Source organism: Bos grunniens, chromosome 12 (assembly GCF_055505025.1).
Source record: "Bos grunniens cultivar Pamir isolate PY7600 chromosome 12, Bosgru_T2T1.0, whole genome shotgun sequence".
Taxonomy (NCBI): domain Eukaryota; kingdom Metazoa; phylum Chordata; class Mammalia; order Artiodactyla; family Bovidae; genus Bos; species Bos grunniens.
Window position 1 is genome coordinate 1,094,596 of NC_141176.1, and position 72,089 is coordinate 1,166,684.

General features: G+C 38.2%; 1 long non-coding RNA gene and 1 pseudogene across 2 annotated transcripts; one reads left to right on the forward strand and one right to left on the reverse strand.

The window, feature by feature from the left end:
- Positions 1 to 20,623: 20,623 nt before the first annotated feature.
- Positions 20,624 to 22,367, reverse strand: LOC147361320 (elongation factor 1-alpha 1 pseudogene; annotated as a pseudogene). Its single transcript, XR_015137566.1, has one exon. The product of XR_015137566.1 is annotated as an elongation factor 1-alpha 1 pseudogene (transcript).
- Positions 22,368 to 42,213: 19,846 nt separating this feature from the next.
- On the forward strand, positions 42,214 to 51,411 carry LOC147361321 (uncharacterized). Its single transcript, XR_015137565.1, has 2 exons — positions 42,214 to 43,507; positions 51,032 to 51,411. It is a non-coding gene; the product is annotated as an uncharacterized LOC147361321 (long non-coding RNA).
- The last annotated feature ends 20,678 nt before the right edge of the window (positions 51,412 to 72,089 follow it).

Here is a 72,089-nt window from a genome sequence, read left to right on the forward strand (position 1 = left end):
CACATCCATACACGACTACTGGAAAAACCAAAGCTTTGACTAGATGGACCGTTGTTGGCAAAGTAATGTCTCTGCTTTTTAATATGTTGTCTAGGTTGGTCATAACTTTTCTTCTAAGGAGCAAATGTCTTTTAATTTCATGGCTGCAGTCACCATCAGCAGTGACTTTGGAGCCCCCAAAAATGAAGTCTGTCACTGTCCATTGTTTCCCTATCTATTTGTCATGAAGTGATGGAACTAGATGCCATGATCTTAGTTTTCTGAATGTTGAATTTTAAGCAAACTTTTTCACTCTCCTCTTTCGCTTTCATCAAGAAGCTCTATTAGTTCTTCACTTTCTGCCATAAGGGTAGTGACATCTGCACATCTGAGGTTATTGCTATTTCTGCCGGCCATCTTGATTCTAGCTTGTGCTTCATAAAACCTGGGATTTTGCATGATGTACTCTGCATATAAGTTAAATAAGCAGGGCAACAATATACAGCCTTGACATACTCCTTTCCCAATTTGGAACCAGTCTATTCCATGTCTTGTTCTAACTGTTGATCTGCATGCAGGTTTCTCAGCAGGCAGGTCAGGTGGTCTGGTATACCCAAATCTTTAAGAATTTTCCAATTTGTTGTGATCCACATAGTCAAAGGCTTTGGCATAATCAATAAATCAGAAGTAGATGTTTTTCTGGAACTCTCTTGCTTTTTCAATGATCCAACAGAGGTTGGCAATTTGATCTCGGGTTCCTCTGCTGTTTCTAAATCCAGCTTGTACATCTGCAAGTTCATGGTTCACACACTGTTGAAGCCTGGCTTGGGGAATTTTGATCATTACTAGCATGTGAGATTAGTGCAATTGTGTGGTAGTTTGCACGTTCTTTGGATAGGTAGTTTGAACAGCATTGGGGTGAAGGCAATGCTACTTTCTGAATGGAAAAGACTGAGGTGGAAATTAGTATTTGGAGAAGAAAAAATATTGTAAAAATTGACAGTGAATTTAACCACTGTGAACAATGGGTATTTCAAATAACATCAGGAAAAAATAGTTCATAAAATAAACCACCTTTCTGTTGTGTTTTATGAGAATAATACAAACATGAAAAATATTGCTTTTTTAAGAAATTCATCTCAGTGGAAATAAAGAATTCATTTTCCTCAAAAGAGTTACAATCACATACACCTCATTTCTATCATATTTTGTAAACTGAATTTTAGCATGGTTTCAGGACTTCCTATTGATATGTGAATATCCATATGAACTTGGGAAAAATAGAATAATTTTTGTTCTAGTAATTATAAAATATAGCTTCAGAAAATACCCAGTAGCACAACCCACTATACCCCTAGTTCAGTTCAATTGCTCAGTCATGTCCGACTCTTTGCGACCTCATGGACTGCAGAACGCCAGGCTTCCCTGTCCATCACCAATGCCCGGAGCTTGATAAAACTCATGTCCATCGAGTCAGTGATGCCATCCAACTATCTCATCCTCTGTCGTCCTCTTCTCCTCCTGCCTTCAATCTTTCCCAGCATCAGGGTCTTTTCTAATGAATCAGTTCTTCACATCAGGAGGCCAAAATATTGGAGTTTCAGGTTCAGCATCAGTCCTTCCAGTGAGTATTGGAATAGTATGCCCTTAAGAGTTTTGGAAAATTGCTCCCAATAGTGCTTTTAATAATGCTTTTATATCTTTGGAAAGCAGCATGTTAGATACAGGGTTGTAGTCACTAGTAAAATTCGTTGAGAAGTTTTCAAAAATACAAAGCATCTCATAAAAGATAATCTTCAAATCAAAGTGACATGTGACATTTGGAATTAAAATTAACTAAGGTAGAAATTATACACCGAGTGTTTCACCCCTCTTTAGTACCCTCTATAAGTGAAAGTGAAAATCGCTCAGTCATGTCCAACTCTTTGCTACCCCATGAGCCATATAATCCATGGAATTCTCCAGGCCAGAAGATTGGTGTGGGTAGGCTTTCCCTTCTCCAGGGCATCTTCCCAACCCAGGGATTGAACCCAGGTCTCCCGCATTGCAGGTGTATTTTTTACCATCTGAGCCATAAAAGAAGCCCAAGGAGTTTTACACATTATGTTTATTCAACAAAGCAAAATGTTATTTTAAGAGCTAAAAGCAAGGACATTGTAAAAACAGAATAATCAAAAAAGCATAATCTTAATATCTTAATAGATGCAACAAAGTACTGAATAGAAATCTGTCTACAAAATGGAGAATAACTATATTCTCTTCCACCTCAAAAAGGACAAAAATAACAAATTTTTCGTTAATGATAAATTCTGAAAGTCATCTGAGTACCCTTGGAGGAATTTCTAATAAACTGCCAGGGAATCCATTTGTTGCTTCCTGAACAAACTCACTGTCTTTTCCTCATTGTCTTTTCTCTGAGATGGGATATTATAGCCCTGCTGATTATATTTCCAAAATAATGAGAAATTTTACATAAATAACCTGTCAGAGTTATTCTAAGTATATTTATAAAAATTCAATATGTGATGAGTAATACTACTGTTTCTCCTTGTCAAAAATAATTTTTTCTTATAAAATCACCAATGAAGCAAAAGTTTAGGGGATTTTTTTGTTAGTTTTGTTTTCTCCAGATCAGTCAATCTGACTTATCAGAACTGAATGTATTGCACTTAACATGAACAGGGAATTCTCCACTTATAATAAACAAGGACACCTTTTCTGGGACTCAGTTGACTCATGGAATTCAATTCATTTTTTTATAAAAGAGGAATTTTCTGTGCTTTTACAGAAGTAACTTACATTCTGAAAGTAAGCTGAGTCCTAGAAAAGTCTTCTTTGTTCTTGATAGAACCATTATAAATAGTGAATATATTTTTGCTGCATGAAAAAAATAAGTAAAATATGGATGGAAGACAAGACTTTCTGCTTCCTCCTCCAACTACATGTATGTTCAACAAATTACAAGTATGTCACATAAAACCCTGAGTAAATTACGGTAATTACTATGACCTACAGGGCCTAATAAGCTTGAATCTTCATTTCTCGTTCAACTTTACCTTTTGCTATCCTATTCTGCTCACTTTGCTCTAGCGTTTCAGGCTCCTTCAGTTCAATTTCAGTTCAGTGGCTCAGTCGTGTTTGACTCTTTGCGAGCCCATGAATCGCAGCACGCCAGGCCTCCCTGTCCATCACCAACTCCTGGAGTTCACTCAGACTCCCGTCCATTGAGTCAGTGATGCCATCCAGCCATCTCATCCTCTGTCGTCCCCTTCTCCTCATGCCCCCAATCTCTCCCAGCATCAGAGTCTTTTCCAATGAGTCAACTCTTCGCATGAGGTGGCCAAAGTACTGGAGTTTCAGCTTTACCATCATTCCTTCCAAAGAAATCCCAGGGCTGGTATCCTTCAGAATGGACTGGTTGGATCTCCTTGCAGTCCAAGGGACTCTCAAGAGTCTTCTCCAACACCACAGTTCAAAAGCATCAATTCTTCAGCGCTCAGCGTTCTTCACAGTCCAACTCTCTCATCCATACATGACCACAGGAAAAACCATAGCCTTGACTACACGTACCTTTGTTGGCAAAGTAATGTCTCTGCTTTTGAATATGCTATCTAGGTTGGTCATAACTTTCCTTCCAAGGAGTAAGTGTCTTTTAATTTCATGCCTGCAGTCACCATCTGCAATGATTTTGGAGCCCCAAAAAATAAAGTCTGACACTGTTTCCACTGTTTCCCCATCTATTTCCCAAGAAGTGATGGGACCGGATGCCATGATCTTCATTTTCTGAATGTTGAGCTTTAAGCCAACTTTTTCACTCTCCCCTTTCACTTTCATCAAGAGGCTTTTGAGTTCCTCTTCACTTTCTGCCATAAGGGTGGTGCCATCTGCATATCTGAGGTTATTGATATTTCTCCCGGCAATCTTGATTCCAGCTTGCGCTTCTTCCAGTCCAGCGTTTCTCATGATGTACTCTGCATAAAAGTTAAATAAGCAGGGTGACAATATACAGCCTTTACATACTCCTTTTCCTATTTGGAATCAGTCTGTTTTTCCATGTCCAGTTCTAACTGTTGCTTCCTGACCTGCATACAGATTTCTCAAGAAGCAGGTCAGGTGTCTGGTATTCCCATCTCTTTCAGAATTTTCCACCGTTTATTGTGATCCACACAGTCAAAGGCATTGGCATAGTCAATAAAGCAGAAATAGATGCTTTTCTGGAACTCTCTTGCTTTTTCCATGATCCAGCAGATGTTGGAAATTCAATCTCAGGTTCCTCTGCCTTTTCAAAAACCAGCTTGAACATCAGGAAGTTCATGGTTCACATATTGCTGAAGCCTGGCTTGGAGAATTTTGAGCATTACTTTACTAGCATGTGAGATGAGTGCAATTGTGTGGTAGTTTGAGCATTCTTTGGCATTGCCTTTCTTTGGGATTGGAATGAAAACTGACCTTTTCCAGGCTCCTTACCAGTATCCAAACTATCATACATATCCCAGATGAGAGCCTTTGCACCCAGTGCTGTACTCTTTACTTAGATGCCACTTAGTTATCAACTGTAAGGAATTCACTTAAATGAAAGCTTCTCAGTGATACATTCCATGACCTCCTTATTAAAAAAGCATATCCTCCTGCATTGGCAGGCATATTCTTTACCACTGAGTCACCTAAAAATAATAAATGCTGGAGAGAGAGTGAAGAAAAGGGAACCCTCTTGCACTGTTAGTGGGAATGCAAATTGATACAGCCACTATGGAGAGCAGTATGGAGATTCTTTAAAAATTAGGAATAAAATTACCATATGACCCAATAATCCCATTACTGGGCATATACCCTGAGGAAACCATAACTGAAAGAGACTCATGTACCCCAGTGTTCATTGCATCACTATTTGCAATAGCTAGGATGTGGGAGCAACCTAGATGTCCATCCACAGGTAAATGGATAAAGAAGTTGTGGTATGCATACACACTAAAGTATTATTCAGATATAAAATGAAACACATTTGATTCAGTTCTAATGAGGTGGATGAATCTAAAGTCTATTATACAGAGTGAAATAAGTCAGAAAGAGAAAAATAAATATCATATAGTAATGCGTATATATGGAATTTGAAAAGATAGTACTGATAAATCTATCTGAAGGGCAGCAATAGAGAGACAAACACCAAGAACAGACTTGTGGACTCTGCAGGGGAAGGGAGGTGTGGGATGAATTAAAAGAGTAGCACTGAAACATATATATTACCATATATGGTAGATAGATAGATAGTCATATAAAGTTAGATATATATAGTCATATAAAGTTAGATAGTCAGTGGAAATTTTCTGTATGATGCAGGGAGCTCAAATCTGGTGGTCTGTGGCAACCTAGAGGTGTGGGGTGGGGTGGGAGATGGGAGAAAGGCTTAAGAGGAAGATGACATATACACACCTACCATTGATTCATGTTGATATGTGACAGAAACTAACACAATATTATAAAGAAATTATCCTTCAATTACAAATAAATAAATTTAAAAGAAAAAAGAAATAATCTGTATTAGAGAAGTCTAATAAAATGCCATACAAAAATTAAAAAAAAAAAAAACATATCCTTCATGAATCTCTATGTGTTTTCTTTGCTTGATTTTTCTCCATACTATTTATTACCATCTAAGCACTGAAGAATTGATGCTTTTGAACTGTGATGTTGGAGAAGACTCTTGAGAGTCCCTTGGACTGCAAGGAGATCCAACCAGTCCATTCAGAAGGAGATCAGCCCCGGGATTTCTTTGGAAGGAATAATGGTAAAGCTGAAACTCCAGTACTTTGGCCACCTGATGTGAAGAGTTGACTCCTTGGAAAAGACTCTGATGCTGGGAGGGATTGGGGGCATGAGGAGAAGGGGACGACAGAGGATGAGATGGCTGGATGGCATCACTGACTCAATGGATGTGAGTCTGAGTGAACTCCAGGAGTTGGTGATGGACAGGGAGGCCTGGCGTGCTGCAATTCATGGGCTCGCAAAGAGTTGGACATGACTGAGCAACTGAACTGAACTGAACTGAACTGAAGCACTTCAAAAGTTTATTTATTTCTTTCCACTGATTTTCTGTATTTACAGATTACAATGTACGCATACTCCAAGAGGGGAAATTCTTTTGGTCTTATATAACCCTCAGAATAGGAGCACATAGTAGGCATGCAATAAATGTTTTTGTATGAATGAATGAATCAAGCCAATTGTTCTGACAGCTTTAAATGCTCAATAATAATAATTTGATAATAATGCACAATAATTTATCTAAATGAATCCAGGAGATATACAGTTACTTTAATTAAACCAATGAATATTTTATAAAAAGCATCATTACTTAAGGAGGATTCTTTCAGGGCATATCTCATTTTCAGCCAAATAGGCAAGCAAAGTAAATCATGACTGGAAGATTCAATGGTCAAATATATCCCACATCTGCTATTGAAGTGTGTTAAAGTTTGTGTGTAGACTAAAATCATTCAGCCTTTGGTTAAGGAAAGCTTTCATTATCTTCAAACTAGAAAATAGCCATCATAAAGCTGTCCACAACTTCTGTACTTGTATTTTCCCTGTATAATAAATTCTGTCTCATTTTGAGTCTCATCACAGTAGTTATCTGCATTCCTTTCCTCTGAAATAATAAAAGAGAAATCTACATGAAACTGAGGGTGCCATTGCTATTTTGACTGCCATTGACTTCTGCACTGAATGGCAAAATGTTGGTACTATCAGCAAGGCACAACTAAGAGAAATAAATCAGAATGTCTTGAAATAAGAGGCTCTTCTCTATATTTTAATATCTCATTTACAGTGAGCCATCTTTCCAATTAGTGCTAAGTATGGCCCACAGATGACCCGATTATGAAATGTCTCTACATTCTTTTCAAAGCCTGTCAGTGAGATGAATTAACAAAAAGAATGAATGACACTTATGAATTAGTTTGGTTAACTTCCAAGAGTACCAAATTAAATAAGCTTTTGCCTAGCTTGATTTATAGAGAATTGCTTTGTCTTTAATAATAAACAAAAAGAGACTCTTATTAAAAAATATATTTTATAAAATTTCTATAAAAGCCTTGATTTATCTTATTTCTCAAACTTTCCAGTTTTCTTATTAGCTAAATTATTAGCTAAACCAACCTTAAAGATTCATTATATGTCTATTGGACTCAGATTCAGCAAAAAATCAACCAATGTGCCAAAGGGGTTTGAGGCTTCAGTCGAGAGAAAATTAGTGGGGGTCTTTGATTCTTTACCATTTTCCTACTATAATAAAAAAGTGTTGCTTATTTAACAGCTTGACCCTTTTAAGGAATATTTACTAAGCACCATTAGATAGATATTGTTCCATGTTTACTGACCTTCAGGGATCTTATTCTCTGGATGCCAAAATGGCCAAAACAATACAAACAATTGAAAAGTCCATACAGTATTAACAGACTTCAGTGAAAGCTCAGACACATGGCACAGAAGAGAAATAACAGCTCTCTGAGAAAATGATTGTGACAATTATTTCTTCTAAGGAATAACTGATCTTCCTTGGTGGCTCAGAATCCACTTGCAGTGCAGGAGATCCAGGCTTGATTCCTGGGTGGAGAAGATAACCTGGAAAAGGAAATGGCAACCCACTCCAGTATTCCTGCCTAGGAAATCCCATGGACAGAGGAGTCTGGCAGGCTGCTATCCATGGTGTCTCAAAGAGTTAGACATAACTTAGCAACATACTTTCACTTTCAAGGAATAACCAGCCTGGCTCCAACGATCCTGACAGCCACCTCATCCCTAAAGGCAGAATATTGCTTTTTGTCATTTGGATGATATGGGATGGAAAATAAAACATTTCAAGACCTTCCAGAGTAAGGAGATATCAAGGTAAAAACAAATGGCACATGTGGGAGGACATAAGTAGTTGTGTATGTGTGTGTGTGAACCTGTGAATTTTGTGTGTCAGTCTGCCCCAGTATATGAATTTACATTCATATGCCCGAGTATACCAATTTACATTGGTACTATTGGTACCAATGAACTGTGAGAAGGTGACTATTCACTACTGATAGAATACTGTGGTTGTCATAGTCAGGTGTTCCAGGCATGATGCCCACTTGGTCTTGTAGACAAACAAGAATGCATGCCTACAGATTGATCATCATTGCATAGTTGCAACGTATCATCTGTTGATTTAATACCATGTGCATAGTTATTCTGAGTGGCATATGTGGGGTAATATGAAATTGTAAAAGGCAATAGACAGTATTGGATCCAGGAGACATAGCTGACTGAATTGAGTTTTCCAACCACAAGAAGTGATAGGTTCAGACTGACATGGTTGTAAGGCTTCATTTACAACTTACCCCAACCAGAGCAACATTGCCACCAATCCAAGCACTTCTATGAGTTGATCAATAAGACTGGAGAAGCCATCTTCATTGAACATCTCAGAGGCTGATGTCTTACCAAAACTATCTCTTGATCTCATTTCACTAACTCTCAATTGTATGGCTATTTTGAGAATAAACACATGAGTGTTCAACTCTTTGAGGGGAATTAGGAGGAAAGCATCTTTTGTTGAACTGCCCAAAAGAAACAAGGCAGTTATTCTGTGAATTTTTAACAGATGTCAACATGAAAATAAATTGCTCATATGCTGAAGGGGAAATGTGATTTGCCTTTTGGTGGCTTATGGAACCTTGGGTGTTCTGTAGGTGTCCTGACAGTGCTGCAGTTCTCGACCAGCTGACGAGTCCCCTCTGATGAAGGAATCACTTTTGTGTGTCACTGGTGCTGTGGTCATCTGCTTTCCTTGCAGTAGCCTGAGCACTTTTGCTCTTTCTTTGCTGTTCTCTTTTTCATGAACGGGATGAACCACAATTTAGGCCTTGTGCTTAATTTTTTTTTTTTTTCAACAGGATTTAAGGTCTCCAGAGCTTACATGGCAAAATTTGTTGTCTTTTGTGAAAAGGGAAAGGATATACAGTTGGAGGCTCAGGTCCACGTTAAAATGCCTTCCCACTTAATTTTATGAAATTCTCTGCATTTGCTCCATTATTTATTTTTCTTTCTAAATCAGTTTTGTTACCCTCTTCAACTTAGGGATGCATTTTCAGTGAATGGTCCTTTAACCCATCATTGACTGTTTTGGAGTTGTAACAATCTGTCATTACCCATTTGGATTTATGGAACTTTCCTCTCTATTTTCCATGCAGCATTTCCTCCAGATGTGTGCTCATTTCCATGAAGTCTAAAACACATTTCTCTTCATGATCACAAGGTAAACAAAGATAAATATATAAGTCTATATGACTATTAAAGAGAAACTGATGTATAGAATAGTCTTTTGTACTCTGTGGGAGGGGGATACGGTGGGATGATTTGGGAGAATGGCATTGAAACATGTATAATATCATATATGAAATGAGTCGCCAGTCCAGGTTCGATGCACGATTCTGGATGCTTCGGGCTGGTGCACTGGGATGACCCAGAGGGATGGTACAGGGAGGGAGGAGGGAGGAGGGTTCAGGATGGGGAACACGTATATACCTGTGGTGGATTCATGTTGATATGTGGCAAAAACCAATACAATATTGTAAACTTAAAAGAAAAACAAAATCTTGGATTTGTAAAAAAACAAAAATAAAAATACAGAGATTAAAAAAAAAGGTGAGGCAATAATGTTCCCTGAAACTGTACATGGTGCCTCTTAAAATGTATATATATTTTTAATAAAGAGGAAAAGAAATGTATTCTGACTAGTAAAGTGTGGGAGGGGATGAAGTATGTAATATTGAAATAAGTTGTTCATAATCACTGAAGAAGACCTCTACTGTTTAGAGATAAACAATTTTTATGCCAAATTATTGGGCAATATATAGGGAAGAATTATTTATGTTTTATACCCTTGGTGTATTATTCAAGAGACACTAAAACAATAGGGATGGCAAATGGTTTAATCTCAAGTCATCGTACCTCTCCTTTGACAGTACTGCCTTGAATGCTGAGCTAAGAAGGATTCTGATGTAATGTCCCGAATCAGCTGAGAAAGTGTGAAATGACCCATGAGCAAATATAGTGGAAAAGGTTGAGGGGGTACATGTGTCAAATAAGTGCTATCCCTAATACTGAAGAGTAAAAATAAAATATTAATCTTCATTAAGAGAAACAATAATCACTCTTAATGTGGTAAGGATGGATAACAGAAACAGGCAAGAGGAGCCAGATTTAACACAGCTTTGTTGAGCGAAAAGACTAGCATTTACTATAAATCTTCAAGTTTCTTTTGATAATATCTAGTAACTTTGCTCTGACTTGGCAGGATATCAGGATTTCACATTAATGGAGACAAATCAGGACTCAACATCTTGGGTTATTAAAATAAAAAAAGTAGATAATTTTTGAAGCTCATTAAACTATGAAACTTAAAATCCTACCCCCACCCCTCCAGTGGCCTAAGCAATATTTCAAATGTTTGTACTTTCAAATGAACCAATACAATATTGTAAAGTTAAAAAATAAAATAATAATAATAATAATAAAAGAAATTGTCAGTGTGAATCTAAAAAAAAAAAGAAATGAGAAAAAATTCATAAAAGTGTATTTTCTTTGAGTAAAAGAAGTAACTGTGCCTTATTTTTCTATGTAGGAATAGATGACTCTCAATGAGTATTACTGTATTTATCTCTATTTTTTCTAATATGTATGCATTATGCATCTTCTTAGAAAAATGTTAAACTATTAACAAAGTTGTTTTTTTTTTTTAATTATCACAGCACAACACTGTTTTTATGAGACTTCCTCTTGTGTTTGTTTGTTGTTTTTTTTTTCCCCTCTCAGCACAGTGGTGGCTTCATCTTCATGACTTCTAAATGTTGGCAAGTCCCAAGGTTCACTCCTTAGGCCTTTCCTTTTTTCTATACAGTACTCACTTCCTTGGTTAACTAATGGCTTTGTATATCATCTATATACTGACAGTAATATCTCTTCAGTCAAGAACTACCTCTTGAACCTGAGATTTCAACTACCTACTCAATATCTCCAATTGGATGACTAATAAGAATCAGAAACTCAATTCATTCAAAGTTGGCTTCCCTGGTGGCTCTGCTGGTAAAGAATGCAAACATTCAAAACCAATTTTCTAATATGTCCTTCAAAATCTGCTCAGTTGCATCCAGTTTAGTTCATGACAACCTCACCTCTAGTTGGGAATAGTTAACACTTCTGCTATTACCCTCATATTGTTTATTTCCCCTCATACCAACTACCAGTTTGTTAGAAAATCATATTGACTTTATCTTCAAGACATGTCCAGAATCCAACCACTACTCATCATTTCCACCCCTCCTGCGTTATTCCAGATTTCTCTCCAGGTTATAGAAAGGACTCTCTGAATGCTTCTATTTCTACCCTTCATTTCCTATAGTCTAGAATTCTCACCACAGTAATAGTTTACTATTGCAGTTGAAACAAATTATCACAAAATGAATCACTTAAATCAGCACCAGTTAGATTTTCTATGGGTCTGAATTTCAGGTACAGTATGGCTCAGTTGGTTCTCTGTTTATGCCAAATCAAGATGTTAGCAGGGCTATGTTCTTTTTAGAGGCTCTAAGGGAAAAGCTTCCAAGACGGTTGAGTTTGTTGACAGAATTTAGTTGTATGCAGTGTAGGTCTAAGATTCCAGTTTTCTTGCTAGCTTTTGGTTGAGTGTGGTTCTTGTCTTCTAGAATTGCCCACATTCTTTGGCATGTTGTCCTCTTCTTCCATCTTCAAAGCTAGCAATGATGGGTGGCATCTTTCTCACACTTAGAATTCATTTCTGGATCCTTCTTCTGCCACACCCCTCTGACTAACACCAGACAGATAAATTTCTCTGCTTTAAGATTTCAAGTGTTTAGGTTGCACCTCTCCAAGTATTCCATAATGATCTTACTAGCTTAAGGCCTATGATTTTAATTACATTTTCTAAGTTCCTACATAGAAGAACTTAGATTGGTGTTTAACTGAATAGCTAGGAGAAGGGAAACTTGGAGAGTATCTTTAGAATTCTATCATAGAAGTCAAACTATTCTGCTAAAACGGTAGGTAAATATGCTTCTCCTCTGCTCTATATCATATAATGTTCCTTATTTCATGCAAAGTAAAAATCAAATCTCATAGAATGGCCTAGAAAAACCTACACAAACTCTTCTTCTCTTAGCTAGGGCTCCAGTTTTTATTTTCCCTATTATTCACATTTTCTTCTAAGGAGAAGATTTTTTTTTTTTTTTAATTTAAAAAAATAATTGGAGAATAATTGCTTTACAATGTTGTGTTGGTTTCTGCCATATAACACCATGAATCAGCCATAAGTGACTTATGTCCCCTCCCTCTTGAACCTTCCTTCCACCCCGCTACCCAATTTCACCCCTCTAGGTCATCACAGAGCACTGGGTTGAGCTTCCTGTATTATACAGCAAATTCCCACCAGCTAGCTATTTTACATGGTAATGTATATATTTCAATGCTACTTTCTCAATTAGTCCCACCCTGTTCTTCCTCTACTGTGTCCACAAGTCTGTTCACTATGTCTGCATGTCTATTCCTGCCCTGCAAATAGGTTCATCAGTACCATTTTTCTAGATTCCATACATATGTGTTAATAGACAATATGTGTTTTTCTCTTTCTGACTTACTTCACTCTGTACAGGCTCTAAGTTCATCCACCTCATTTCAACTGACTCAAATTCAAACTTTTTATGGCTGAGTTATAGTCCATTGTATATATGTCCACAACTTCTTTATCCATTCATTTGTCAATAGACATTTAAGTCGCTTCCATGTCTTTCTTCTCTAAGTAGAGCTGCAGTGAATTTTGTGGTACATGTGTCTTTTTGAATTATGATTTCCTCAGGGTATATGCCCAGTAATGGGATCAATGTATCATATGATATTTTTATTCCCAGTTTTTAAAGAATTCTCCATACTGTTCTCCATAATGGCTGTATTAATTTACATTCCCACCAATAATGCAAGAAGGTTCCCTTTTCTCCACATGCTTTCCAGCATTATTCATTTGTAGTTTGTTCATGATAGCCATTCTAACTGTTGTGAGGTGATACCTCATTGTAATTTTGATTTGCATTTCTCTAATAATGAGTGATGGTCATCATTTTTCATGTGTTTATTAGCCATCTATATGAGAAGATATATTTCAGACCAGATCAGGCGCCTTCAGGCTGATAGGGCCGGAGACGAGAAGATATATTTCAGTGCTGTAGTATTTTTGAAGAATTTTATATGCACTAAGTAAGTATAAGTTTTATCTATAGTATTAAAAGCAGAGTTTAAAGTTTACTATTAAGTAAATTCTGAAAACTTTATTTCTATAAACTATTTTTTCTCAGTTTCAGCAGCATTTCCACTTTGGATCACAACACTATTTGATTCAGAGACTGTTCTGTGCATTATAGGATGTTTAGTACATCCTTGGCTTCTGCTAACTAGATACCATGAGCACAACCCAGTTGTGGCAACCAAAACATCTCCAGATGTTGCCAAATGTCTCTCGATGGCAAAATTCCACTAGTGCAGAACCAAAAAATGTCAAAATAAATCTATTCTGATGCAGCAATGCCCAAAGGCAGGCAGATACTTGTTTCTTAAATTTATAATTTCAGAAGTTTCATAATATATTTTAAATACATTTATATAAATATATTATATTGGAGAGATAAAACAAATGTCAGAAGTTTCTATATTAATGAACAACCTTCATTCAATCAGAAACATGACTCAAATGTTTAAAAATGAAAACAAAGTAATAAAACTAAAGAGCTAAACTATAGGGATTTCATACAAAAAAAAAAAAAAAAAAACCTGGGCTAATAAAAAACATATATTTGATCATTATCATTGGTCCTTTTTATGATAAGTTAACAAAATCTGTCTTTGTATGAATGCCCAATATTAATATCTGATATCCATGTTTTACAAAATCTATTTTCAGTATACTAAGACTGCATGCTTAAGAAGTCTTTGATGAATATTTAAAATGCACCATGAATAGATTTTAAATAAGAGCTTAGTGCATGTTTCTGGTATTTGGCTTAAGGTTAGTTACTGTAAAAGTCTAGGATACTGATAAACTCTCATAAATAAATCCAAGTTACTCTCAAATGTTTTGGTGGAAAAATTATGTATGGTGTAATAGTCACATGCTATGTCTGATTCTGGACAATAAAAAAAGTATTAGTTCAAGCAGAGTGCAAACATAAAGACACTCTTGCAGCAGTGGAAGAAATAGAAAACTTTTGGGCACAATGAATAGCCAAGATGATTGAGATAGTTATTTCCAAGGTCATTAAGAATATATGTACTTTTAAATTAAAATGTAATTAAAAGAACAAATAAATGTTTTCAGTTTTACCAGCTTGTAAGCAGAGCAATGATGCTTAGAAATAAAAATTCAAAATCAACTAAGCAATAATATTTTTAAACAAATTAGCTACATTTGGAATATTTTTAGAGTTGGAATTTTAATACTTCACATCCTTTCTAAAATGATGTAGTGAAAATGAAAGTCACTTAGTCATGTCTGACTCTTTGCAACCCCTTGGACTGTACAGTAAATGTATATGTAAAATAAAATATACAATAAAAGTATATGTAAAATATGTAAGTAAAATGATGTAGAAGTATATGTAATTCTATGTTTTCAATAAAAAAAATTTATTTACTAGTACATTAGAAATATCTAACATCAGTAATTTTAGAGAACTTCGTTTATCAATATTCAGTCTGCCATTCAACTATCATTTCCTTAGAGTTTTCTTTATGCTAGTCACTATTATTTTGCAAGACTGAACAGGAGAGACTTGGTTTCTTGGTCATGGATCTTGTGTTGTAGTGGAGGAATGAAACGAAGAAATTAATGAACAATGAGTAACAAAATATGAGGCAATAATAGCAATAAAGACAGAAAGATAGAATCTGAGTGTTAATTAGACCATAAGGTTTAGGAAGGCTCCCAGAGAAGTGATTCTAAACCAAGCCATGAATGACCAAAAAAAAAAAAAACTTCTGATATTCCAGGGAAACAAAATAAGTACTATGTTTTATAAAATTAAGCACTTCTTGAGTGTAAGCTAGAGTGTTGGAGCACTAGAATAATGTTTCTCCTTTGAATCATGGAAGAGAGAAAAGTAAAATTGAATCCGAAGAGACCACAGGATCTACTTACTGGCTTGTCAACAATCACCATTATTTTTTCATGCATCCTGAAAAAACAATACTTTCAGGATCTTCCTTCTTGCTGATTCTTCAGGAAGAAATGAATTCTGTAATTTACAAATGAAAATTTCAGAGTTCTCAATCAAATACATGAAACAATTTGGAAATGGTAGTTTCTGCAAAAGGAACATCAAAATTCCAAAATACAATACCCCAGTCATCAAATACCCAATGAAAGTTCAAAAAGGTCTTTAAGATCAGAGAAAGATGTAGTCCAAAAAAAAAAAAAAAAGAACGTTTGTAGGTCCTGAAGTCATGGGAAAAGGGATTAAAGAGAATTCCAAATCCAGAGGGTTGTGACTGTCATGCAATGTTTAAAAATATACCCATTTTGAATGTGCCATCCTGTTTTCTCCAGAGATAAACTGGTACTGTCAAAATATTTGTCTTGATTTTAACCTGGTAAAACCTTTTCTACAAAAAAGAAAAAAAATTAATATTCATGAGTGGGAATTAATTTTAAATTTGAGGGAGGGAAGGTATAATCAGCTCCTTCTCCTCAAGAGCACATGACTCTCTAAATATGTCCAATATTTCTGTACTGTTGTGGGAATATTATTGAGTCACACAGTGAAGTGGTAGGGAAAGCTGAGGCTGAGAATTAGGTAGAAATAAAAGTCATGAAATAAATAAGGGAAATTAATTTCTGTTGATATCTTCATAGGCAAGTAAAGTATCTCTGAATTTAAAACTTCTTCCCTCTGCTCTATTATAATTCATTTGTGATACATATACCACTTAATCCTCCAAATCTTATTCCTTAGCATCCATAACCCTTGTTAATTTCTTCATAAAATTTATACACATTAACTTTTTATAATCATTAATCATAAATTTGAACATTTAAAAATCATTGATATGATCAGATTATTTTCCATGTTTCCTATCTAAATGATTAAGTTTCCAGTTGAATTCTTACAAATTTCTATGCCTTCTAAAGGATTTAAGTAAGTATGATGAAAAAAATTAGGAAGTTTAAAAAAAATCCTTTTGGCTTTAAGATAAAACTTCAAAAGTAGAATGAACAAAAAGTTGGTATTTAGTGCCCCTAGATATATTGCCAAATTATTTTTAAATTCTTGTGGATGTCTGTGAGTAATAGACATTGCTCTTTAAAGTTATTTATTCACAATTTCTTTATATTTTCAATAATAATGATACAGGATTATTATATGGTTAATTCATTTAAAAGCGAACAGCACTAGGTCATAGAGCTTTGCCATTATTTTTCTAAGTATGAAAGTAAAAGTGTCAGTCACTCAGGCCTGTCGGACTCTTTGCAGTCCCATGGGCTTTCCCGGTACCTCAGCTGGTAAGAATCCACCTGAAACGCAGGAGACACCAATTCGATTCCTGGGTCAGGAAGATCCATTGGAGAAGGGATAGGCTACCCACTCCAGTGTTCTTGGGCTTCCCTGGTGGCACAGCTGGTAAAGAGTCCACCTGCCATGTGGAAGACCTAGGTTTGATCCCTGGGTTGGAAAGATCCCTTGGAGAAGAGAACAGCTACCCCACTCCAGTATTCTGGCCTGAAGAATTCCAGGGACTGTATAGTCCATGGGGTTACAAAGAGTTGGACATGACTAAGCAACTTTCATTTCTATGGACTGTCGCCCTGTCAGTGTCCTCTGTCCAGGAATTATCCAGACAAGAATACTGGAGTGGGCTGTCATTCTCTTCGCCAGGGAATCTTCCCGACCCATGTTCTCCTGCATTGCAGGCAGAATGTTTACTGACTGAGCCACCAGGGAAGCCCTTTTCATAAGCATATAATTTTTTAAATGGGATTCTGGTTTCTGTGGTAATATGTAAACAACTTTGTAGACATGTTAAACTTTCTAGGATGTTGGAAACTCATTTTAAAATAGGAAATGTTTATTATATGGATAATAAAAAAACTGGCTTGCATGCTTGTTCAGTACAGTTCAGTTCAGTTCAGTCGCTCAGTCGTGTCCAACTCTTTGTGACCCCATGAATCGCAGCACGCCAGGTCTCCCTGTCCATCACCAACTCCCGGAGTTCACCCAGACTCACGTCCATCGAGTCAGTGATGCCATCCAGTCATCTCATCCTCTGTCGTCCCCTTCTCCTCCTGCCCCCAATCCCTCCCAGCATCAGAGTCTTTTCCAAGGAGTCAACTCTTCCCATGAGGTGGCCAAAGTACTGGAGTTTCAGCTTTAGCATCATTCCTTCCAAAGAAATCCCAGGGCTGATCTCCTTCAGAATGGACTGGTTGGATCTCCTTGCAGTCCAAGGGACTCTCAAGAGTCTTCTCCAACACCACAGTTCAAAAGCATCAATTCTTCAGTGCTCAGCCTTCTTCACAGTCCAACTCTCACATCCATACATGACCACAGGAAAAACCATAGCCTTGACTAGATGGACCTTTGTTGGCAAAGTAATGTCTCTGCTTTTGAATATGCTATCTAGGTTGGTCATAACTCTCTTTCCAAGGAGTAAGTGTCTTTTAATTTCATGGCTGCAGTCACCATCTGCAGTGATTTTGGAGCCCCCAAAAATAAAGTCTGACACTGTTTCCACTGTTTCCGCATCTATTTGCCATGAAGTGATGGGACCAGATGCCATGATCTTCATTTTCTGAATATTGAGCTTTAAGCCAACTTTTTCACTCTCCATTTTCACTTTCATCAAGAGGCTTTTTAGTTCTTCTTCACTTTCTGCCGTAAGGATGGTGCCATCTGCATATCTGAGGTTATTGATATTTCTCCCTGCAATCTTAATTCCAGCTTGTGCTTCTTCCAGTCCAGAATTTCTCATGATGTACTCTGCATATAAGTTAAAAAAGAAGGGTGAAAATATACAGCCTTGATGTACTCCTTTTCCTATTTGGAACCAGTCTGTTGTTCCATGTCCAGTTCTAACTGTTGCTTCCTGACCTGCACACAAATTTCTCAAGAGTCAGATCAGGTGGTCTGGTATTCCCATCTCTTTCAGACTTTTCCACAGTTTATTGTGATCATGATAAGTCACTTCAGTTGTGTTCCACTGTTGTGACCTCATGAACTGTAGCCTGCCAGGCTCCTCTGTCCTTGGGATTTCCAGGCAAGAATATTCTTATATCTCCTGCAATGACAGACAGGTTCTTTACCACTAGGGTCACCTGGGAAGTTAACTGGCATAGTGAAGCTTAAAATTTAACTTTTTTTTTTCTTCTTCTCATTATGGAAATATGAATCCTAGCATCACTAAGTATTTGAAATTAAAAGTCAAACCTGTATTTTGAAAAAACAAAATAAAACAGTACTTTGCATTGACATCTTTCAGTATAAAATGACAGGGTGATTTCTTTTGTTAGTCAAGAATTTGATAATCTGCATTTTTACAAGGAATAATTCCCACAAGCATATATAAATGAGATGTGAACAAAAATTATGTTTAGGGAATTCTGTATTTGTGTATATGAATTGCCTGGGTTTTCAAGGATGACTAATGCATTATAACTCAAACTTAAAATGCCCTTCAGGTGAACACCCTGTATGTGAATTTAAATCATTACAAAGAAATAGCATTAGAAGTTCTATTCATTTTGAAGGTACTTTGGAGTATAAAACTGTCTTTTTTTTTTTTTTTTCTCATTTTTCCCAGACTAACCTTAACTTACTGATTATCAAAGTTTTAAATGCATCTAGAATATTTTGCTTTCTGAAAAACATAGTTTGTGTTAATAGGCAGAATTTCAGGGTTAAGGAAGAAAAAAAATAAGTAACATGTGCTATCCCTAAGCTTTAAAAATTCAGTTCCTCAAAATCAAGCATTGATGATAAAACAAATAGCATCTTAACAATTATTTTCCAAGGTTTCCTGAATCAGAAATGTTGGGTTTTGTTTTTTTTTTAATATTTTTGATAGTTTTTCTTTACCTCCTTTTGTAATTTTGTTTCCATTTCTGACAAAAAATGGAGTGCTAAAAATAACAAACATGACTAATTCTCAATTACCTGCAATAAAGAGAAGGCAAATGGGAAACTGGCATGATGGAATAAATTATATACACTGCTAGTTTAAAAATCCAATTTTAACCATTACTTTCAACCTCCTTCTTATTAACAAATAAAATTGGACTTCTCTAAATTCCAATACCTCTTCTTTGATCTGAAAAATTCCCTGATGGAACTGCTAGCATAAAGATTAATATCCCAAGAAAGGAAAGAGGGGATAGAAGGTGAAAAATAAATATGGATCCTTTATATACTTGATGTTTCACTCCAAATATATATATATATATATATAATTAGGAGAAAAATAACTGGCTTTCCTTAAACATTTCACAATACTGATTCACTCAATTTAGAATCAGATTTCAAATAGACACTAGGGCTGGATTAAAATCTATATGATACCAAGATTCCTTTCACTTTCAAAAGTGTGTGATTTTATATATGATCAAAATACAGAATTATATCTCTGTAAGTGGACTCTAAAATATTTTTATAGTTCACTAGTAAAAATTAATTATTTAAAATATGAATCATTAGTATTATAAGGAAATATAGATATGTTCATAGGAAGTTAATCTAGAAATCCCCAAATCTGTTTAACTTCTTTTTTTTATATAATTAATTAATTTATTTTAATTGGAGGATAAATACTTTACAATATTGTGATGGTTTTTTGCCATACATTGACATAAATCAGCCATGGTGTACATGTTTCCCCCCATCCTGAAACCCCTCCCACATCCCTTCCCCCTCGATCCCTCTGGGTTGTCCCAGAGCACCAGCTTTGAGTACCATACTTCATGAATTGAACTGGTCATCTATTTTTACATATGGTAATACACATGTTTCAGTGCTATTTTCTCAAATTATCCCACCCTCACTTCCTCCCACAGAGTCCAAAATTTGTTCTTTACATCTGTGTCTCTTTTGCTGTCATTTATAAGGTTGTAAATATGGTCTTTCTAAATCTCATATATATGTGTCAATATACTACATTGATGTTTCCCTTTCTGGCTTACTTTGTATAATAGGCACCAGTTTCATCCACCTAATTAGAACTAACACAAATGCATTCATTTTTATATAAGCTGAGTAATACTCCATTGTTTATATATACCACAATTCCTTATTCTTTTGTGTACCAATGGACAACTAGGTTGCTTCTATATCCTAGCTACTGTAAACAGTGCTGCAATGAACATTGGTGTACATGTGTCTCTTTCAATTCTGGTTTCCTTAGTGTGTGTGCCCAGCAGTGGGATTGTTGGGTCGTATGGAAGTTCTATTTCCAGGTTTTTAAGGAATCTTCACACTGTTCTCCATAGTGGCTGTACTAGTTTGTATTCCTACCAATAGTGTAAGAGGGTTACCTTTTCTCCACACCCTCTCCAGCATTTATTGTTTGTAGATTTTTTTTTCTTCTCATTAAACTTTTTTTAATGGGTCTCAAATTCTGTGACAGATTTTTGGTCAAGTTGTTTTCATTAAAAAGTACTGATTTTAAAAACTAATAACTTAAACTGCCACACACAAAACATGGTCCACAAAAACATTCTCCTTTCCTTCTGAAGGTTTTATGATGCATTGTTATCATTAACCAGTCTTTTACTATTAAACTTAAGTGGCCAATTGAGACAAACAGTTCTGAGACCATTCTTCCACCACTGATTAAGACTGGGGTGGCAGGTATTGGGGATAATATTCATTTAGCCTTCTGAGCTTTCTGGGCAGACTTGGTGACCTTGCCAGCTCCAGCTGCCTTCTTGTCCACTGCTTTGAAGACACCCACAGCGACTGTCTGTCTCATGTCACGCACAGCAAAACGGCCCAGGGGAGGATAATCAGAGAAGCTCTCGACATACATGGGCTTGCCAGGAACCATATCAACAATGGCAGCGTCACCGGATTTCAAGAATTTAGGGCCATCTTCCAGCTTTTTCCCAGAACGACGATCAATCTTCTCCTTCAGCTCAGCAAACTTGCAAGCAATGTGAGCTGTGTGACAATCCAGCACAGGTGCATATCCAGCACTGATTTGGCCTGGATGGTTCAAAATAATCACCTGAGCTGTGAAGCCAGCAGCTTCCATGGGTGAATCATTTTTGCTGTCACCAGCCACATTGCCACGACGGACATCTTTGACAGACACATTCTTGACATTGAAGCCCACATTGTCCCCAGGAAGGGCTTCACTCAGTGCTTCATGGTGCATTTCTACAGACTTCACTTCAGTTGTTACATTGACTGGAGCAAAGGTGACCACCATGCCAGGTTTGAGAACACCAGTCTCCACACGACCCACAGGGACAGTACCAATACCACCAATTTTATAGACATCCTGGAGAGGAAAACGCAAGGGTTTGTCAGTTGGGCGAGTTGGTGGCAGAATGCAATCCAGAGCTTCAAGCAGGGTGGTTCCACTGGCGTTGCCGTCCTTACTGGTGACTTTCCATCCCTTGAACCATGGCATATTAGCACTTGGCTCCAGCGTGTTGTCACCATTCCAGCCAGAAATTGGCACAAATGCTACTGTGTCAGGGTTGTAGCCAATTTTCTTAATGTAGGTGCTGACTTCCTTAACAATTTCTTCGTATCTCTTCTGGCTATAGGGTGGCTCAGTGGAATCCATTTTGTTAATGCCAACAATTAGTTGTTTCACACCCAGGGTGTAAGCCAGAAGGGCATGCTCATGGGTCTGCCCGTTCTTGGAGATACCGGCTTCAAATTCACCAACACCAGCAGCAACAATCAGGACAGCACAGTCAGCCTGGGATGTGCCTGTAATCATGTTTTTGATGAAGTCTCTGTGTCCTGGGGCATCAATGACGATAACATAGTACTTGCTGGTCTCAAATTTCCACAGGGAGATATCAATGGTGATACCACGCTCATGTTCAGCTTTAAGTTTGTCCAAGACCCAGGCATATTTGAAGGAGCCCTTTCCCATCTCGGCAGCCTCCTTCTCGAACTTTTCAATTGTTCTCTTGTCGATCCTGCCATATTTGTAGATCAGATGGCCAGTCGTGGTAGACTTCCCTGAATCTACGTGCCCAATGACAACAATGTTGATGTGGGTGTTCTCCTTTCCCAATTTGGCTTAGGTTTAACAGTGGTTTTCACGACATCTGTGTCCTGGCGGCAAACCTGTTGCGAAAAAAGCTGTTTGTAGGTTTTTTTGATGGCAGCCATTCTGACTGGCACGAGATGGTACCTCATAGTGGTTTTGATTTTTCATTTCTCTGATGATGAGTGATGTTGAGCATCTTTTTATGTGTTTATTATCTATCTTAATGTCTTCCTTGGAGAAATGCCTGTTAGATCTTTGGCCCATTATTTTGACTGGGTTTATTTTTCTGGTATTGAGCTGCATGAGATGCTTGTATACTTTGGAAATTAATTCTTTTTTTTTTTTAACATTATTTTCTCCCATTCTAAAGGGTGCCTTTTAATCTTGCTTATACTTTCCTTCATTGTGAAAAAGCTTTTAAGTTTAAATAAGTCCCATTTATTTATTTTTGTTTTTTATTTCCATTACTCTGGGAGGTGGGTCATAGAGGATCTTACTGTGATTTATTTCTGAGAATATTCTGCCTATATCTTCCTCAAGGAGTTTCATTTCATTTTCTAGTCTTAGATTTAGATCTTTAATTCATTTTTAGTTTATTTTTGTGTATGGTGTTACAAAGTGTTCTAGCATGTTCCATTGATCTATATTTCTCTGTTTGTGTCAGTACCATACTGTATTGATAACTGTAGATTTGTAGTATAGTCTGAAGTCAGGAAGGTTGATTACTCCAGTTCAGTTTTTCTTGCTCAAGACTGCTTTGGCTATTCAAGGCTTTTTTGTGTTTCCATACAAATTGTGATATGGTTTGTTCTAGTTCTGTGAAAAATAATGGTAATTGATAGGGATGGCACTGAATCTATAGATTATTTTGGGTTATATACTCATTTTCACTATATTAATTCTTTTAATCCACAAACATGGTATATTTCTGTCTATTTGTGTCACTTTTTATTTCTTTCATCATTGTTTTATCATTTTCTTTATGTAGGTATTTTGTTCCTTAAGGTAAATTTATTCCTAAGTATTTTATTATTTTCATTGTAGTGGTGGAGGGGATTGTTTCCTTAATTACTACTTCTGTTTTCAAAATTTTAGTGTATAAGAATACAAGGGATTTCTGGGTATTAATTTTATATCCTGCATCTTTATTATATACATTGATTCAATTCAGTTCAGTTCAGTGGCTCAGTCGTGTCTGACTCTGTGCAATCCCATGAATCACAGGGTGCCAGGCCTCCCTGTCCATCACCAACATCTGGAGTTTACCCAAACTCATGTCCATTGAGTTGGTGATGCTATCCAGCCATCTCATCCTCTATCGTCCCCTTCTCCTCCTGCCTCCAATTCCTCTAAGCATCAGGGTCTTCTCCAATGAGTCAACTCTTCACATGAGTTAGCCAAAATATTGGAGTTTCAGCCTCAGCATCAGTCCTACCAATGAACACCCAGGACTGATATCCTTTAGGATGGACTGGTTGGATCTCCTTGCAGTCCAAGAGGCTCTCAAGAGTCTTCTCCAACACCACAATTCAAAAGCATCAATTCCTCAGTGCTCAGCTTTCTTCACAGTCCAACTCTCACATCCATACATGACCACTGGAAAAACCATAGCCTTGACTAGACAGAACTTGTTGGCAAAGTAATGTGTCTGCTTTTGAATATGCTATCTAGGTTGGTCATAACTTTCCTTCCAAGGAGTAAGAGTCTTTTAATTTCATGGCTACAATCACCATCTGCAGTGATTTTGGAGCCCAGAAAAATAAAGTCAGCCACTGTTTCCCCATCTATTTCCCATGAAGTGATGGGACCAGATGCCATGATCTTAGTTTCCTAAATGTTGAGCTTTAAGCCAACTTTTTCACTCTCCTCTTTCACTTTCATCAAGAAGCTTTTTAATTCCTGTTCATTTTGAGCCATAAGGGTAGGTCATCTGAATATTTGAGGTTATCAATATTTCTCCAGGCAATCTTGATTCCAGCTTCTGCTTCTTCCAGCCCAGCCTTTCATATGATGTACTCTGGATATAAGTTAAATAAGAAGGGTGACAATCTACAGCCTTAACATACTCCTTTTCCTATTTGGAACCAGTCTTTGTTCCATGTCAAGTTCTAACTGTTGCTTCCTGACCTGCATATAGGTTTCACATGAGACAGATCAGGTGGTCTGGTATTCCCATCTTTCAGAATTTCCCACAGTTTATCATGATCCACAGAGTCAAAGGCTTTGGCATAGTCAATAAAGCAGAAATAGATGTTTTTCTGGAACTTTCTTGCTTTTTTGATGATCCTGTAAATGTTGACAATTTGATCTCTGGTTCTTCTGCCTTTTCTAAAACCAGCTTGAACATCTGGAAGTTCACAGTTCACGTATTGCTGAAGCCTGGCTTGGAGAATTTTGAGCATTACTTTAATAGCATGTGAGATGAGTGCAATTGTGCAGTAGTTTGAGCACTCTTTGGCATTGCCTTTCTTTGGGATTGGAATGAAAACTGAACTTTTCCAGGCCTGTGGCCAGTGCTGAGTTTTCCAAATCTGCTGGCATATCGAGTGCAGCACTTTCACAGCATCATCTTTCAGGATTTGAAATAGCTCAACTGGAATTCCATCACCTCCACTAGCTTTGTTCGTAGTGATGCTTTCTAAGCACCACTTGACTTCACATTCCAGGATGTCTGGCTCTAGGTCAGTGATCACACCATCATAATTATCTTGGTTGTGAAGATCTTTTTTTATACAGTTATTCTGTGTATTCTTGCCATCTCTTCTTAATATCTTCTGCTTCTGTTAGATCCATACCATTTCTGTCCTTTATTGAGCCCATCTTTGCATGAAATGTTCCCTTGGTATTTCTAATTTTTGAAGTGATGTCTAGTCTTTTCCATTCTGTTGTTTTCCTCTATTTCTTTGCATTGATCACTGAGGAAGGCTTTCTTATTTCTCCTTCCTATTCTTTGGAACTCTGAATTCAGATGCTTCTATCTTTCCTTTTCTCCTTTGCTTTTCACTTCTCTTCTTTTCACAGCTATTTGTAAGGCCTCCCTAGACAGCCATTTTGCTTTTTTGCATTTCTTTTCCATGGGGATGGTCTTGATCCCTGTCTCCTGTACAATGTCATGAGCCTCCATCTATAGTTCATCAGGTACTCTGCCTATCAGATTTAGTCCCTTAAATCTATTTCTGACTTCCACTGTATAATCATAAGGGATTTGCAGTAGGTCATACCTGAATGGTCTACTGGTTTTCCCTACTTTCTTAAACTTAAGTCTGAATTAGGCAATAAGGAGTTCATGATCTGAGCCACAATTAGCTCCCAGTCTTGTTTTTGCTGACTGTATAGAGCTTCTCCATCTTTGGCTGCAAAAATATCATCAATCTGATTTCGGTGTTGACCATCTGGTGATGTCCATGTGTAGTCTTCTCTTGTGTTGTTGGAAGAGGGTGTTTGCTATGACCAGTGCATTCTCTTGGCAAAACTCCATTAGCCTTTGCCCTGCTTCATTCCGTACCCCAAGGCCAAATTTGCCTGTTACTCCAGGTGTTTCTTGACTTCCTACTTTTGCATTCCAGTTCCCTATAATGAAAAGGACATCTTTTGGGGTGTTAGTTCTAAAAGGTCGTAGAGGTCTTCATAGAACAGTTCAAATTCAGCTTCTTCAGTGTTACTGGTTGGCGCAGAGGCTTGGATTACCGTGATATTGAATGGTTTGCCCTGGAAATGAACAGAGATCATTCTGTCGTTTTTGAGATTGCATCCAAGTACTGCATTTCGGACTCTTTTGTTGACCATGATGGCTACTTCATTTCTTCTGAGGGATTCCTGCCCGCAGTAGTAGATATAATGGTCATCTGAGTTAAATTTACCCATCCCAGTCCATTTTAGTTCACTGATTCCTAAAATTTCAACGTTCACTCTTGCCATCTCCTGTTTGACGACTTCCAATTTGCCTTGATTCATGGACCTGACATTCCAGGTTTCTATGCAATATTGCTCTTTACAGCATCAGACCGTGCTTTATCACCAGTCACATCCACGACTGGGTGTTGTTTTTGCTTTGGCTCCATCCCTTCATTCTTTCTGGAGTTATTTCTCCACTGATCTCCAGTAGCATATTGGAAGCACGGCAGCTGCAACAGACTGCACAGGAAGCACGGCCAAGAGGAGCTACCTCACGTCCAAGGTCAGGGGCGGCAACCGAGAGTGCCAGGCTGTGAAGGCACAGGAGAGGCCAAGGGGAGCTACCACACATCTGAGGTCAGGGGCAGCAGCTGAGAGGAGCTATCCCATGCCTGAGGTCAGGGGTGGCGGCTGAGAGGAGCTACCCCACGTCCAAGGTCAGGGGTCGCGGCCAAGAGGAGCAATCCCACATCCATGTAGTGGTGGCTGCACAGGTGCAGGAGGACCGAGAGGAGATTTTCCATGTTCAAGGTCAGGAGGGGCAACCTCGTCCAAGGTAAGAAGCAGTGACTGTGCTTTGCTGGAGCAGCCATGAAGAGATATCCCATGTCCAAGGTAAGAGAAACCCAAGTAAGATGGTAGGTGCTGCGAAAGGGCATCAGAAGGCAGAAACACTGAAACCATAATCACAGAAAACTAGCCAGTCTGACCACACAGACCACAGCATTGTCTAACTCAATGAAACTAAGCCATGCCATGTGGGCCATCCAAGATGGACCCGTCATGGTGGAGAGGTCTGACAGAATATGGTCCACTGGAGAAGGGAATGGTAAACCACTTCAGTATTCTTGCCTGGAGAACCCCATGAACAGTATTAACAGTATACATTGATTAGCTCTAGTAATTTTCTGATGGTGTCTTTAGGGTTTTCTATATAGAAGATCATGTCATCTGTATACAGTAAGAGTCTTACTTCTTTTCCAATCTGGATCCCTTTTATTTTTGCCATTGAAGGTAATGTTTGCTGTGGATTTGTCATATATGGCTTTTATTATGTTGAAATATGTTCCTTCTATGCCTGTTCTCTGGAGAGTTGTTGCCATTCATTGCATCTATTAAGATAATCATATGGTTTTTATCTTTCAGCTTTTTAATATTGTGTATCACATTGATTGATTTGTGAATATTGAAGAATCCCTGCATCCCTTAGATAAAGGCCACTTGGTCATGATGATCTTTTTAATATATTGTTGGATTCTGTTTGCTAGAATTTCTGTTGAGGATTTTTGCATCTATGTTCATTATTGATTGGATAAGGAAATGGCAACCCATTCCAGTACCCTTGCCTGGAAAATCCCATGGGTGGAAGAACCTGGTAGGCTACTGCCCATGGAGTCGCAAAGAGCTTGACATGACTGAGCGACTTCACTTTGCTTTTCATCAGTGATATTGGCCTGTAGTTTTCTTTTGTGTAGTATCTTTGTCTGGTTTTGGTATTAGGGTGATGGTGGCCTCATAGAATAAGTTTGGGAGTTTATCTTCCTCTGCAATTTTCTGAAACAGTTTGAGTAGGATAGGTGTTAGCTCTTCTCTAAATTTTTGGTAGAATTCACCTGTGAATCCACCTGGTCCTGGGCTTTTGTTTGCTGGAAGATTATTGATTGCAGTTTCAATTTCCATGCTTTATATGGGTTTTGTTAAGATTTTCTAATTCTCCCTGGTTCAGTTTTGGAAGGTTAAACTTTCCTAAAAATTGGTCCGTTTCTTCCAAGTTGTCCATTTTATTGGCGTATAGTTGCTGATAGTAGTCTCTTATGATCCTTTGCATTTCTGTGCTGTCTGTTGTGTCTTCTCCATTTTCATTTCTTTTTATTGATTTGATGCTTCTCCCTTTTTGTCTTCATGAGTCTGGCTAACGGTTTGTCTATTTAATTTATTTCTCAAAGAAGAAGTTTTTAATGTTGTTGATTTTTGCTATAGTCTCCTTTGTTTCTTTTTCAGTTATTTCTGCTCTGATTTTTATGATTTCTTTCCTTCTACTAACTTTGGGCTTCTTCTTTTCTTCTTTTTCTGATTGTTTTAGGTGTAAAGTTAGGTTGTTTATTTGATGTTTCTCTTTTTTCCTGAGGTAGGCTTGTACTACTATGAGCATTCCTTTTAACACTGCTTTTACTGAATCCCAGAGATTTGGGGCTATTGTGTGGTCATTTTTTTCTATGCATATTGATTTCCTTTTTTATTTCTTCTGTGAGCTGTTGGGTACTCAGAAGCATGTTGTTTAGCCTCCACATGTTTGTATTTTTAAGAGTTTTTTTTTTTTTTTTTTTCTGTAGTTGACATTTAATCTTACCACATTGTCATTGGAAAAGATGCTTGAAATGATTTTAATTTTTTTAAAAATTTACCAAGGCTAGATTTATCACCCAGGATGTTATCTATCCTGGAGAATATTCCATGCACACTTGAGAAAAATATAAAATTCATTGTTTTTGAGTGAAATGCTCTATAGATATCAATTAGGTCTAACTAGTCCATTCTATCATTTAAAGTTTGTGTTTCCTGCTAATTGTCTGTTTGGTTGATCTATCCACAGGTGTGAGTTGGGTATTAAAGTCCCACACTATTATTCTGCTACTCTTAATTTCCTCTTTCATACTTGCTAGCATTTGCCTTATGTATTAAGGTGCTTCTATGTTGGGTGCATATGTATTTATGATTGTTATATCTTTTTCTTGGATTTATCCCATATTAAAAAGCAGAGAAATTACTTTGCCAACAAAGGCCCATCTAATTAAGGCTATGGTTTTTCCAGTAGTCATGTATGGATGTGAGAGTTGGACTATAAAGAATGCTGAGCACTGAGGAATTGATGTTTTTGAACTGTGGTGTTGGAGAAGACTCTTGAGAGTCCCCTGAACTGCAAGGAGATCCAACAAGTCCATCCTACAGGAGATCAGTCCCGGGTGTTCATTGGAAGGGCTGATGTTGATGTTGAAGCTGAAACTCCAATACTTTGGCCACTTTGCAAATAGTTGACTCATTTGAAAAGACCCTGATGCTAGGAAAGATGGAGGGCAGGAGGAAAACGGGATGACTGAGGATGAGATGGTTGGATGGCATCACCAACTCAATGGACATGAGTTTGGATAGGATCCAGGAGTTGGTGATGGACAGGGGGGCCTGGCGTGCTGCAGCTCATGGGGCCACAAAGAGTCGGACACAACTGAGCAACTGAACTGAACTCAACTGAATTATTGATAAGTATGATCCTCTTACCTTTTAGTTTGTTGTTCTGGGTTCATTTTTATAAACCTTTTTTATGTTCCCTGTCTAGAGAAGATACTTTAGCATTTTTTGAAGAGCTGGTTTGGTGGTGCTGAATTCTCTCAGCTTTTGCTTGTCTGTAAAGCTTTTAATTTCTCCTTTATATCTGAATGAGATCCTTGCTGGGTAGAGTAATTTTGGTTGTAGGTTTTTCTCTTTCATCACTTTAAGTATGTCCTGCCCTTCCTTTCTGGCCTAAAGAGTTTCTATTGAAAGATCAACTGTTATTCTTATTGGACTCCCCTTGTGTGTTATTTGTTGCTTTTCTCTTGCTTCTTTTAATATTTGCTCTTTGTGTTTGACCTTTGTTAGTTTGATTAATATGTGTCTTGGGGTGTTTCATCTTGGGTTTATCCTGTTTGGGACTCTCTGGGTTTATATAATTTGGGTGGCTATTTCCTTCCCCATTTTAGGGAAATTTTGTACTGTTGTCTCCTCCAGTATTTTCTCATGCCCTTTCTTTTTGTCTTTTTCTTCTAAGACAGCCATGACTCGAATGCTGGGGCATCAGACATTGTCCCAGAGGTCTTTGAGGTTGTCCTCATATATTTTTTTTTTTAATTCTTTTCTGTTTTCTTTTTTCCTCTCTGCTTCATTTATTTGCACCAACCTATCTTCCACCTCACTCATCCTCTCTTCTGACTCACTTATTCTACTGTTGGCTCTCTCCAGAGTGGTTTTAATCTCAATTATTGCATTGTTTATTATTGATTGACTCGTCTTTATTTTTTCTCAGTTCAGTTCAGTTCAGTCACTCAATCATGTCCAACTCTTTGCGACCCCATGTATCGCAGCACGCCAGGCCACCCTGTCCATCATTAACTCCCGGAGTTAACTCAAACTCACATCCATCAAGTCGGTGATACCATCCAGACATCTCATCTTCTGTCATCCCCTTCTCCTCCTGCCCCCAATACCTCCCAGCGTCAGAGTCTTTTCCAATGAGTCAACTCTTTGCATGAGGTGGCCAAAGTACTGGAGTTTCTGCTTTAGCATCATTCCTTCCAAAGAAATCCCAGGGTTGGTCTCCTTTAGAGTGGACTGGTTGGATCTCCTTGAAGTCCAAGGGATTCCCAAGAGTCTTCTTCAACACCACAGTTCAAAAACATCAATTCTTCGGTGCTCAGCCTTCTTCACAGTCCAACTCTCACATCCATACATGACCACAGGAAAAACCATAGCCTTGACTAGACGGACCTTTGTTGGCAAAGTAATGTCTCTGCTTTTGAATATGCTATCTAGGTTGGTCATAACTTTCCTTCCAAGGAGTAAGCGTCTTTTAATTTCATGGCTGCGGTCACCATCTGCAGTGATTTTGGAGCCCCCAAAAATAAAATCTGACACTGTTTCCACTGTTTCCCCATCTATTTCCCATGAAGTGATGGGACCAAATGCCATGATCTTAGTTTTCTGAATGTTGAGCTTTAAGCAAACCTTTTCACTCTCCTCTTTCACTTTCATCAAGAGTCTTTTTACTTCCTCTTCACTTTCTGCCATAAGCATGGTGTCATCTGCATATCTAAGGTTATTGATATTTCTCCCCGTAGTCTTGGTTCCAGCTTGTACTTCTCCCTGCCCAACATTTCTCATGATGTACTCTGCATATAAGTTAAATAAGCAGGGTGAAAATATACAGCCTTGCCGTACTCCTTTTCCTATTTGGAACCAGTCTGTTGTTCCATGTCCAGTTCTAACTGTTGCTTCCTGACCTGCATATAGGTTTATCAAGTGGCAGGTCAGGTGGTCTGGTATTCTCATCTCTTTCAGAATTTTCCACAGTTTATTTCTTCTAGGTCTTTGTAAAATACTTCTTGCATTTTACCAATCTCTGTCTATAGTCTATTTTTCTGTAACTCCGTTTTGTTTTCAAGATTTTGGATCATCTTCACTATCATTATTCTGAATTCTTTTTTCAAGTAGACTCCTTATGTCCTCCTCTTTCATTTGGTTTGGTAGGTTTCTATGGCATTCCTTCACCGGCTGGATATGTCTCTGCCTTTTCATTTTGTCTAGATTGCTGTGTTTGGGGTGCCCTTTCTGCGGGCTGGAAGTTCGTGGTTCTTCTTAATTGTGGACTGCTCCCTGTGGGTGGGGTTCGACCAGTGACTTGTCAAGGTTTCCTGATTGGGGGAGTTTGCACCTCTGTTCTGGTGGGTGGAACTGGATCTCACCTCTCTGGAGTGCAATGAAATATCCAGTAGTGAGTTTTGGGGTGTCTATGGGTTTGGCATGGCTTTGGGCAGCCCATCTTTCAATACTCAGGTTTGTGTTCTTGCTTTTCTGGAGAATTAGTGTGGTGGAATTTGACTCTTGGGTGAAGCTTGGTTTCAGTGTAGGTACGGAGAATTTGGCGGGGGGAGATATTGTCTTTTAATGTTCCCTGGATTCAGGAGTTCTCTGATGTTCTAAAGTTTTGGAATTATGCTTCCTGCCTCTGAGTTTTGGTCCTTCTCTTACAGTATCCCCAAGACTTCTCCATCCATGCAGCATCTAATATAAACCCCTAAGTTATTGATGAAACAACTCTCCATAGTGAGGGACACCCATAGAGATTCACAAAGTTATATAAAGAAGAGAAGAAGGAGGAGGTAGATAGAGGTGGCCAGTAGGAGAAAAGGGAGAGTCAAAAGGGGATAGAGTAATCAAGCCAGTAAAAAGTCAGACAAGATTGAACGACTGAACTGAACTGAACTGAATCAAATCCCTAAATGAAAATGGATACTGAAGATTAGATTCTTAGAGGTGTAAAATTAATAATAAATACCAAAAAGCAAAGATTAAAAACATAGCATAGAGGTTAGATTCTCAAAAATACACTATAAAAAATGAAAAACAAAATAAATCACAAACATATATATATGTAAATATATACATATGGAATTTTTTTAATGACTTTTTTTGAAAGGTAGTAGTAGGCTCTAAAAGTGAAAGTTAAAGGAGTAATAAAGAACTAAATTTAAAAAAATTAAAATAGTAAAATTATATCTAGGAATTTTTCTGGAGCTGTTGTGGGCAGTGTGGGATCAGTTCAGTGTCAGATAGTCCCTTGTTCCAGCTTTTGCTTGTTCTCAAGTTCTGTAAGTGCACTTCAGATGCACAGTCAGTATTAACTGCAGGGTTTTAATCTGTTGCACCTGTAACTTCTGGCGCAGTTCCCTCTTATTTGTTTATTTGGCTTCCTCTGTTTGCAAGTCTCTTCAGTGTCTACTTTCTGCCTTACATAAGGAGGCAAAGGTGATCACTAATTTAGGCTCACTTATTCAGTGTGTTGTGGGGAAGGAGGGACAATGCAAACTAATATCACTGGCATGTGTGGAGAGTGCTTGCAGTATATGGGCCACACTGGGTTTGTCAGAGCACAAGCTGGCATGTGCTTCCTGGGTCTACACTGCTCAGGCTCTTAGTTGCTCTGCAAGAGTACTGTCCCAAGTGAGTCCTGCATTTCCTGCACTTTCCAGGTCTAAACAGCTCAGGTTCTTGGGTACTCTACAAGGGCACAGACCTGGATCGGCTGTGCATTTTTTGCCCTTCCCAGGTCTGAGAAGCTCAGGTGACCAGGAGCTTGGAGAGTGCACTGTCCTATGTGGGCCATGCATCTAATTCACCTCCCTGGTTCCAGCCGCTCAGTTTCCCAGGTATGCCATGAGAGCACAGTCCCAGGTGTGCTGTGTGTCTCCTCTGGGGATCTGATCTCAGGCTGTGATACTTATGGCAGATATCAGCTGTCCAGGATCCCAGGAAGACGTGGTGAGCAACTGGGAGCCTGCTCAGTTTGGTGGAAGATGCCGTCTCTGAGGCCAAGATTCCAGCAGCCCCTTGCCTTCCGGCTCTGGCTCTCTGCTTTTCCGCCTCTGTGCAGGGAGGGCCCTATATGACTATATGACAGCCAACTTGCTCTCCTTTGGTATTCTCTCAATCCTGTGGTCTGTGAGTGTGCCAGAGTTCACCGTGCAATATTAGAGCCTTTTCTGGTAAAGGTCTCTTTTCTCTCTCTCTCTCTCTCTTTCTCTCTCTCTGATGATCCCGTGGATTGGGTTGCTGTCTCGCATTAGCTCCCTCAGATTGTCCTCAGGGCATTCAGGCCCTGTCCTTACCCTAAGGGACCTATGAAGTAGCCCATGCCTCCCTGCCTAGCCCCGAATCACTGGTGGTGGACATGAGTGTCTGGCCACTTCTCTGTCTCCATTTGTAGCTACAGTTAGTTTGTTGTTTTTTTTTTTTTTTTTCCCTTCCTGATTATGTTGCCCTCTGAAATTCCAAAACTCACCACAGACATACCTGTAAGAGGGTTTCTATTGTGTGGAAACCTCTCCTTCATGACTCCCCTCCCAGGACAGGTCTTGGTCCCTAAATCTTTTGTCTATATTTTTGCCTTTCGTATTTTGTCCTACCTCCTTTTGAAGAGATTGCTGACTTTCTGGATGCCTGGTGTCCTCTGCCAGAGTTCAGAAGTTGTTTCATGGAAGTTGCTCAACTTTCAAATGATCTTTTGATGAATTTGTAGGAGAGAAAGTGGTCTCCCCGTCCTATTCCTCCACAATCTTGGGAATGTCCCACTAACTTCTTAACCTTCTCAATACCTTGACAAAATTGTTAATTTGGCCATAGTCACATCATTTGTATAATGAAGGAAATGACAAGGCTGAGAACTACATGATCTATAAATTCTTTTTAACTTTTTAATCAAACAAAAGTATCAGATGTAAGCAAAACTTCTAAGAAGAAAATATAATTTTTATGAGGTGATAATCTTGCCTGAAACCCATTATTCTCCAATATACATGTATATTACTTTTTGTTGCTGTTGTTCTTGTTGTTTAGTCACTGTCATGTCCAATTCTTGTGACCCCATACATTGTAGTCTTCCAAGCTCCTCTGTCCATGGGATTTTTCCATACAAGAATACTGGGGTGTGTTGCTATTTTCTTCTCCAGAGATATCCACCACCCATGTCTCTTGTATTGGCAAACCACTGAGCCACCTATGAAGCCCTTTAAATTTAAGTATATTCCTTTACCCTTCAATTTTAGGTAGTTTGTGGATAGAGAGAAGGATAAGTGTATAGATATGTGATAAAAACAAGTATAGCAAAATAATAATTGTTAAATCTAGGTGCAGTGTACAATTTTTTCAACTTTGCTGTTTTAAGTTTTTCATAATGAAGTTGGGAAATAAACAAATAATCAGAATTATAAAAGAAATTCCCTCTAAATAAAGCTAATATAATATTAGAAGAGAAGTAAGTATTGCATGAGTTGGTTTTCTTTGACTATATTAAGTCCTTTCTAATATGTGGAACTACTAGAACTTTTATACATTGCTGGAGAGGATGTAAAATTATACAAACACTTTAGGAAACAATTCGTCACTTTCTTAAGAATTTAAATATATAATTGTCATGTAAATCAATTGCTCATCTTCTAGGTATTTGCCTAAGAAAATTAAAAAATAGTATCTTTCACTTAAAAGCCAAACACCAGAAAGAATTCAAGATTTTACCAACACGTGAATGATAAAGAAAAAAATTGTCCAAAGAAATAGTTGTCAGCAATAAAAAAGAATGGGATGTTGATGAATATGGCAATATGAATGAATTTTGAAATCGTTAAACTGAGTGAAAAAGGTCAAATATGCATAATCTATGCTTTCAGATAATTTAGACTAGTCTATAGTGACAGAATGCCCTTCAGTGCTTCCCAGGTGACAAGGTGGACAAAAGGAAGAATGAATTACAAAAAGGCAGAAGGAAACTTTTGAGGATGATAGAAACGTGTATTATGGCCATGTTTTTTAGTTGATGCTTATATTGAAAATGTCCAAGTTTTACCCTTTAAATATGTGCAATTTATTAATAGTTTACTTCAGCAATGTCTCGGTAAAATTACAACAACAACAACAAAAAGACATGAATTGGACTTTTCAAATATGCTTCAACACACAAACAGAAATACCTCAGAAGCAATATAAAGTAATATGAAGAACATTATAATTTTTAAATGGTGTATATATAGGGTTTTCCTTGTGCAAAATGGCTTTTAATGGATTTCATTTACAACAATGGGCATGCATTTTATTAGGTATGCCAGCTTTGTGGACACATTTTTTGTTTGTGCAACCTATGCTGTCACAGAGGATTACAAGCTTGGCTTAATGCTCTGCTGCACCCATCTTAAAATTCTTAATAATTTTTGAACAAGGGGGTGGGGTCTCTCATTGTCATTTGCTACTGAATCTGACAAATTATGTAACCAGTCCTGTGCCAGAGGCAATTTAATAGAACTAAGACTCTTGACAATAAAGAGTATATCTGCACTCAAAGCATGTCTATTCATGTTTTGGAAATACTACAAGGAAAACGATGTGGAAAGATATGGAAAACTCAAAGTAGATTTTTTGGTATCATTAGCAGGATAAAATGTTTATAGTCTCAAAGCACATGCTAAATGAAGACTTTCCTGACCAAGCTGGGCAATAACAACTAATAGAGGTCTAGATAGTTAATGATGAGTAATTCTCAGAAGGTCATATTTATTTCATTTTTTTTCTTTCTGTGTCAGGGTATAAATTATACATCATTCCTGGATGTGTACTCATAGTTGGAGGTCATTTATAAGAATTATTAGAGACTTGATGATGTCCATGTTATTTGCTCTTGGGCTCTGCAGAAACAAACATGTTAAACCATCCTCCATAGATGTTTCTTGTAAAATTACTCAAACAGCCATGCACTTTACCAAAATTTCCAAGCAAGAAACATAAACAAAAATGATTATGAGTGTTTAAGTAATTCAATCTCCCTTCATTTGTTTACTTATTTATTTGCCAACAGGCATGATGAATATCAACAAACTGATCCAGTACTATCAGCAAGAGAAGTTGATTAATAATGTATCACCAGGAAACTAGCTGGTATTCATTTGTGTAACAAAAGCTTACCTTCTCGGTTTCTTCTCCTACTTTTATAAGTTTTAGGTTTGGTATATTGATGAGTCAAGAAAGGGCCAAGAAAGAGTCTTTGCCTTAGTTATACAGAAACCAACCATAACAATAAGTCCTAGGTCACTTGCTTGATGTTTCATAGCTAGATAGAGCTATCGTCTTCAGACAATTTGTAAAACAAAACAAAACAAAACTCTAAGCCTTTGCTGAGTTATGAGTCTCATTCCTCACCCCAAGAAAAATACAGAAAATAAAAATTTAGAAGCAAAAAAAAAAAAAAAAAAAGTAAGCTTCTCATGAATAATCATGAACTGAACTTGCAGTAGGACTAATTTATTATTATATTGGGTATTATACTTCACATTTCAGCTTACAGGCATATAGTTCATATTGTTGAGGAAACTAATGTAAACACACAATTGTGGATTAGAGTCAGAACTTGGAGGACATTGTGTCTACAAGCATGGTAGTAAAAGTAAAATCACATGGTATGGGGTATTTCACCAAAATAAATTTTATGCATTAAATGTTGACTACTTATTCTACCCAGAATACAGGCATGGCCTTGATCTGATTATTGACGGATTGACTGACTGAAGAAGAAGTTTAATTTTGCACGTGCAAAGAGTTCAAGAAGTTTGACTGTCCTGGGTCACCCTAGATCCAGAGAGTATGAGGGAAAGCAAAAAAATATTAAACTAATGCAGGGTCTCAGGCTCCAGACAGGCTTTTGGACTAAACTGTGCCATGACCTCCAGGGTCACATGATTGACAAATTTCTGTCATGATAAGTAATTTAAAGTGCATCAATCATTACTTCTAAAACCAGCTTGAACATCTGGAAGTTCATGGCTCACATTTTGCTGAAGCCTGGCTTGAAGAATTTTGAGCATTACTTTACTAACATGTGAGACGAGTGCAACTGTGCAGTAGTTTGAGCAGTCTTTTGTATTGCCTTTCTTTGGGATTGGAATGAAAACTGACCTTTTCCAGACCTGTGGCCACTGCTGAGTTTTCCAAATTTGCTGGCATATTGAGTGCAGCACTTTCACAGCATCATCTTTCAGGATTTGAAATAGGTCAACTACAATTCCATCATCTCCACTAGCTTTGTTCGTAGTGATGCTTTCTAAGGCCCACTTGACTTCACATTCCAGGATGTCTGGCTCTAGGTGAGTGATCACACCATCAAGATTATCTTGGTCGTGAAGATCTTTTTTGTACAGTTCTTCTGTATATTCTTGCCACCTCTGTTTAATATCATCTGCTTCTGTTAGGTCCATACCATTTCTGTCCTTTATCGAGCCCATCTTTGCATGAAATGTTTCCTTGGTATCTCTAATTTTCTTGAAGAGATCTCTAGTCTTTCCACTTCTGTTGTTTTCCTCTATTTCTTTGCACTGGTCGCTGAGGAAGGCTTTCTTATCTCTTCTTGCTATTCTTTGGAACTCTGCATTCAAATGCTTCTATCTTTCCTTTTCTCCTTTGCTTTTCACTTCTCTGCTTTTCACAGATATTTGTAAGGCCTCCTCAGACAGCCATTTTGCTTTCTTGCATTTCTTTTCCATGGGGATGGTCTTAATCCCTGTCTCCTGTACCATGTCACGAATCTCAGTCCATAGATCATCTGGCACTCTATCTATCAGATCTAGTCCCTTAAATCTAGTTCTCACTTCTACTATATAATCATAAGGGATTTGCTGTAGGTCATACCTGAATGGTCTAGTGGTTTTCCCTACTTTCTTCAATTTAAGTCTGAATTTGACAATAAGGAGTTCATGGTCTGAGCCACAGTCAGCTCCCAGTCTCGTTTTTGCTGACTGTATAAAGCTTCTGCATCTTTGCTGCAAAGAATATCATCAACCTGATTTTGGTGTTGACCATCTGGTGATGTCCATGTGTAGAGTCTTCTCGTTTTTTGTTGGAAGAGGTGGAAGAGGGTATTTGCTATGACCAGTGCGTCCTCTTGGCAAAACTCTATTAGCCTTTGCCCTGCTTCATTCCGTACCCCAAGACCAAATTTGCCTGTTACTCCAGGTGTTTCTAGACTTCCTACTTTTGCATTCCAGTCCCTTATAATGAAAAGGACATCTTTTTTGGGTGTTAGTTCTAAAAGGTCTTGTAAGTCTTCCTAGAACCGTTCAACTTCACCTTCTTCAGTGTTACAGTAACCTTAGATATGCAGATGACACCACCCTTATGGCAGAAAGTGAAGAGGAACTAAAAAGCCTCTTGATGAAAGGGAAAGAGGAGAGTGAAAAAGTTGGCTTAAAGCTCAACATTCAGAAAACTAAGATCATGGCATCTGGTCCCATCACTTCATGGCAAATAGATGGGGAAACAGTGGAACAGTGTCAGATTTTATTTTGGGGGGCTCCAAAATCACTGCAGATGGTGACCACAGCCATGAAATTAAAAGACGCTTACTCCTTGGAAGAAAAGTTATGACCAACCTAGATACAATATTAAAAAGCAGAGACATTCCTTTGCCAACAAAGTTCCGTCTAGTCAAGGCTATGGTTTTTCCAGTGCTCATGTATGGATGTGAGATGTGGACTGTGAAGAAAGCTGAGTGCCAAAGAATCAATGCTTTTGAACTGTAGTGTTGGAGAAGACTCTTGAGAGTCCCTTGGATTGCAAGGAGATCCAACCAGTCCATTCTAAAGACGATCAGCCCTGGGTGTTCTTTGGAAGGAATGATGCTAAAGCTGAAACTCTAGTACTTTGGCCACCTCATACGAAGAGTTGTCTCATTGGAAAAGACTCTGATGCTGGGAGGGATTGGGGGCAGGAGGAAACGGGAACAACAGAGGATGAGATGGATGGATGGCATCACCGACTCGATGGACGTTAGTTTGAGTGAACTCCGGGAGATGATGATGGACAGGGAGGCCTGGCGTGCTGCAATTCATAGGGTCGCAAAGACTCAGACGTGACTGAGCAATTGAACTGAACCGAACTGAATCATTTCTTAAACTCACATAATTGAATAAATCTATAAATCCAAAATATATAGCCACCCAGAGACAGACATTCTGGAGAGCAAAGTCAAGTAGGCTTAGAAATGCTGTTAATACAGCAAGTGGATGTGATGGAATTCCAATAGAACTATTAAAAACCTTAAAGGATGATACCATCACGGTGTATCATTCAATACGTCAGCAAATCTGGAACACCTAGTTGTGGCCACAGGACTAGAAAAGGTCAATCCTCATCTCAACTCCCAAGAAGGGTAGCATTAAAGAATGTGGTAACCATCGGACAACTGCACTCATCTCCCATGTTAATAAGATCATGATTAAAATCTTGCATGCTCAGCTTCAGCATTATGCAAGCCAAGAGCTACCAGATGTCCAAGCTGGATTTAGAAAAGGAAGAAGAACCAGAGATCAAATTGCTGACATTTTAAGGATTATAGAGAAAGCTAGAGAATTCCAGAAAACATTTACCTCTATTTCATTGACTATGCCCAAGCCTTTGACTGTGTGGATTGTAATACACTGTGAAAAGTTCCTAAAGAGACGGGAATTTCAGACTATCTTACCTGTCACCTGAGAAACCTGTATGTTGGTCAAGAAGCAACAGTTAAATCCCTGTATGGAACAACTGATTTGTTCAAAATTGAGAAAGGAGTACAACAGGGCTGTCTGCTATCACCCTGTTTATTTAATCTATATGCTGAGCACATCATGAGAAATGCCAGGCTGGATGAGTGACAAGTTGGAATCAAGATAGGTGGAAGAAACATCAATGACCTCAGATGTGTGAATATCGCCAGTCTAATGGCAGAAACTGAAAAGGAACTAAAGAGCCTCTTGATGATGGTTGAGGTCCTCTTGATGAGTGTGATGAAGGAAGAGAGTGAAAAAGCTGGCTTAGAACTATATATTAAAAAATAATGATAAGATAATGGTATCCAGCCCCATTACTTCATGGTAGATAGAGAGGAAAAGATGTAAGTAGTGACAGATTTCTTCTTGTGCTCTAAAATCCCTGCAATTTGTAAGTTTACAAGTATTGTTCTTATTAATACAGATAGATATATTATTTCCCGTAGCTTGTTAAAGGTAAGCTATTAAGTTCATTCAAAGTAAATAAAAATATTTGCCTTTTCCAAGGACAAAAACTGTTAATCCTTCCAAGGCATGAGTCTATAAGGAGTCTGTCCAGCAGTCTCTCTGGTAAGATCATAGAGAAATGCAATAATGTATATTTCCAGAATAAGTCCTTGAAAGAAGGATATTCTAGGTTCTGCTTCTACTCTAACTTTAAAAGCAACCATTTTTATTTCTAATACACTACTATTATATGAAATATGAGAATAAGTAAAAATAGATACTTAAGAAAGCCAGTACATGATAAAATTATTTTGCATTTATCTGGAGAAGGGAAAAGCCCTAATGAAATTTCCTTCTAATGTATCATATGGACTCCAGCTTGATTTTGTCTGTAGAAACTTTTCCAACCTTGTCACTATTGATACTTTAGTCCAGTACACAAATCTGTATTGTGTATTCAAGAATTTTTAACAGCATCCCTCATCTCTACCTCTAATATGCCAATAGAAGTGCCCTTCAATTAGTCACAGCAATGTAGGGGAGCAGAATATGCCATCCCAAAATATTTCTTTGGCATGAAATTTATTCTAGGCTATTTTTTTAACTTTTATTTTTGTTGAAATATAGTTTCAAGTGTACAGCAAAATGATTCAGTATACACATATATTTCACATTATTTTCCATTAAAAGTCATTACAAGACACTGAATATAGTTCCCTGTGCTATACAGTAAGTCCTTGTTGCTTATCTATTATATATATACTAGTGTGTGCCAGGGTCCAGCCCCGTGGATCCAGGGAATTCGAAGCGGGGACGGCGTCAGCGAGGATCAGGAAGCAACTGCTTAATAAAACGTTAATTAAGGATATAAAGAGTGGTTAAATAAGGATAGCTCAGTGAGGAAATTCAGTGGAGAAAAGAGGCTGAATAATTCAGCCAGAAGGTGAGAGAAAGAACGACAAGGGGAGACTAGGTTTCGGTGAACAAGGCCCGCACTTTATTTTCCAAAGTAGTTTTTATACCTAAAGTTATGCATAGAGGATAATGCGGGAAGGGGTAGAGTCATGCAATAAGCCAGGATTTCTTCCTGCAAACTTATCATTGCAAAAGCTTAGGTGATTTGCATCATCTTCTGGCCCTGAGGCCTGTTGACATTTTAAGACCCTTTCTTCAGAAAACTTATTTTTCTCTAAAGGTGATTAGTCAGGCGCCACCCTCCAAAAGCATTAGATAAAATTGCATTCCTATAGGGCAAAGGTGTGGTGGGCTATAACAAGAAAAAGAATTAACTCCAGGGTCCAAGGTTACAAACATTAAAGCTACTACTTACACGAATTTTATTAATCAATACACTGCCAGGGACACAGCAGGTAAGGGATATGGAGACTTAGCAGCAAACATTGGCCCAACAAGTGAAAAACCCTTCACCAATACAATTGCTAATCAATCTTTTAACTGTTCAAAGGAATCTGTATTTAGACAGTTTAGAACATCTTATGCCTCTCACAGTTGGGAGGCTCTGAACAATCACATGTGGCCGGAAAAACCTATTCAGGCAGGCTAGAGGACTTCCAAAGGAGTTTGTAGGTTGAAACACTATCAGACCCAGGAACTTTATTAACTGGAGCTGTAAGTTAACTCTTTTTTTCAGGGAAAGGTAGTGGGGGACAGCCCCTCATAAAGTCAGAGGTGTAGGTGAGAGCACAAAGCAGAAAGTAGGCAGACTCTGGTTTTGGAGGTAGATGCTCAAGAATTTCCAGAGTGACTCCTGAGGCTCAATCCCGCCTTTGCGTATGCCAAGCCTCCTTCCTCATGACCTTTGCCATGGGCGGAGCTCCTGCTCCTGGCAAGTGTGTATCTGTTAACCCCCAATTCCTAATTAATCCCTCCCCCTTTCTTCCTCTTTGGTTACCATAAGTTTCCATTTCTTTGTCTGTGGGTCTATTTCTGCTTTGTAAAATATGTTCATTGATACAATTGCTTTAGATTCTACATATAAATGACATATTTATCTTTGTCTGACAGACAGCATTTAGTATGATAATGTTTCTGCGAATAGGATTATTTCATTCTTTTTTATGGCTAATATTCTATTTAAACCTCAACATTCAGAAAACTAAGATCATGGCATCTGGTCCCATCACTTCACGGTGAGAGAGTAACAGGCAGGAAGGCCAGGGGTCTCCAAACGGAGGAAGTAGGCTGCAAGTGTCAGACATTTTTATCTCTCTTAAGCAGGAGGAGGAAACTAGCGAGATATATATATATATTTTTTTTTTTTCCTTCTCTATACAAATTTAAAAGGAGGTTTCTCATAAAATACTGTTGCCATAATGACACCTGGTTTCACCTGAAGTTAACTATTCTCAAACCTTGAGTTAACCAATGCATTTTTATTATGGAAATTTTTGTCTTAAGCTATGTCAATGTACTATGCATTTACCCCAGGACTCTGTCTTCAAGTCGGTTGTGTCTAGTGGCTCAGAACCTACTTGACAAACCAGTATGTTATACTCAGATATTGTTCCCCTAATCTATGTAAATGAAATTATTTGTATGGTAATCTTCCCTTCTACAAGATTCAAGTCAATCATTTTATGGCCTGGGATGAATCATCAAGTGACAAGATTATCCCAAAATGCATCTTATGGATGAAGGGCCTAGTGCCATTCTGAGTTTTAAGACATTCCTTTCTTTCATTAACAGACTGGGGTCACACAGAGTCGGACACAACTGAAGTGAATTAGCAGGAGCAGCAGTGACTATATAACATCCAGCTAAAGACTAGCATGGGGGTACTCTTTCTGCCCTCTTCTGATGCCTATGTCAGAAGCTTGCTCTATCTCCTTTATACTTTAATAAAACTCTATTACACAAAAACTCTGAGCAATCAAGCCTTGTCTCTGGCCCCAAATTGAATTCTTCTCCTCCAGAGGCCAACAATCCCTGTGTCTTTTCGTTCAGCAATAACCTTTCATCTTGGAGGCTCATCCGGGATCCTTAAGGACAAGGTAAGGATGCTTGAAGCTCTAGTTCTTTGTTCTCCTAGAGAACACGTTTTCTGCTGTACTTTACTAACTCTAAGGTATGCTTGTGTGAATGAATGAAATGCCCTGAGCGAAGCAAGTGAAGAGCCCTTCTTTCCGGTTTCTGCTCTGCGGTTCTGTGGTGCCCTCATACAGCTTATGGCAGAAACCTGTCGGGGGTTTACCTGCCAATGCCAAAAGGCACCCAGCATCTCCTTTGGGGACCAACCAGAAATGGGCAAAGTGTGTGGACCAAACTCTCCTTTCTCAGTCAAACTTTTCGGTCTCTGACCATTTCATAACTCCTTGGGGATTAGAAGTACTAATCTCATCTATCAGATCATAGACTTTCAAGGGACTTGTAATCAATGTTGTTACTGTGTACTGTGGCTTAGGTCTCAAACTTGGATTGGTAGTCAGGAAGCACCTAGCCTCACTAGGAATCGAAAGTTTGAAAGCTAGATGGAGCTCTAGCTCCAAGAGCATCTCTGAGGTTAAAGGTTACTCAGATTGGGACTGCAATGGGGTTTTTTTCCTTTGGTAAGGCTGGCTCTTAGTGGACCAGAGGAGGCTCTTACACTGGTGTGGTGATGCTTGGAAGGAACATCTCAGTTTTATGTTTGTATTGGTCTTATTGTGGTCAGGAATATACTCAGGGTCGTGCACAGGCAATCAGGTGATGAATGTTTCCCCCAGCAGTTTAGCTTGGGAGGCATTCTGGAAGGTTACTCTGATTGCACCCCAGGTGGGATCAGAGGCAAGCAAGGTTTTAATGGTGAAGAGCTGGATGTCAGTCAGGGCTGCCATCAGATCTACCCCTGGTGCATCCTCACCCAGTCTCGGTGGTAGAACCGGGAGGGACGAGTATGACGCCTGCGTCAGTAAGGGACAGACTAAGTCCGACCAGGAAGGAAAAGTTTTGTTGTAAAGTCTGTATACACCCCCATCTAAAGTAGGGAGGGTCGCCTCCGGTAGAAAGATGGCACTGGTCACTTTTTTTCTCTCTTACAGATGGGAGTAACAATTCCAGCCTCACTCCTTTGAACTGTATCCTGAAAAACTGGGATAGATTTGATCCCCAGGGCTTAAAGAAGACATACCTGGTCTTCCTATGTGATACTGCATGGCCACAGTACCCTCTGGAGGATGGAGAATGGTGGCCAGTTGGAGGGTCTCTTAAGTATAATGCTGCTGCTAAGTCGCTTCAGTCGTGTCCGACTCTGTGCGACCCCATAGACGGCAGCCCACCAGGCTCTGCCGTCCCCAGGATTCTCCAGGCAAGAACACTGGAGTGGGTTGCCATTTCCTTCTCCAATTCATGAAAGTGAAAATGAAGTCGCTCAGTCACGTCCAACTCTTTACAACCCCATGGACTGCAGCCTATCAGGCTCCTCCGTCCATGGGATTTTCCAGGCAAGAGTACTGGAGTGGGTTGCCATTGCCTTCTCCTTTAAGTATACCCGGTTCTGAAGAAAACAAGGGAAAAGTGATCTTAAAAGATAGATTTCTCACTCAGTCAGCTCCAGATATCCACCGTAAGCTATTAAAATGGGTGTATGGATAAAATCAGTCTTTTGATAATCTGTTACAACTGGCTCAGGCAGTCTATTATGGTAGGGAATATGAGGAAAAGAAAGAAAGGCAGAGAAATACAAAGGAACAGGTGGAAGCCTTTGCAATGGCTATGAAAACCATTCTTAAACAGCCTGTGAAAAATGCCCAGAGGGACCCAGGTGAAAAGGAATGGGCTTGCTATTACAGTGGAAAGGAGGGGCACCTCAAGCGGGATTGCCCTCAGGCATCTAAGCCGCCCCTGGCAAAATGTCTGGTCTGCAAAGGACCACACTGGTAGAGGTCTCAGGAGTCAGACTCTCAAGACAATCAAGACTGAAAGTGCCCCGAGGTCCCCACACAAGCTCCCATCCTAGTTACACCTGAGGAACCCCAGGTATTAATAACTGTGGGGGGGCCAATCCATTGATTTCCTTTTAGACACTGGGGCAACTTACTCCGTGCTTATTGAAGCCCCTGGCCCACTTTCTTCCTGAATCACTTCCGTAATGGGACTATCTGGATGAGCCAAAAGGTATTATTTCTGTAAGTTATGACTGGGACTCTGTGCTATTTTCACACGAGTTTCTGATCGTGCCAGAATCTCCCTCACCCCTTTTGGGGAGGGATATACTGAGCAAGGTCCATGCCTCTGTTTTCATGAATATGGAGCCCTCCCTTTCTTTCCCTTTAGTTGAACAAAATGTAAATCCTAGAGTATGGGCTGTTGGAAAATCTCTGAGTTGAGCACAAAATGCTATTCCTGTAGCTGTCAAACTCAAAGACCCACACTTATTTCCAAATAAGAAGCAGTATTCACTGAAACTTTAGGTTAAGGAAGGGTTAAAACCCATCATCTAAAATTTAAAGGAGCTTGGACTATTAGTTCCTTGAAACAGTCCATGCAACAATACTATTTTGGGTATAAAGAAATCAAATAGTAAATGGAGACTAGTTCAAGATTTATGAATAATAAATGAGGCTGTAGTTCCTTTACACCCCGCGGTCCCTAATCATTATACTCTATTGTCTGAAATTCCTGAAGGAGCCAAATATTTCTCAGTAATTGATTTGAAAGATGCCTTCTATTCAGTGCCTTTGGTGGAGGAAAGTCAATTTCTATTTGCCTTTGAAGGCCCTACGCAGCCAGTTTCTCAGTTAACCTGGGCAGTTTTGCCCCAGGGATTTCGTGACAGTCCTCACTTATTTGGACAAAGTTTGTCACGGGATCTACAAAACTTTAATAGCTCTGAAGCAATCGTGTTACAATATGTAGATGATATTTTGTTCTGTGCTGAGAAAGAGGAAGCTTCTTCATGAGCCTCAGAAGATTTCTTAAACTTTCTGGCAGGCTGCAGTTACAAGGCATCAAGAGAAAAGGTTCAGCTTTGTCAACAATCTGTTAGATATCTGAGTCTAATCATATCAGAAGGGACTAGGGACATAGGCCCTGAGAGAATTAAACTTGTACTAAATCATCCTCTACCTATGACTCTAAGACAATTGAGAGGATATTTTGGAATCATAAGCTACTGTCACATTTGGATTCCAGGCTATGGGGAATTTGCCCGGCCTTTAAACTTATAGCTGAAGCTCAGCAGGCCCAAACTGACAAACTGGTTTGGCCTCCAGATACTCAAAAGGCTTTTAAGGTTCTTCAGACTGCTCTCCTGCAAGCTCCTGCTTTGAGCTTGCCCACAGGGTCAGAATTTAATTTGTTTGTTACTGAAAGAAAAGGTATAGCCTTGGGAGTTTGGACACAGCCCCGAGGGACTCACCAGAAACCTATTGCTTATCTAAGCAGAAAATTGGATGTAATTTCACGTGGGTGGCCCCACTGCCTAAGAGTAAATGGGGCAGTGGCTTTATTAGCACCTGAAACTTTAAAAATAATTAATGGACGAAACCTTACTGTACTGATTTCTCATGATGTGAGTGGAATCTTAAAGTCTAAGGATAATATTAGGGTGACAGACAGTTCAGTTCAGTTCAGTTCAGTCGCTCAGTCGTGTCTGACTTTTCATGACCCCATGAATCACAGCACACCAGGCCTCCTTGTCCATCACCAACTCCCGGAGTTCACCCAGACTCACGTCCATCGAGTCAGTGATGCCATCCAGCCATCTCACCCTCTGTCGTCCCCTTCTCCTCCTGCCCCCAATCCCTCCCCGCATGAGTCTTTGCCAATGAGTCAACTCTTCACATCAGGTGGCCAAAGTACTGGAGTTTCAGCTTTAGCATCATTCCTTCCAAAGAATACCCAGGGCTGATCTCCTTCAGAATGGACTGGTAGGATCTCCTTGCAGTCCAAGAGACTTCCAAGAGTCTTCTCCAACACCACAGTTCAAAAGCATCAATTCATCGGCACTCAGCTTTCTTCACAGTCCAACTCTTACATCCATACATGACCACTGGAAAAAACATAGCCTTGACTAGACAGACCTTTGTTGGCAAAGTAATGTCTCTGCTTTTGACTATGCTATCTAGGTTGGTCATAACTTTCCTTCAAAGGAGTAAGCGTCTTTTAATTTCATGGCTGCAGTCACCATCTGCAGTGATTTTGGAGCTCCAAAAAAATAAAGTCTGAAATTATTTCCACTGTTTCCCCATCTATTTCCCATGACATGATGGGACCGGATGCCATGATCTTCGTTTTCTGAATGTTGAGCTTTAAGCCAACCTTATCACCCTCCACTTTCACTTTCATCAAGAGGCTTTTTACTTCCTCTTCACTTTCTGCCATAAGGGTGGTGTCATCTGCATATCTGAGGTTATTGATATTTCTCCCGGCAATCTTGATTCCAGCTTGTGTTTCTTCCAGTCCAGCGTTTCTCATGATGTACTCTGCATATAAGTTAAATAAGCAGAGTGATAATATACAGCCTTTACGTACTCCTTTTCCTATTTGGAACCAGTCTATTTTTCCGTGTCCAGTTTTATCTGTTGCTTCCTGACCTGCATACAGATTTCTCAAGAGGCAGGTCAGGTGGTCTGGTATTCCCATCTCTTGAAGAATTTTCCACAGTTTATTGTGATCCACACAGTCAAAGGCTTTGGCATAGTCAATAAAGCAGAAATAGATGTTTTTCTGGAACTCTCTTGCTTTTTCCATGATCCAGCAGATATTGGCAATTTGATCTCTGGTTCCTCTGCCTTTTCTAAAACCAGCTTGAACATCAGGCAGTTCACGGTTCATGTACTGCTGAAGCCTGGCTTGGAGAATTTTGAGCATTACTTTACTAGAATGTGAGATGAGTGCAATTGTATGGTAGTTTGAGCATTCTTTGGTATTGCCTTTCTTTGGGATTAGAATGAAAACTGACCTTTTCCAGTCCTGTGGCCACTGCTGAGTTTTCCAAATTTGCTGGCATATTGAGTGCAGTACTTTCACAGCATCATCTTTCAGGATTTGAAATAGCTCAACTGCAATTCCATCACCTCCACTAGCTTTGTTCGTAGTGATGCTTTCTAAGGCCCACTTGACTTCACATTCCAGGATGTCTGGCTCTAGGTCAGTGATCACACCATCGTGATTATCTGGGTCGTGAAGATCTTTTTTGTATAGTTCGTCTGTGTATTCTTGCCACCTCTTCTTAATATCTTCTGCTTTTGTTAGGTCCATACCATTTCTGTCCTTTATCAAGCCCATCTTTGCATGAAATATCCCCTTGATATCTCTAATTTTCTTGAAGAGATCTCTAGTCTTTCCCATTCTGTTGTTTTCCTCTATTTCTTTGCATTGATCACTGAGGAAGGCTTTCTTATCTCTTCTTGCTATTCTTTGGAACTCTGCATTCAGATGCTTATATCTTTCCTTTTCTCATTTTCTTTTTGCTTCTCTTCTTTTCACAGCTATTTGTGAGGCCTCCCCCGACCGCCATTTTGCTTTTTTGCATTTCTTTTCCATGGGGATGATCTTCATCCCTGTCTCCTGTACAATGTCATGAACCTCATTCAATAGCTCATCAGGCACTCTGTCTATCAGATCTCGTCCCTTAAATCTTTTTCTCACTTCCACTGTATAATCATAAGGGATTTGCTGTAGGTCATACCTGAATGGTCTAGTGGTTTTCCCTACTTTCTTCAATTTAAGTCTGAATTTGGTAATAAGAGTTCATGATCTGAGCCACAGATCGTGAACTGACAGACAGTAGGCTTCTTAAATATCAGTCATTGTTGTTAAAAGGACCAGTAACTAAGCTTAAAGTTTGTGGAAAATTAAATCCTGCCACTTTCCTTCCTGAGAAGGAAAATGAAACACCTAATCATGATTGTTCCCAATTTCTAACTTTAAACTATGCAGCTCGGGAGGAACTAATGATACCCCATTAGACAATCCTGACATGGAAATATTTACAGATGGCACTTCTTTTGTTTGAGATCGAAAGAACAAAGCAGGTTATTACACTGTGGTGACTGCTAAACAGGTTTTAGAAGGAAAGTCTCTCCCCCAGGGAACCAGTACTCAGTGGAGCTTGTGACTCTGACCGGAGCTTTAGAGTTAAGCAAGGGGCAGTGAGTAAATATCTACACTGATTCTAAATATGCTTATTTGACTTTACATGCTCATGCTGCAAAATGGAAAGAAAGTCAGTTTAAAACAGCAACAGGAGAACCTATTAAGCATTTCAGAGAGATCGAGAGACTTTTAACTGCTATATATTGTCCTAAAGAAGTAGCTATTATGCATTGCAAAGGACGCAGCAGGAATGGGAGTAAAGTAGCCTAAGGTGGCTACTTGACAGCTGGCTGACTGTCAAGCCAGAAAAGTGGCACTTTAAGAAACCCTTTTACTGCAGACGCCTTTGATCTGGACAGGTTCTGTGGAACAGGGAAAACCACAATATACTGAGGAAGAATTAGAAAGATATGAGAAAAGAGGAGCAAAGATTACTGATAAAGGATGGTTACAGTCTGAGAATGGACAATTAATAATTCCTGAAAATACTCAATGGAAAATTATTAAGGGTTTACACCAGAGTTTTCATTTAGGTGCAGAGAGTACTTACCAAATGGCTTCTTGTTTGTTTGAAGGTAAAAATGTAATGGAACCTTTAAAGAACAGTATCAAAAGGTGTGAGGTTTGTCAAAAATAACCCAAAGACTGAAAGCTAGCAAAATCTGGATTACAACTAGTGGAAAGTATCCTGGAGAGTACTGGGAAAATTATTTTACTCATATGCCAAAAACTAATGGATATTCTTGCTTACTAGTTTGGGTGGATACTTTTACTAGATGGATTGAGGCTTTTCCCTGTCGTTGTGAACAGGCTAAGGGGGTTATAAAGATTTTAATCCATGAAATTATCCCCAGGTTTGGGCTGCCATGGAGCCTTCAGAGTGACAATGGCTCTGCCTTTAAAGCTGCTGTAACTCAGGGGGTATCTAAAGCTCTAGGAATAGAATATCACTTACACTGTTCCTGGAGACCCCAATCCTCAGGGAAGGTTGAAAAAGCTAAAGATATTATCAAAAGACATCTGCATAAATTAACTCAAGAGACGCAGGACAGTTGGATTAAAGTCCTACCCATAGCTTTAATGAGGGCTCGAACTGTCCCCCTTTGAATGTATTTATGGAAGATCTTTCTTACGCACAGACATTGTTATAGACCCTGAAACCTTGGAATTAACTAGTTATGTAACTCAGCTCTCAGCTTTTCAACAGGCATTAAGAAAACTCCTTGAGATGACTCCTCACCAAGCCTCTGAGTCAAGCAAGGCTCTATTTGAGCCAGGAACCGAGGTCCTCATTAAAACATTGGGATCTGGGGGCCCATTCCTCGAACCCCTCTGGGAAGGCACTTACCAGGTTATTCTTTCCTCTCCCACAGCTGTCAAAGTGCCAGGAATTGATTCGTGGGTACATCACACCCGTGTTAAGAGGTGGCACCCTCACCAAAACTAAGTGATGTCATTTTATGTCTTTACTTTCTATGCTCTCACTTCGTACTTTTCAGATAGGCCTGATGATCTATGTGACCCTACTTCTGATGACTCCAAAAATCCTGAGTCTGCCATTTGATTCTCAAGACAATGCCTTCCTGACCTGGGCTCACTCCTACGCTGCATTCCACAATCAGTCTAACTGCTGGGTCTGCGGAGGACTCCCCTCTTCATCAGTTGAAGGCTTCCCATGGTGGACATCTCCACTTCAAGGAAAAGGCTTTCTCCAAGTCTGTGATACCTTTGACAACAATCATATGTGATGCTTCTTCTTCATTTGATGATATTTAACAACCCTAAAATGGACTGGTGCGACATTTTGTACTTTAACTATAGACATAACGTCACTTTTAATTTTGATTTTAACTTGTTTTAATGACTTTTTTGCCCTGCATCTGTAACTGTGTAACTGGATTTGTTTCTAGTCGCATGAAAGCTTTTAAGTTACAAATGGTTGCTCAAACTCCTGCTACTGCTGCAGCTTATTCCAACTACTATTTGGGGCCCCTGGATCAGAAATACTCAGTATGAGGGTTAGGAGAATATGTTGCTTCACCAATTTAGGGACAACGCCCCTTGTCAGCTCGGAAGCGGTTATAGAATGAGAATGATGCCCATTTTCCCTAGGCAACATAATTCTCCTAAAAGAAAAGGGGGGAATGAGAGGGTAACAGGTAAGAAGGCCAGGGGTCTCCAAATGGAGGAAATAGGCTGCAACTGTCAGACATTCTTATCTCTCTTAAGCGGCAGGAGGAAACAAACTAGCGATATTTTTTTCCTTCTCTATACAAATTTAAAAGGAGGTTGCTCTTTAAAATACTGTGTTGTCATAATGACACCTGGTTTCACCTGAAGTTAACTATTCTCAAAGCTTGAGTTAACCAATGCAATTTTCTTATGGAAATGTTTGTCTTAACATATGTCAATGTATTATGCATTTACCCCAGACTCTGTCTTCAAGTCGGTTGTGCCAGTACTCTTGCCTGGAAAATCCATGGACAGAGGAGCCTGGTAGGCTGCAGTCCATGGGGTCACTAAGAGTCGGAGACGACTGAGCGACTTCACTTTCACTTTTCACTTTCATCCATTGGAGAAACCAAAATCCACTCCAGTGTTCTTGCCTGGAGAATCCCAGCGATGGCACAGCCTGGTGGGCTGCTGTCTATGGGGTCACACAGAGTCAAACACGACTGAAGTGACTTAGCAGCAGCAGCAGCAGCTGTCTTCAAGTCAGTTGTGCCTAATGTCTCAGAACCTACTTGACAAACCAGTATGTTATACTCAGATATTGTTCCCCTAATCTATGTAAGTGAAACTATTTGTATGGTAATCTACCCTTCTACAAGATTCAAGTCAATCATTTTATGGCCTGGGATCACTTGTCTGGTGCCAAGATTATCCCAAAATGCATCTTATGGATGAAGGGCCTGGAACCATTCTGAGTTTTAAAACGTTCCTTTCTTTCATTAACAGACTGCTAGTGACTATATAACATCCAGCTGAAGACTGGCATGGGGATACTCTTTCTGCCCTTTTTCTGATGCCTATGTGAGAAGCTTTCTCTATCTCCTTTATATGTTAATAAAACTTTGTTACACAAAAGCTCTGAGCAATCAAGCCTCATCTCTGGCCCAAGATTGAATTCTTCTCCTCTGGAGGCCAAGAATCCCAGCGACTTTTCGTTCAGCAACAACCTTTCAATGGCAAACAGTGGGGAAACAGTGGCAGACTTTATTTTCTGAGGCTCCAAAATCACTGAAGATAGTGACTGCAGGCATGAAATTAAAAGACGCTTATTCCTTGGAAGGAAAGTTATGACCAATCTAGATAACATATTAAAAAGCAAAGACTTTACTTTGCCAACAAAGGTCCTTCTAGTCAAGGCTATGGTTTTTCCAGTGGTCATGTATGGATGTGAGAGTTGGACTATAAAGAAAGCTGAGCACCGAAGAATTGATGCTTAGGAACTTTGGTGCTGGAGAAGACTCTTGAGAGTCCCTTGGACTGCAAGGAAGTCCTACCAGTCCATTCTAAAGGAGATCAGTCCTGGGTGTTCATTGGAAGGACTGATGTTGAAGCTGAAACTCCAATACTTTGGCCACCTGATGTGAAGAGCTGACTCATGGGAAAAGACCCTCATGCTGGGAAAGATTGAAGGCAGGAGAAGGGGATGACAAAGGATGAGATGGATGGATGACATCACCAACTCAATGGAAATGAATTTGAGTAAACTCTGGGAGTTGTTGATGAACAGGGAAGCCTGGAGTTCTGTGGTCCATGGGGTTGCAAAGAGTAGGACGTGACTGATGACTAAATTGAACTGAATATTCTATTATAAATATATATCACACCTTCTTCATCCATTCATCTGTTGGTGGACATTTATCTTGCTTCCATGTCTTGGCTATTTAGAATTGTGCTACTATATTGGGTTGCATGTATCTTTTAAATGAGAATTTTCAGCTTTTCTGGTGTTATGCTCAGGAGTTGGATTGCTGGAGCATATGGAAATTTTAGTTTTAATTTTAAAGGAAACACTATACTGTGCATACTGACCATTATGTCTACTACTGTGGGCAAGAATTCCTTAGAAAAAATGGAGTAGCCATCATAGTCAACAAGAGTCCAAAATGCAGTACTTGGAAGCAGTCTCAAAAATGACAGAATGATCTCTGTTTGTCTCCAAGGCAAACCATTTGATACTACGGTAATCCAAGTCTACACCCTGACCATAATGCTGAAGAAGTTGAAGATGAATGGTTCTATGAACACCTACAGTACCTTTTATAACTAACACCCCCAAAAGATGTCCCTTTAATTACAGGGGACTGGAATGCAAAAGTAGGAAGTCAAGAAACACTCAGAGTAATAGGCAAATTTGGCCTTGGAGTACAGAATGAGGCAGGGCAAAGGCTAATATAGTTCTGCCAAGAGAATTCACTGGTCATAGTGAACACCCTTTTCCAACAACACAAGAGAAGACTCTACAAATGGACATCACCAGATGATCAACACTTAAATCAGATATATGATATTCTTTGCAGTCAAAGATGGAGAAGCTCCATACAGTCAGCAAAAACAAGACCAGGAGCTGACTGTGGCTCAGATCATGCACTCCTTGTTGCCAAATTCAGACTTAAATGGAAGAAAGTAGGGAAAACAACCAGACCATTCAGATATGACCTAAATCAAATCCCTAATGATTATACAGTGGAAGTGAGAAATAGATTTAAGGGACTAGATCTGATAGACAGAGTGCCTGATGAACTATGGACAGAGGTTCATGACACTATACAGTAACAGGGAGAAAGACCATACCCAAGAAAAAGAAATTTTAAAATGTCAAATGACTGTCTGAGGAGGTCTTACAAATAGCTGTGAAAAGAAGAGAAGCAAAGAGCAAAGGAGAAAAGAAATGATATACCCATTGAATGCAGAGTTCCACAGAATAACAAGGAGAGATAAGAAAGCCTCCCTCACTGATCAGTGAAAAGAAATATAGGAAAACAATAGAATGGGAAAGACTACAGATTTCTTCAAGAAAATTAGAGATATCAAGGGAAATTTTCATGCAAAGATGGGCACAGTAAAGGACAGAAACGTTATGGACCTAACAGAAGCAGAATATACTAAGAAGAGGTGACAAGAATACACAGAAGAACTGTACAAAAAAGATCATCATGACCCAGATAATCACGATGGTGTGATCACTGACCTAGAGCCAGACATCCTGGAATGTGAAGTCAAGTGGGCCTTAGAAAGCATCACTACAAACAAAGCTAGTGGAGGTGATGGAATTGCAGTTGAGCTATTTCAAATCCTGAAAGATGATGCTGTGAAAGTGCTGCACTCAATATGTCAACAATTATGGAAAACTCAGCAGTGGCCACAGGACTGGAAAAGTTCAGGTTTATCCCAATCCCAAAGAAAGGCAATGTCAAAGAATGCTCAAACTACCGCACACTTGCACTCATCTCACATGCTAGTAAAGTAATGCTCAAAATTCTCCAAGCCAGGCTTCAACAATACATGAACCGTGAACTTTCAGATGTTCAATCTGGTTTAAAAAAAGCCCTATAAAATGAAAAGTCTAATTCAAAAATAATAAAAGCCATATATGACAAAGCCACAGCAAACATTATCCTCAATGGTGAAAAATTGAAAGCATTCCCTCTAAAGTCAGGAACAAGACAAGGGTGCCCACTTTCACCATTACTATTCAACATAGTTTTGGAAGTTTTGGCCACAGCAATCAGAGCAGAAAAAGAAATAAAAAGAATCCAAATTGGAAAAGAAGAAGGAAAACTCTTATTATTTGCAGATGACATGATCCTCTACGTAGAAAACCTTAAAGACTCCACCAGAAAATTACTAGAACTAATCAATGATTATAGTAAAGTTGCAGGATATAAAATCAACACACAGAAATCCCTTGCATTCCTATACACTAATAATGAGAAAACAGAAAGATAATTTTTTTTTTTTTTTTAGAAAGAGAAATTAAGGAAACAATTCCATTCACCATTGCAACGGAAAGAATAAAATACTTAGGAATATATCTACCTAGAGAAACTAAAGACCTATACATAGAAAACTATAAAACACTGGTGAAAGAAATCAAACAGGACACTAATAGATGGAGAAATATACCATGTTCATGGATTGAAAGAATCAATATAGTTAAAATGAGTATACTACCCAAAGCAATTTATAGATTCAATGCAATCCCTATCAAGCTAACAACGGTATTCTTCACAGAGCTAGAACAAATAATTTCACAATTTGTATGGAAATACAAAAAACCTCGAATACCCAAAGCTATCTTGAGAAAGAAGAATGGAACTGGAGGAATCAACCTACCTGACTTCAGGCTCTACTACAAAGCCACAGTTATCAAGACAGTATGGTACTGGCACAAAGACAGAAATATAGATCAATGGAACAAAATAAAAAGCTCAGAGATAAATCCACGCACATATGGACACCTTATCTTTGACAAAGGAGGCAAAAATATACAATGGATTAAAGACAATCTCTTTAACAAGTGGTGCTGGGAAATCTGGTCAACCACTTGTAAAAGAATGAAACTAGAACACTTTCTAACACCATACACAAAATAAACTCAAAATGTATTAAAGATCTAAACGTAAGACCAGAAACTATAAAACTTCTAGAGGAGAACATAGGCAAAACACTCTCTGACATACATCACAGCAGGATCCTCTATGACCCACCTCCCAGAATATTGGAAATAAAAGCAAAAATAAACAAATGGGACCTAATTAACCTTAAAAGCTTCTGCACATCAAAGGAAACTATTAGCAAGGTGAAAAGGCAGCCCTCAGAATGGGAGAAAATAATAGCAAATGAAGCAACTGACAAACAACTAATTTCAAAAATATACAAGCAACTCCTACAGCTCAACTCCAGAAAAATAAATGACTCAATCAAAAAATGGGCCAAAGAACTAAATAGACATTTCTCCAAAGAAGACATACAGATGGCTGACAAACACATGAAAAGATGCTCAACATCACTCATTATCAGAGAAATGCAAATCAAAACCACTATGAGGTACCATTTCACACCAGTCAGAATGGCTGCGATCCAAAAGTCTACAAACAATAAATGCTGGAGAGGGTGTGGAGAAAAGGGAACCCTCTTACACTTTTGGTGGGAATGCAAACTAGTACAGCCACTATGGAGAACAGTGTGGAGATTCCTTAAAAAACTGGAAATAGAACTTCCTTATAATCCAGCAATCCCACTGCTGGGCATACACACTGAGGAAACCAGAAGGGAAAGAGACACATGTACTCCAATGTTCATCGCAGCACAGTTTATAATAGCCAGGACATGGAAGCAACCTAGATGTCCATCAGCAGATGAATGGATAAGAAAGCTTTGGTACATATATACAATGGAGTATTACTCAGCCATTAAAAAGAATACATTTGAATCAGTTCTAATGAGGTGGATGAAACTGGAACCTATTATACAGAGTGAAGTAAGCCAGAAAGAAAAACACCAATACAGTATACTAAAGCATATATATGGAATTTAGAAAGATGCTAACAATAACCTTGTGTACGAGACATCAAAAGAGACACTGATGTATAGAACAGTCTTATGGACTCTGTTGCAGAGGGAGAGGGTGGGAAGATTTAGGAGAATGGCATTGAAACATGTATAATATCATGTATGAAACGAGTTGCCAGTCCAGGTTCGATGCACGATACTGGATGCTTGGGGCTAGTGCACTGGGACAACCCAGAGGGATTGTATGGGGAGGGAGGAGGGAGGAGGGTTCAGGATGGGGAACACATGTATACCTGTGGTGAATTCATTTTGATATTTGGCAAAACTAATACAATTTGTAAAGTTTAAAAATAAAATAAAATTAAAAAAAAAAAAACTTAATAAAAAAAATTAAAAAAGGCAGAGGAACCAGAGATCAAATTGTCAACATCCATTCAATCATTGAAAAAAACAAGAGAATTCCAGAAAAACATCCATTTCTGCTTTATTGATTATGCCAAAGCCTTTGACTATGTGGATCCCAATAAACTGTGGAAAATTTTGAAAGAGATGGGAATACCAGACCACCTAATCTGCCTCTTGAGAAATCTGAATGCAAGTCAGGAAGCAACAGTTAGAACTGGACATGGAATAACAGACTGGCTCCAAATTGGTAAAGGAGTACGTCAAGGCTGTATATTGCCACCCTGCTTATTTAACTTATTTGCAGAGTACATCATGAGAAATGCTGGGCTGGAGGAAGCACGAGCTGGAATCAAGATTGCTGGGAGATATATCAATAACCTCAGATAATAGATATATCAATAACATCAGATAAGCAGATGACACTACCCTTATGGCAGAAAGTGAAGAAGAACTAAAGAGCCTCTTGATGAAAGTGAAAGAGGAGTGAAAACGTTGGCTTAAATCTCAACATTCAGAAAACAAAGATCATGGCATCTGGTCCCATCATTTCATGGCAAATAGATGGAGAAACAGTGGAAACAGTGACAGAGTTTATATTTGGGGCTCCAAAATCACTGCAGATGTCGATTGCAGCCATGCAATTAAAAGACGCTTACTTCTTGGAAGAAGAGTTATGACCAACCTAGACAGTATATTAAAAAGCAGAGACATTACTATGTCAGCAAAGGTCTGTCTAGTCAAGGCTATGGTTTTTCCAGTAGGCATGCGTGAATATGAGAGTTGGACTATAAAGACAGCTGAGTGCTGAATAATTGATGCTTTTGAACTGTGGTGTTGGAGAATACTCTTGAGAGTCTCTTGGACTGCAAGGAGATCCAACCAGTCCTTGCTAAGGGAAATCAGTCTTGAGTGTTCATCAGAGGGACTGATGTTGCGCTGAAACTCCAATACTTTGGCCACCTGATGCAAAGAGCTAACTCTTTGGAAAAGACCTTGATGTTGGGAGATATTGAAGGCATGAGAAGAAGGAGATGGCAGAGGATGAGATGGCTGGCTGGCATCACTGACTCAATAGACACGAGTTTGAGTAAATTCGGGGAGTTGGTATTGGACAGAGAGGCCTGGCGTGCTGCATTCCATTGGGTCACAAAGAATCGGATATGACTGAGCAACTGAACTGAACTGGACTGATGACAATATATAGCCTTGTTATACTCCTCTCTCAATTTTGAACCAATCAGTTCTTCCATGTTCACTTCTAACTGCTTCTTCTTGAGCTGTATACAGGTCCTCAGAAGACAAGTAAGGTGGTCTGGTAGTCCCATCTCTTGAAAAGTTTTCCACATTTTTTTTTTTAATTTTATTTTATTTTTAAACTTTACAATATTGTATTAGTTTTGCCAAATATCGAAATGAATCCGCCACAGGTATATCTGTGTTCCCCATCCTGAACCCTCCTCCCTCCTCCCTCTCCATACCCTCCCTCTGGGCCTTCCCAGTGCACCAGCCCCAAGCATCCAGTATCATGCATCGAACCTGGACTGGCAACTCGTTTCGTACTTGATATTATACATGTTTCAATGCCATTCTCCCAAATCTCCCCACCCTCTCCCTATACCCTCCATTAACTCCTCAATCACCACAGTCAAAGTATTTCATGTTGTCAATGGAGCATAAGTATATATCCTTCTGCCATTCCTTCATTTTCTCCATGATCCACTGAATATTGGCTATTTTATCTCTGACTCCCCTCCCCCTTCAAAATTCAGTTGTATATCTGAAGTTCTCATTTCACATACTGTTGAAGCTTAAAGGATTTTGAGCATAAATTTACTATCATGTGGAAAGAGAACAATTGTATGATAGATTGAACATTCTTTGAAATTCCCCTTCTTCAAGATTGGAATGAAAACTAATCTTTTCGAGCCCTTTGGCCAATGCAGTTTTCCAAATTTACTGACATACTGAGTGCACCATTTTAACAGCATCATATTTTAGGATTTTAAATAGCTCAGCTAGAATCCCATCACCTCCTCTAGGTTTGTTATAGTAATGCTTCCTAAGCCCCACTTGACTTTACACTCCAGGATGTCTGGTGTTAGGTGAGTGACCATACCATCACAGTTATCTGGGTCATTAAGATCTTTTTTGTATGGTTATTCTATGTATTCTTGCCAACTATTCTTAATATCTTCTGCTTTTTTTAGCTCCAGTCCTTAATCATGTCCTTTTAGCATTTCTGTCCTTAATCATGCCCATCCTTGCATGAAATGTTCCCTTGGTATCTCCAATTTTCTTGAACAGATCTCTAGCCTTATCCATTCTATTGTTGTCCTCTATTTCTTTGCATCAATCATTTAAGATCTTCTTTTTTTAAAATATAAATTTATTTATTTTAATTGGAGGCTAATTACTTTACAATATTGTAGTGGTTTTGTCATACATTGACATGAATCTGCCATGGGTGTACGTGGGTTCCCCATTCTGAACCCCCCTCTCACTTCCCTCCCCATACCATCCCTCTGGGTCATCCCAGTGCACCAGCCCTGAGCACCCTGTATCATGCATCAAACCTGGACTAGCGATCTGTTTCACATATGATAATATACATGTTTCAATGTCATTCTCTCAAATAACCCCACCCTTGCCCTCTCCCAGAGAGTTCAAAAGACTGATCTGTACATCTGTGTCTCTCTTGCTGTCTCATACACAGGGTTATCGTTACCATCTTTCTAAATTCCATATATATGCGTTAGTATATTGTATTGGTGCTTTTTCTTTCTGGCTTACTTCATTCTGTATAATAAGCTCCAGTTTCATCCACCTCATTAGAACTGATTCAAATGCATTCTTTTTAATGGCTGAGTAATATTCCATTGTGTATATGTACCACAGTTTTCTTATCCATTCGTCTGCTGATGGACATCTAGGTTGCTTCTATGTCCTGGCTATTATAAACAGTGCTGCGATGAACATTGGGGTACACGTGTCTCTTTCAATTCTGGTTTCCTCAGTGTGTATGCCCAGAAGTGGGATTGATATGTCATATGGCAGTTCTATTTCCAGTTTTTTAAGGAATCTCCACACTGTTCTCCATAGTGGCTGTACTAGTTTTCATTCCCACCAACAGTGTAAGAGGGTTCCCTTTTCTCCACACCCTCTCCAGCATTTATTGCTTGTAGACTTTTGGATAGCAACCATTCTGATTGGCATGAAATGGTACCTCATTGTGGTTTTGATTTGCATTTCTCTGATAATGAGTGATGTTGAGCATTTTTTCATGTGTTTGTTAGACATCTGTATGTCTTCTTTGGAGAAATGTCTATTTAGTTCTTTGGCACACTTTTTGATTGGGTCCTTTATTTTTCTGGAATTGAGCTGCAGGAGTTGCTTGTATATTTTTGAGATTAATTATTTGTCAGTTGCTTGATTTGATATTATTTTCTCCCATTCTGAAGGCTGTCTTTCCACCTTGCTTATAGTTTCTTTTGTTGTGCAGAAGTTTTTAACTTAAATTAGGCCCCATTTGTTTATTTTTGCTTTTATTTCCAATATTCTGGGAGGTGGGTCATAGAGGATCCTGCTGTGATGTATGTCGGAGAGTGTTTTGCCTATGTTCTCCTCTAGAACTTTTATAGTTTCTGGCCTTACGTTTAGATCTTTAATACATTTTGAGTTTATTTTTGTGTATGGTGTTAGAAAGTGTTCTAGTTTCATTCTTTTACAAGTGGTTGACCAGTTTTCCCAGCACCACTTGTTAAAGAGATTGTCTTTAATCCATTGTATATTCTTGCCTCCTTTGTTGAAGGTAAGGTGTCCATAGGTGCATGGACTTATCTCTGGGCTTTCTATTTTGTTTCATTGATATCTATTTCTGTCTTTGTGCCAGTACCATACTGTCTTGATGACTGTGGCTTTGTAGTAGCGCCAGAAGTCAGGCAGGTTTATTCCTCCAGTTCCATTCTTCTTTCTCACGATTGCTTTGGCTATTTAAGGCTCTTTTGTATTTCTATACAAATTATGAAATTATTCTAGTTCTGTGAAAAATACTGCTGGTATTTTGATAGGGATTGCATTGAGTCTATAAATTGCTTTGGGTAGTATATTCATTTTCACTATACTGATTTTTCCGACCAATGAACATGGTATATTTCTCCATCTATTTGTGTTCTCTTTGATTTCTTTCACCAGTGTTTTATAGTTTTCTATATATAGGTCTTTTGTTTCTTTAGGTAGATATATTCTTATCTCTCCCTGCTATTCTCTGGAGCCTGGCATTGAGTTGGTTATATCCTTCCTTTTCTCCCTTACCTTTCATGTCTCTCCTCCATCAGTCACTTTGCCTTTTTATTCCTTTTCTTTAGGATGGTTTTGGTTACCGCCTCCTGTATAATGTTGTAAATCTTCATCCGTAGTCCAGGCAATCTCTTTACTGGATCTAATCCCTTGAATTTATTTATCACATCCACTACATTAGGGATTTGCTTTAGCTCATACTGAATGGCCCAGTCATTTTCCTTACTTTCTTCAATTTAATCCTGGATTTTTCAATAGGGAACTGATAATATGAGCCACAGTCAGCTTCTGGTCTTGTTTTCTGACTGTATAGAACCTCTTCATCTTGGGCTGAAAAGAACATAATTAATCTGATTTTAGTATAGACCATCTGGTTGTGTTCATGTGTAGAGTCATCTTGGGTTTTGGAAAAGGAATTTTGCTATGACCAATGCGTTCTCTTGTCAAAATTCTGTTAACCATGCCCTGCTTCATTTTGTAGTCTAAGGCCAAATTTGCCTGTTATCTTAGGTATCTTTTGACCTCCTACTTTTGCATTCCAATCCCCTGTGATGAAAAGTTTTTTTGTTTTTTTTTTTTCCTGTTCTTTGGGGGTGTTAGTTCTAGTCATAAATGGTCTTGTAAGTCTTCATAAGGCTGGTCACATTCAGGTTCTTCAGCATTAGTGGTTGGGAAGTGGACTTTGATTACTGTGATGTTGAATGGTTTGCCTTGGAAATGAACCAAGATCATTCTGTCACTTTTGAGATTGCAGGGAAGTAATGAATTTTAGACTCTTTTGTTGACTATGAGGGCTACTCCATTTCTCCTAAGGGATTTGTCATCTGAATTAAATTTGCCCATTCCCTTCAATTTTAGAACACTGTTTCTTAAGATGTTGATGTTCACTCTTGCTATCTCCTTCTTGACTATGTCCAATTTACCTTGATTCATGGATCTAATATTCCAGCTTCCTAAGCATTGGACTTTACTTTCACCACCAGACACGTTCACAACTGAGCATCATTGCCTTTTTGGCATAGCCACATCAATCTTTCTGGAGCTATTAATAACTGCCCTCTGCTATCCCCATAACATATTTCTTACCTATGGGGCTCATCTTCAGGTATCATATCTTTTTGCCTTTTCATACTTCACATGGGATTCTCCATGCAAGAATAATAGATTAGATTGCATTTTCTACTCCAGTGGATCACATTTTCCACAACTCCTCACTATGACTTCTCTGTCTTAGGTGGCCCTGCACAGCATAACTCATAATTTTATTGAGTTGCCCAAGTTCCTTCACCATGACAAGGCTGTGATCCATGAACCAAGATGAGGTCCATTAGGTTAGGTATAAAATGCATTTTTATTTATGATATTTTAATCTTATGATGAGTATTCCAATGTAATACTATTGTACATAAAGGAAGGTCTGTATAAGGAAAACCTCCATTTGTGAGGGTATCTGCCTCTTTGTATCAGGAGGAGGGGGGATAGCCTTATCACTGAAAACTCTTATTAATCCAGAAGACAAAAATTAACTCTGTGTAGTAACCTTACTCTTGCTTACTGTGCTTTTCCTCATAACTTTACTTGTTAACTGACCCTGTACCTCCAACATTTTCTTTTGTCTTTAGTTGAAGACAATATTTAAGATGAGGATTTCTGTATTTCAGAAAATAACTCAGGTTTTCTGGGTATGTCCTATGTATGCAGGAGGTATACATGTTATTAAACTTTTGCTTTTTTTTTCCTCCTGTTAATAATTTTCTTAACAATTTAATTAGTAAAACATGTGAAGATGCTAAAGAGGAAATTTTTTTCTGCTCTTACAATAACTACAACTATCCTCAGACATTGCCCATTGTGTCTTTGGGGAGAAAAGTCACCTGCAGTTGAGAACCACTACCTGTTCCAAAACAAACCACTACCTGTTCCACAAGAAACTGGAAAATTCTTAAAGAGATAGAAATGCCAGACCACCTGACTTGCTTCCTGAGAAATCTGTGTGCAGGTCAAGAAGCAACAGTTAGAACTAGACATGGAACAACAGACTGGTTCCAAATATGAAAAGGAGTACATCATAGTGGTATATTGCCACCCTGCTTATTTAGCTTATATGCAGAGTACATCATGTGAAATGCTGGGCTGGATGAAGCACAAGCTGTAATCAAAGTTGCTGGGAGAAATATCAATGACCTCAGATAGGCAGATGACACTACTTTTATGGCAGAGAACTTTACGAACTAAAGAGCCTCTTGATGAAAGTGAAAGAGGAGAGTGAAAAAGTTGGCTTAAAGCTCAACATTTAGAAAATGAAGAACATGGCATCTGGTCCCACCACTGCAAGGCAAATAGATGGGGAAACAATGGAAACAATGACAGACTTCATTTTGGGGAGCTCCAAAATCACTGCTGATGGTGACTGTAGTCATGAAATTAAAAGACGCTTGCTCCTTGGAAGAAAAGTTATGACCAAACTAGACAGTATATTAAAAAGCAGAGACATCACTTTACCAACAAAGGTCTATTTAGTCAAATCTATAGTTTTTCCAGTAGTCATGTATGACTGTGAGAGTTGGACCAAACAATTTATGCTTTTGAACTGTGGTGTTGGAGAAGACTCTTGAGAGTCCCTTGAACTGCAAGGAGATCCAACCAGTCCATCCTAAAGGAAATCAATCCTGAATATTCATTGGAAGGACTGATGCTGAAACTGAAACTCCAGTACTTTGGCCACCTTATGTTAAGAACTCATTTGAAAAAACCCCGATGCTTGGATGAGATAGTTGGATGGCATCACTGATTCAATGGACATGAGTTTGAGTAAGCTCCGGGAGTTGGTGATGGACAGGGAGGCCTGACGTGCTATAGTCCATGGGGTCGCAAAATGTTGGACACAATTGAGCAACTGAACTGAACTGAACTTTACACAGCACTGACTAGAATAGTACCTGGCATATTCTCCTCACACAGCTTTTGCATGTACTGTTCCTTCTCGCTGGCTTGGTCTTCTTCAGACAATACACAGACACTTGCACACACACACATAGACACACACACACACAGACACACACACACCTGTTTCAGATTTTTAAAACAATTTTAAAGAGAAATGTTAAAACTTAAAGGTCATATTTTCTTATTTTATTTTAAACAATATATACTAAGCACTTACTACATGCAGAGCAATGTGAAATACATGAAATAGATTCTAAAGATAAATAAGGGACACTTCCTTTCAAAAAAGTTTGCAATCTATAAAAAGAGATCCAGATTATTAGAACACACTGCAAAGTAAATTAACACCATTACAGAGAACAAATGGTGAATAAATTAAAGATATAATAACTAGGAATATTGGTCGAATGGCCTCTTCATGGCTTTTTGCAAGAAGCAAACTTCAGTTCAGTTCAGTTCAGTTCAGTCTTTCAGTCCTGTCCACCTCTTTGGGACTCGATGTACTGCAGCACGCCAGGCCTCCCTCTCCACTGCCAACTCCTGGAGTATATTCAATCTTATATCCATTGAGTCGATGATGCCATCCAACCATCCCATCCTTCATCGTCTCCTTCTCCTCCTGCCTTCAATCTTTCCCAGCATCAGGGTCTTTTCCAATGAGTCAGTTCTTTGCACCAGGTGGCTAAAGTACTGGAGTTTCAGCTTAAAGATCAGTCCTTCCAATGAATATTCAGGATTGATTTCCTTTAGGATGGACTGGTTGGATTTCCTTGCAGTCCAAGGGACTCTCAAGAGTCTTCTCCAACACCACAGTTCAAAAGCATCAATTCTTCAGTGCTCAACTCTATTTATAGTCAAACTCTCACATCCATACATGACTACTTGAAAAAACCATAGCTTTGACTAGATGGATCTTTGTTGGCAAAGCAATGTCTCTACTTTTTAATATGCTGTCTAAGTTGGTCATAATTTTTCTTCCAAGGAGCAAGCATCTTTTAGTTTCATGGCTGCAGTCACCATCTACAGTGATTTTGGAACCCCTCAAAAATAAAGTCTGTCACTATTTCCACTGTTTCTCCACCTATTTGTCATGAAATGATGGGACCAGATGCCATGATCCTAGTTTTCTGAACGTTGAGTTTTAAGCCAACTTTTTCACTCTCCTCTTTCACTTTCATCAAGAGACTGTTTAGTTGTTCTTTGTTTTCTTCCATAAGGGTTGTGTCAACTTCATATCTGAGGTTACTGATATTTCTCCCAGCAATCTTGATTTCAGCTTGTGCTTCATCCAGTCCAGCATTTCTCATGATGTACTCAGCATATAAGTTAAATAAGCAGTGTGACAATATACAGCCTTGACATATTCCTTTCCCTATTTAGAACCGGTCTGTTGTTCTATGTCCAGTTCTAACTGTTGCTTCCTGACCTGCCTATAGATTTCTCAAGAGGCAGGTCTTACCCTTTTTCTTCAAGACATTTTTTTAAAGTTCCTGAGCTTACAATTGTTCCCTAAAACCCCCTTCTCATCTTTTAGGAATGTTAGGATTTAGTTAGAAAGACCATGAATTTCTCTCAAGTGACGTTAAATTTCAAAGCAGTTCATCAGAGGCATCTTGTTATTTGTCTCTATTCCATTCTAATACTCTCTTACCTTACATCACATGACATTGTATTTGCTTGCTCTTCACAGAAATGTGGTATTTAACTAAGGGAATTACTAGCTTCATTTTATAGAAAGAAACTAAAAACCCAGAAAATCTCATTGATTTTTCAAAACTACTGTGAGAAATACACTTATATCCTTATTTTAAAATGTGTTCTTGCATCAGTGTCTCTTTTGCTGTCTTATATACAGGGTTTTTTGGACTCTGTGAGAGAGGGAGAGGGTGAGATGATTTGGGAGAATGGCATTGAAATACGTATAATATCATATATGGAATGAGTCGCCAGTCCAGGTTTGATGCACGATACTGGATGCTTGGGGCTGGTGCACCAGGATGACCCAGAGGGATGGTATGGGGAGGGAGGAGGGAGGAGGGTTCAGGATGGGGAACACATGTATACTTGTGGCAGATTCATTTTGATATTTGGCAAAACCAATACAATATTGTAAAGTTTAAAAATAATTTTTTTTTTTTTTTAAAGTGTTCTTGCTGGCTTTCATCTGGTTTAAAAGCTTGAATTACAACTGACAGTAGCTTGAATCAGAACCTGGTTTGGCTATGAGCTAAAAAGTCATCTGGCATTATTATTAAAGGAACTGAGAGAGAAATATTTCATACATAAACATTCTCTTATAAAGATCTTTAGTGATCCAAGCTTTAATTTCAAAAGCAAAGTGATATATCAGAAAATTGGTAATTAGAAAAAAAAAGCTTAATTATTTTTTTCACTTTTTTAATAGGAAGAGTAAAGAAGTTAAATAGAACATATAGGAAATCTGCTGGCTGATCTTTAAAGCTGGGGATGTCAATAAGGTAAATCACATCATTTTTTTAGTTAACAGGCTAAATAAGAGCAGAAAAGCGAAGTGTTGTAGTTTACAAGTGTGCCAAAAAATCTTCTGAAACAGGATAATGATTCACAATTGAGTTAGTATACTTGACCTCACAGTTTCTGACATTGAAGATTCTAGAAGGGTAATACTCATTAGAGCCATTTAAGTTGAGATATAAACAATCCTAAGACTAATCAAAGGTGAATAATGAATGATGACTAATATTTAAATAAATCTTTAAATCTGATAATCTGTTCAAATTGATGATGGTATTAATGTTTATTACCAGAGGTTTTAATTGATACAATTAATAAAGTTTTCTATTTTTTTTTACTAATGTTTTATTACTAATATGAAACCACATCTATGGGTAACTTGTTGACTTAGACCACAAAGCAGTAATCATCTTTTAACTGTACATGTTACTTTAATGGTGGGGAAAATAGGCAGGAGAAATGGAATAGTTCCTAACAGGTGAACCTTATACTAGGTCATTAAGTAAAGTACTGTAATAGGAAAATTGTCAAAAAAGACAAGGTACGCATCCATGTAATATCCATGGAAAATGAGATCAGGAGCAGTAGATAACCTTAAGCTGTTTTTGAACCATGATAACAACAATAAAGTTATTCAAAATATATTTTTTTAAGTATTGAAATAATTTTAGACTTACAGAAAGTTGTGAAAACACTACAGAGAGTTCTCACTTCACCCAGTATTTCCTAATGTTAACATTTCATATAATTATGAATATTTTGCAAGGAATTAATATTAATGCAACACTATTAAACTGCAGACATTTGCTCATGAACTTTCTATTGCTCTTTTTCTAAACCAGGATCCTACATTGATTTTGACTGTTATGGCTTCTCAGTATATTCCAATTTGTGGCATTTCCTTTTTCTTTATCTTTCATGACCTTAACACATTTGAGGAGCATTTGCTGGCCATTCTGTCCCTTAAAAATATTATTTAATTTTGGATTGATTTGTGTTTCCTCATGATCATATTGAGGTCACATTTTTGGCAAGAATACTATAAAAATGGTGTTACAGCTTTCTCCTAATGTTGTATTGTGAAATAGATGAATAGATAATAATATATTTCATTACTAAGGAGGATAAATATGGTCAACATTGTATTTGCCAGATTTGTCCACTACAAAGGTACAAGAAGCTTCAGAAGGAACAGTGCTATATTTACATGTTAGTTTTAGCCAACTCAACACATTTTGAACCTCTGACATCCAGAACCAGAAGGAAATAAACTTGGTGCTTTTAAAATACTATTTGTGGTAATTTGCTACGGTAGCAATAGGAAACTAATACAGTACTCATTTTATTAGTTAAAATAAAAATATTCAGTTTGTTAGATAGATCTGAAATAAAAGTATTTGCATTAATCGATATCTATATCTTTCAAACCACAACTTGGTTTGCTACTCTGGAAAATGAGGAAACCTTAATTTTGGAGACCACAATAGGCTGAAAATAAGAGATTTTAATTTACAAATGTCAGCATTATATTTGCTTTCAATTCCAGTCTAGTGAACTCTAGAATCAGCAGAGCCAAAGCACTTCTTCAAAGAGAGAAAACTCAGAAAAATTCTTTCAAGTTGGTTGGTATATGAGTGAAATATTACATCAAGTAACACCTAGAATCCAAAGTGACTACTTTAGTCAGATAAAAGATTATCTAACTAAATACTTTGCTTTGGTATTTAACTATATTTTCTGTGTATGTTTTCCTGTAATCAAATAAGTGTGGTTGCATGTGTGTATGTCTTTATATGCATATATTATTTTTCATAATAAATTCAATATAGAATTAACATTGAAATGACAGGTACTCCACAAGTATTTTCTATTGTTGGTAGGGAACATGATATTGATAATGATGAGAAAAATATTAGCATTTTTTTTTTAGACCACTGCAGACATTCTTTACAGTCAATTTAATTTTCTCTGGACAAATTCTTCAGAAACATTGACTTATTTTCCCTCAGCTTTACTGATGTATAATTGATTTGTAACATTGTATAAATCAGTCACTCTCACATCCCACTCTTTGCGACCCCATGCACTAGAGCCCACCAGGCTCCTCGGTTCGTAGAATTTACCAAGCAAGAATATTGGAGTATGTTGCCATTTCCTCCTTCAGGAGATCTTCTCAACTCAGGGATTGAACCCTGTCTCTTGAGTCTCTTGTATTGGCAAGCAGATTCCTTACCATTCTGCCAGCTGGGAAGCCAGTAATATTGCAAATGATTTTCAAAAGATGATTAGCTAACATATGTATCACCTCACATAGTTACTGCTTTATTTTCTGGTGAGAGCATTTTAGATTGACTTTCCTAGAAATTTTCAAATATATAATATATATATGATAGTGACTAATTTACACAATGTTACAAATCAATTACACATCAATAAAGCTGAGGGAGAATAAGTCAATGTTTCTGAAGAATTTGTCCAGAGAAAATCAAATTGACTTTAAAGAATGCCTGCAGTGGTCTAAAAAAAATTAAGATTTTTCTCATCATTTTAAATATCATGTTCCCTACCAACAATAGAATGTACATGTGGAGTACCTGTAATAGTACTATTAACTATAGTCACCATGCAGTACATAAAACCCACAGAGTTTATTCAGTTCTTAACTGAAAATCTGTACACTTTGATCAACATCTTCCTATTTTCTCTATGTCCCACTCCATAGCAACCAGGAATCTACTTCCTGTTTTGTACATTTGGCTTGGATGTGCCGTAAAGTGATTCTGTTATACATATGTAAATATATATATATGTGTGTGTTATATATTCACTTTATATTTTATACTATAGTTGATTAACAGTGTTATATTTCAGGTGTACAGCAAAATGATTCAGGTTATACATATAATGTATCTATTCTTTTTCAAATTAGTTTTTCATTTAGATTTTTTTTTACATATGCATAACATCCCATTATAAATATGCATTACAATTTCATAAATCCACTCATTCATTGACAGACATTTGTTTCCATGCCTTGACTGTTGTGAATAATCCTACAGTAAACATAGAAGTGCAGATATCTGTTCAAGATGGTGATTTCATTTCCTTTGGATATATACCTAGAAGTGAAATTGTGGGTTGATATGGTTGTTTTATATTTTTCTCTTGAGGAAACTCCATTCTGATTTCTATAGTGGTTGAACCAATTTAAATTTCCACCAATAGTGCATAAGGGTTCCTTTCCTCTATCACATTATTCTTAAGCATGCATATACTTTCATATCCTTTCTTGGATATTAGTGGAAAAGACCGCATACTGCCCCTGTGGTCACAAGTGCACTATTTTCACTTGGACTGGACATGTTTCTTCTTAACTTCAATTTTGTTACCCTCCTTAATTGGGGAATGAGGTCAAAGTTTGATTTTTTTGTTATTGTTGACATTTTGTGATAAAGAACAATTACTCTTCCAAGCTCTCTCTCTCTTTTTTTTTTTTTTTTTAATTGTGGTTGCTAGCTGTCTAGATTTTGAAAATACTCCCAAGTGATTATCTTATTTTGGTAAAATAAATTTGATTTCATTAATATTTTTTAAACTTAGAAATTTCTAAATAGTGTCTATGGATTTTGAACTAAACATAATCTCTTCATATAACTTGATTTGTTTCAATTTATTTTTTTGAATAAAAATTACAGTGCAAAATAAAATTTTAAATGAGATCAGATTAAAAAAAAGATTCAGATAAATGTTATAAGTCCTACTTCATTTGGGACTATTATCAAGTCAAAAAACACTAATTTTTCATCAGTTCCTAAGATACAATTGAAAAAGCAAGAATCTTCTTAATGATTTTCTAGACTTGAAACTAATCTTCTTTATTGAAAAACTTCGTTTCTCAAAATACAATTTAAAAAGATTTGTTTTTAAGGTTTGCATTAATTTATACAAAAATGACCATGAAAACTATACTAAATTTTCTTATTCACTGAAAAGAACACTTCTGAGCAACTACTATGTGTAGGACATTATGTTGTAGTGATAAGCATAAAAAATATTTTAAAATAAAGAATAGAACACTGAGAAGTTAACTGGAAGTGTTATTAAGCTTTTGGCTAGATTTTGCCTGGGGTAACTCAGACCAAGAATGGGAATAATAAACTATATTAAGTCAGCCCAGGATGTCAGGCCAAAGCCTGATGAATGAGATGGAAACACAAGGTGTTAGGCAGCAGGTTTTTCTATCACTGATTTCAGTATCAGAGATGAAACTTGGAAAGGTAAAACTTTCCCTTAGGCAAGCAAAGGGATGCATGAGTGCTTCTCCAGGGAACAGGCAGCCGCCAGTCTAGAGAAGCTAACCAGTGTACAAGTCACAGCCAAGAGAGCCAGGAAGATCTTCCAGGTAGAGAGGGATGATGAATATTCAACCATTTATCCACTCACAGGGGCATGTTAACACTTCAAACAGCCAAGTCAAACACAGAAAAAGCAATCTCTCCCCTTGCAGGCTTTTGTGATAGCTTGATTGCTAACTAGCTGGCTTGAGTTACTGTGATTACATTACCGATATTGTCAACATTTTCTTTATCCTAACATCCTGGTAATTTGCAGGTACTGTTGTCCAGCTGTTTCCTGGAAAATATTCTATATTATATACTGAAAATTTTGGAGTCCAGTAGTGCCTTCACATTATTCTTGTTATAAATTAACTGAGAAACACCTTTGTTTTCCCTGATACTAATGATAAAATTGGGACCTAAAAGGACAGCAACATATTCAGGAGGCCAAGCAAAGGGGATTGGAGGCTTTCACTTAAGTACTATGCGAACTTTCCTGTGTCCTATTTGCTTAATATTGTTCCATTGTTATTAGAGCCCCTGCAGGTGGGTGAAA